This window comes from Podarcis muralis, chromosome 7 (genome assembly GCF_964188315.1).
Source record: "Podarcis muralis chromosome 7, rPodMur119.hap1.1, whole genome shotgun sequence".
NCBI lineage: Eukaryota > Metazoa > Chordata > Lepidosauria > Squamata > Lacertidae > Podarcis > Podarcis muralis.
In genome coordinates this window covers 36,638,190-36,706,735 of record NC_135661.1, presented here as the reverse complement: position 1 = coordinate 36,706,735, position 68,546 = coordinate 36,638,190, and the positions used below count along the sequence as shown (strand labels likewise).

At 44.7% G+C, this 68,546-nt stretch overlaps 1 protein-coding gene across 5 annotated transcripts; it reads right to left on the bottom strand.

Annotated features, from left to right (window-relative positions):
* Positions 1-13,705: 13,705 nt before the first annotated feature.
* Positions 13,706-35,467, bottom strand: SALL1 (spalt like transcription factor 1). Of its 5 annotated transcripts, none has more exons than XM_077931536.1 (4): positions 35,229-35,467; positions 33,929-34,021; positions 19,176-22,597; positions 13,706-15,360 (listed from the first exon to the last, which is right to left on the bottom strand). In XM_077931536.1, exons 2-4 carry the CDS (start codon positions 34,002-34,004, stop codon positions 14,908-14,910), a joined length of 3,951 nt encoding a protein of 1,316 aa, XP_077787662.1. In that variant the 5' UTR covers positions 34,005-34,021; positions 35,229-35,467; the 3' UTR covers positions 13,706-14,907. The 5 variants fall into 5 exon arrangements, with proteins under 5 accessions (XP_077787662.1, XP_077787661.1, XP_028595985.2 ...); XM_077931535.1 differs by lacking the exon at positions 35,229-35,467 and adding an exon at positions 34,184-34,330; XM_028740152.2 differs by lacking the exon at positions 35,229-35,467 and having other exon boundaries at positions 13,706-15,348; positions 33,929-34,115.
* Between the last annotated feature and the right edge of the window lie 33,079 nt (positions 35,468-68,546).

The window sequence follows — 68,546 nt, the reverse complement described above, 5'->3', positions numbered from 1 at the left end:
AAATACAAATCTCCAATGCTGAAAAGTCCTTCCTTAAGCTAATAAAATCTGTCAGCTTCCATAACGGCTGACGCGACGAAAGTCCACAGGTGTGCAGCATTCTGCTCTTTGCGGCTCGGGGAGCCGCGGCTTATAATAAAAAGCTTTCCGTGTTACGGCCCTCCTTCCCCATCAATTCACATCAAGCATTATTAGAGTCATCTGCCACCTCCGTGGTGCTTCCTCTGTGCTCAGAGCTGCAGAGGCAACAATGACATTTCACCGCTCTGCAGGTGCTGCCGTGTGTGGTCGAGAGAGTGTAAGTGTGGCCCTCTTTTCTTTCCCACCAGCACTTTGATCTCCATCACAAAAAGCTGCCTAGCTGGATGCCCTGATTCATTTCCCACTGATATTCAGAGAGCAGGGGTGTGGGGTGAAGGCGGATGTGGTGGGGCTGGGGGTGGGGGAATGGGCCAATCCATAATATTTATTTCAACGCCTGCTCCAAATCTCTTTAAACATCATAAGAACATGGCTCATTAAACTACAACAGCCCCGAAATTGCGTTATAAAACCGCAAAACAAAAAATCAATACATCTGCTGGGGGAAGGAAGGAATGGCTATATGAGAAAAGTGGCTTGCATGAATCAAAAGAATATTATGGGGCATCACGTCTCATTCCCATACTTAAAAGTTAACCAGCTTGGGGAGGGGAGGGGAGGGGAGGGGAGGGGAGGGGAGGTCACTTAAGCAGGTGCTACAAGGTAGAGCTTAGCAAAGAGTCAGCATCAACTCGCATACATAAACACAAACACACACACACACACACACACACACACACACACACACACACCCTTCTCCTATAAATAATGTCAGCAGGAGCAAGGGAAAGGGCAGAGGGCTGCGTCAAAGGAGATCAATTCAACACATATTTGCTACCTGAGATTTAGCTGTTGTATTCCTTCAAAGTCTAATCAATACACCGGTCCATAAGAGCTCAGTGGAAAGTGACAACATCACTGCGATGGCTCGCCGTGAGTTTATTACTAGGCTAAAAGCATGTAGCTATTTCTAATTTGAAATAAAGATTAATGCTAGGAACCAGCAATTCAGGCGCTGTGCAGTGGCTTTTTTCTTTTTAAGTCACCGACAACTAAGTTATTTGTCTCCGTCCGTCGGATCTTTTCCAGACTGACATTTCTGGAAAGTGGGCCCAATAGGTTTTTTTTTGGGGGGGGGGGAGAGGATTCTCACCCCACCACCAAATTGACTTTCAATACGTCTTATCACTCTGTGAATGAAACCGAATCACCAAGACAATGGGTAATATTGGAGACGTCCAAATATTTGGGACCAACGTGCTCAGCCCAACTCAGGACCGAATGAGACTGAGATGGCAAATACCTCGTTGGGAACCATATCTGTGAAGTGCTAAAAAATTAAATTATAGCAAATATTGGGGGGGACGGGCAACATATTTTGAGAGGACCAGTTCCTGAAGGATAAGGTGACCAGTGGCCATTAACCATTTTGGCTAAGCTCTACATCCATTGTCCGAGGCAGGTTTCTGAACGCCAGTAGCTCGGAATCACAGGAAGGGAGAGCTCCACTTCTGCTCAAGTCCTGTTTGCAGGTTTCCCTCGGACATCTGGTAGGCCTCTGTGATAAAACGATGCCAGACTAGATAGGTCTTTGGCTTGACCCAACAGGGTTCTTCTTGTGTACAGTTTGTCAGTAAGAGAGGGCCAGCCATTTTCTCCCCTCAACTGCTGTGACCCCAGCACAAAAACGTCTGCTGGCTCAGTGGAAACCTGTGTCTCTGTGTATATGTGTGTGTGAGAGAGATTCATGCAAGAAAGGTTTCCTTTCCTTGCATGCTGTGCTCCCGACAAAAATCTCTTCTCTCCCTGCTCTACCTGCACCTTCTGCCTTCTCTGCTCTGACCGTTTCCCTCCTTTGGCAAGCCTCGGTGCTCACCCAAGACTGCCAGTGCTTCAATGTGCTTCAATGTGCATTGCTATGGTGTCTATAAGGACCAGACTTGGCTGGTGGATAGAACACCATCTCTTAGATTCTACGGCTTAGAATGGCATTCAGAGGATGCTTGAATCAGGGCCCGGGAACCTATCTTACCCCCCAGTAATGGACAGTAATAGGGAGGTCCTCGCCAGAGGATGGATAACCGTACAATTACATTATCTGACTCAGCGAGGGGCTCTTGAATAAATCATGACTCTGGGAGCCAAGAGCATCTCACCTCACGCAGACATCCATTCACACACACTCAACTCCACTGGCCCACTCAGCAAGATAAATCGGCGTCAGTAATGAGGCCAGGCAGCTGAAGGAAGGGTTAAGACATTTAATTACATCCCTGAAGATCGCTTTCCTAACATTCTGATTACACCCAGGAAATGTGCCCAGGCCATTTTACGCTCTGGGGAATCTAAAGTAAAGGGTGGGGGCAGGGGATAGGGGCAGCGTTTCGCTTCTCTCACCTTTCATTTCAGGATGTGCAGGGTTCTAGCCCTCATGACGAATTTGGGAAGGAAGGTCAGAATACGTTCAGCTGCTCTCTGAGGAAGGACAGCATCAGGCAAGGCTTCCAGATGTTTGGGGGCTTATATGAAGCCCACAGCCCTCTCTCCTCTTTGGGTCAAGAGGTCAGGAGCAGCCCAGACCCTGAGATTTCAGGGGCCCAACCTGAAAACTAGGGGCAGCTCCTGGTGATGTTACAGGGATGGGCCCTGGAGACAGAATTGGATTTGGACAGATGGGCCCTGGGAGAGGGGAGGACAGCAGACCCCTGACACACACTCCACCTCCACAGCATGTCTGTACTATAATTTGCAGCCACTTTGTGCTGGGCTGAAGCTTGCACTTTTTAAAATACATATATATCAGTGATGGCCAAACTTGGCCCTCCAGCTGTTTTGGGACTACAATTCCCATCATCCCTGACCACTGGTCCTGTTAGCTAGGGATGATGGGAACTGTAGTCCCAAAACAGCTGGAGGGCCAAGTTTGGCCATTACTGGTAAATATTAAAGGCACCCACCTGCAGATTCCAGTCCTCCACCTGGAGGGGACCAGGAAACCTGGAGACTTCAGGTCCGACTTGAAGGTCTGCCAACCCTAGCAGCAGCTCAAGGCTTGCATTATGATGGGAAATTGGGGGGGGCTGCGGTGCAACCCCTATCTCCCACTAATTTTAGCCAAATCCATAACCCTAATGAAAACAGTATAGGGACCCTCTGCCTGCCCTCACCCCACACTGCAGGGGCTTCCCCTAACACCACTTTTATTTACTTTTTAAAAGTGAAAAGCAGCTGTACTGTGGTTGCAAAAGTCCTAAGAGGAGCAGTGGAACGCCTGCTTAATCCGTTTTTGGTTTTGCCCCAGCTGTTTACCCATTCCATCCTCCTCCTGGACCTCCCCCCCCCCCGAAAAAGAAACGGTCTGAAAATGATTTCAAAACATGCAAATGATGTTTTGAAAGAAAAGAACTGAGCAAGTTACATGGGTTTGCTGTGGGCCCACCAAGTCAGCCTTCAGATGGCAACAGTAAATGGAGATGACAGCGCAGACAGGACAGCACTGAATAATGATGGTAGTCCAGAAGGAATTGGGGGAGCAGATGGCCATTACTGTAGGCAGTAGGATGGTGTGTTCACCTTAACACCTTAGAGGGCAATACATTTTGCAGCTCTTCCTCCAACTGTTCACATCACCACAGCTTCATTAGTGTCAGATTCATTGGAGAAGGATGTCTTGAGGCTCTGCAAAAACACTTAGGACTTCTCAGAGGAAAAAGTGAGTTTGAGGTGGCCTGATATATATAAAATTTTGCATGACATGGGGAAAGTGGATAGAGCAAAGTTTCTCTTATAACACTAGAACCCATGGACTTCCAAAGAAGCTGAATGGCAGAAGATCCAGGATAGAGTGGGAAATGCATGGTTAAACTATGGAACTCCCTCCCACAGTAAGTGGGCAATAGCCACCAATTGGAATGGTTTTAAGAGAGGATCAAATTCATGGAGGAAAAGGCTGTCAATGGCTACTAGCCATGATGGCTATTCTCTGCCTTCATGGTCAAAGACTGCAATGCTTCTGAATACCAGTTGCTGGAAACCACAGGCGGGAAGAGGGCTCTTGTGCTCGGGTCCCACTTGCAGGTTTCCCACAAACATCTGGCTTGCCCCTGAGAGAACAGGATCCTGCACAAATGAACCACTGGACCGATCCTGCAGGCACTTCTCATGGCCACACCTTGTCTAGAGCCAAATAAGGAATGGCTCCAGTCAATGGGATGCTGATTTGAGTGCAATGCATCAAGCAGTAGGATTTTATCAGCCTACCCAGGTGTTTAGCAAGTTGGTGTGAGCTTTAGTCTCTTTTAACTTTTTGAAAACCTTGCTTTAGGAATGAGGAACCTGTAAGCTTTCAGAGGTTCACGGACTCCAATTCCCATCAGCTTCAGTGGTTAACTTGACGAATGACCATGCAAGTTGAAGATGGGAGTTATAACTCAGCAACAAAAGAAGGGCCAAAGGTTCTCCATACTGACAGATTCAGGAGAATTAGAAGGGGGCTTGGAAGTCCAACCATCCAGTCCATGGAAGCTACAGAAGGCTACCTGGACTCTGGCTGAAGTCCTCTGGGATCCTGGTTTGCAACAGCGGTCTGGCGTGTGCTTCAAGCAAGGGTCTTGCTGTTGGAGCCTGAAAGGGTCTTCCCCTTACAACTTAGTAGATTAGGGTGTGGTACTGATAACATCAAGGTCTCAGCTTCGATCCCCATAAGGGGCAGTTGCATATTCTTGCATTGCAAAGGGTTGAACTAAGCAAACTTCAAGGTCTCTTCCAACTCTACAATTCTGCATCTCAGCAATGGCCCTTCCCCAATGAACCAAGTCAGGAGTTTATAACACCAATAAAACCAAGAACTGCACACATACACCAGAGGGGAAAGTTACATGTTTTGTTTTGTTTTTTAAAAAAAACTTTTAAAAGCATTTGGGCTGAAAAGACTTTAGGTAACCGAATCCCCCTCCCCAATGCCTTTTGCCTTTATTTTATCCATTTGACAAACACCGATTGATTTACCCCCTCTGCTTAAAGGCCTTCGAAGGCTCCTTGAATGTGTTGTTTGCTTTCTTCTATGCACGCTGGCTTTTATTGATGGTGCCAGCACGAATATGCACAGCTCCAGGGAGAGAAGGTTGGTTAATTACTGCTTTGACAAAGCCAGCAGAGAGAGCACGGCCCATTGTTGTGCATAGGTCAGCCCAGGAATAGAGAGCAGCCCTGCGCTGTGGGTGAAATTCTGGCACTGTTTATAGCAAAGCAACACTCTGGCCTGGTTCGCAAGACTCCCTACCTCTCGCTCTTTTCTTTTCTTTTCAAAAAGGGAAAGAATTTGGGATAAAAATAATTAATGATTCCCGAACTGTGTGGTGTGCTCTGTGTGGTTGAAGGTGCTTTTTAAAAGCCATGCAGAATAAAACAGAGAGCACAGAAATCACAGGGGCTAGAAGCTTAGCTTTTGGTTCATACATGCATGGGCATTGATCTTCCCCATCACTTGATTTTTATTGCACCCATTTCCTAAGAAGTGGAGAGTGACATATACTCTGTTCTTCTGCCTTGCCCTTTTACTCACACACAACAAGCCTATGAGGTTGGTTCATCTGAAAGATGCTGACTAGCCCAAGCACTGGAGGTCCAGTTTGTGAAATTTCCCTCCATTTGAAAAGGAGGAGGAGATGCATTTGCACAGAAGTGGTGCAAGAACTCCGTGCTCAGAAGTGAGAGCGCTCGCAGCCGGGGAGGTCCACAACCCTGCATCTCCATAGGGGAAAGGCCCACTGCCCGCCCAGGATGCCTTGCTGCTCCTCAGTGATCTCTCTCTCTCTCACCCAGGTGCGGATCAAGCCCACGCCTGACCAGCTCCCACAATGCCACAGTTCAGGTGCTCTTGGGACACTCGCCGTGCCAAAAATAATCGAGAAGGATCCGGCTGAAATGGGAACGGCTGCCACCTGATACTTCCAGGTACAAAAGCACAGGCCGGTTCAGTACGGAGCCTGGAGTTATTTCACGACCTTCCACATTCTTCACGTTGGGTGTCATTTGTTTGTGTTTCCTGCCCTTCTCGCAGATGCTTCACTCGCGGGAGCAGCACCTGATCTCTGTGTCCAAAAAGTAGCTGCAGGCGCTTTTGTGCTCAAGCCCAGCTGGCATCCTGTGCCAAGGATTTCAATAGAGCAAGGTTTTAAGATGAAAAAGGAACAAAACAAAACATCTGCTCTCGGAGCAGAGTCTCCTCTACACGCGAGTTGCACAGAGCCACTGGTGGAGCGGCACCCATAATTTAAAGACAGGAGACAGAGAAAGCTGCCTTGGACCCAAAAATCTATGTAGCTCAGGATTTCAGACAGGGGAGCTTCCCAGCTCACCAGGCACAGCTTAGAGCCTAGGTCCTTCCATACGCAGAGCAAGTGCTCTGCCACTGAGATACAGGCTCACAGAACTACAATTCCCAGAGTGGTTTAAGCAACTCCATGTCTCTTTCCAGGGAACTTTGGGAATGGGAACGGGGCCTCCTAACAACTCTCAGCATCTGTAACTATGACTCCCAGGATTTTCTGTAGAGACATCATAGTTCTTTAAACGTATGTTGTAAATGTGGCCTCTGTTTAGAAACCTCCCCCCCCTACCCCAACTTCCACATTTAAAACAATTCAAACTAAGGGTACTTAAAGATGGTTGAGTATTGCAAGACAGGAGTTCCTAACGCATGTCAGGGGTTGGGGGTGGTACAGAGCCCACAAGATGCCACTGGCATCCAGACACAAATGGATTTTCCTTCCATTTAATCCATTTCTGGGGTAAATCCAGTAAGTCCTTTATTTATTTGTTACCAATAGGCCCAGCTGAGTACACATTTACCAGCTTAAAATGCAGCTGAATTTCTCTTCTGCTCAATTCGGATTGAAGCTGGTTTGCGGGGAAACACAGTGTTTCCAAAGAACAAGAGAACAGATTTGGATTGTGGCTGATGACATGCATCCGCTGCTTCCCAAACCAGCAGTGGGAGCACACTGGATGCAGAGTAAACGGCAGTGTGTAGTCATAGCCCCATTTGCAATATCTGAATGACCAGTCCCCACTTGGAAGCCCCCAATCACACTTTGAGTACGACATCCTCTAGGAAGTGGGGGCAAGGGGAGCAGAAGCTAAGTGGTGGACAACTTCCTAACCTTTCCCCCAAATACTTGCCTATTTAAAATAAATAAGCAGAGTCACCAGCTACCTCTTGTTGCATCACCCCAAAATGCATTGTCCGTTCAATTAATTATGTCATCTTCCTAGTGAGAAAAGGGATCAAAAAGCCATCTAGAACTATCAAGCACCCTAACCCTGTAGAGAGAGAGCAACTTATGCAATTCATAGGACAGCGAGAGCAGGCAGGGTTCAAAAAAGGAGCATGGAGATCAAAGAGCTTCAGATGACTCAGGACAAGGAGCCAGGCTTTGTGGGAGAGATAGGCAAAACCAAAACAAAACCACACACAGAAAGCCAAAACCCACAAAGCATCTGGCCAAGAGTCACCCTTCTCTAAAGCTCTACAACATATCCCCCCCCCCCAGTAAAAGCAGTTGGTGGGAAACCACAAGTCTGTCCCTTTCGAAGAATTCAGAAAATAAGTTAGAACTGCCTTGTGTCTGATGTCATATATGATAGCCAAAATGGCTGTACAGAGCATGGAGCCAAGGATTGCCCAATACTTATTTAGACAGTATTAGTAGATTATAAAGTGTCTCTGGAAATAAATGATCAGGAGACAAATACAGTTTTACTTATCCAAGGAGGCTCTGAAGTCATGTAAGCACTTTGCATCTCAAGGGAAACCACTTTAGAAGCTGGCATAGCCAAGATTCATCTTGTTTGTGGAGAGGGGGAGGACACCCACTTGTCCTGTTCCAGAACTGAGCTATCTGTAATGCGATTGGTCAGTTCAAAAAGCCGCGCCTATCACACAGGCAGATTGCCAGGTTAACAAACTACATTTCCAATGATTATTTGGAGGGGGGCTGACTCTTTAAAGTGATACGACACTGCTTTAAATGGATAGTGCAGATGGGGTCTGGGATTTTGACATGTTCTACAGAAGCCAAGACTCAAAAGTTTTGCAGACTCTCCAAGTGTCCCTATTTTCCAGGGACATCCCTGATTTAGAGAAGCCATCCCAGTTTCTGATTTGATCCCAGAACGTTCCGCTTTTCTTTAGAATGTCCCTATTTTCATTGGAGAAATGTTGGAGGGTATGGAATTATCTGACCCCCCGAGCCGTTTAAAGGCAATCCTGTATAGGGAAGGTTTTTTTTAAATGTTTTATTATGTTATTATATATGATGGAAGCTGCCCAGAGTGGCTGGGGCAACTCAGGTAAGATGTGTGGAGTATAAATAGTAAAATTATTGTTATAGAATGGGACGTCCCTATTTTCATCAGAGAAATGTTAGAGGGCATCCATATGCAGCCGCTTCTGAGGGATGTGGGTACCCTTAGGAGATATCTAGGGGAAGTGGGGCAGGAAACTGCAGTGGGATCCAGCTTTAGCAAGGGGAGAGCTCCACCCACTCCAAGTTGCCTCATTTCCCTCAGTTTCCCCATTTCTAACTGCAGCTTTTCCCCATCCAGAAGTACATTAATTCAACAAGTGCTTGTGGCCAAATAAGGCATCCTCACAACTGCATCAGCTCATATTGCAAATTGTTTGTGCCCCCCACATAAATACAGTGGTACCTCAGGTTACATAAGCTTCAGGTTACAGACTTCCTTAACAGAGAAATAGTACCTCGGGTTAAGAACTTTGCTTCAGGATGAGAACAGAAATTGTGCTCTGGCGGCAGCGGAAGGCCCCATTAGCTAAAGTGGTGCTTCAGGTTAAGAACAGTTTCAGGTTAAGAATGGCCCTCCAGAACGAATTAAGTACTTAACCCGAGGTACCACTGTATTATATTTTGATCCTAATCAAGCTGATGGACTAAAGGTTTGATTCACAATTTCAAAAAGTACAATTCGATCCAGATTCAAATAGGAAGAGAAAGAGCAGGCAGTTTCTGCTTTCCATTTCCCTTTTTAGCATTTGGTAATTGCTTCCATATCATAGGATTTAAACCTTTAAAGAAAGAAAGAAAAACACCCACACGTCATAGAGCAGAGAAGGCAATCCTCAACACTTGCCAAAGCCTGACACAAAGGTGGAGGATTTACCACCAATTCTTTATCGCATCTGTGACAAGTGTTCTATCTCCGCTGGCTCACAAGAGCTCCTTCGGCAGCCAGATTTGCAAACCGGAGAGCCAAAACCTCTTCAGAGCTATTAACACATGTGAAAAGGAATCAGCTCAACATTTCACTTTGCACAGGCCAGGTATAGTAAACAGAGGGCCATTGCATTGAGTACGGAACTTTTCTTTTATTTGGTTGGAAATCAGGGTGCCATTTTTTATTTTTTATTTGTTAAGAAACATGCAGATGTCAAGCTGCCCACTGGTTAAAGGACTGATAAAATAATTTGCTGGAATAAGGGTTGGGAAAGGGTTGTAGCTGCAGCATATACAGGGTGAGTCTTTTAAAAGAGGCCTCTGTATCCACCAGGCCTCTTTTAAAGGACTCAACCTGTACTTTGCATGCAGAAGGTCCCAGATTCAATCTCAAGGTTGGGCTGATGTAAGATTCCTGGAGAGCCACTGCCAGTCAAAGTGGGCAACACTGAGCTGGATGGACCAACCAACCGTCTTATTCAGAATAAGGCAGCTTCCTTGGCACCTTTGTTAATTAGAAAGGGAGAAGGGCCGTCTAGCGGAAATTAAAAACTGGACTTGAAAATTGTTGCAATTTGAAACAAGTTAGAGAGCATTGGTCCTAGTACTGATATCCCTCCCCATTAAAGCTACTCACTGCATTTCAATGGAAGCCTTTTTAAATGCAAATAGCAGCTTCAGGGGGGTGGGCAGGCTGGGGTTGGGTTGGGTCAGGCCTGTGGAGAGGAGAGAGGGAGAAAGCGTTACAACTTCCCCTCCCCATGGCTGCCCAGGCTTCCCACAACTGCAGTTTGATGGTGGTGGTGTGTGCATGCTAATAGTAACATGTCTAGCTTGGACCTTAGAGTAGGCAACACAGCCAATATCAGATGTGGAGAATCTTTGCCCTGCTGACAGTGCTGAACTAAGCATATGCTTAGGGTAGGGTTGCCATATTTCAAAAAGTGAATATCAGGACACAAAAGTTGTAAAGCATTCCCCCCCCCCTTCAAAATCTCGTGTGTGTGTGTGTTTGAGCTATTTTTTAGGAAATTTGCTGGAAAATCAACACTTCCCATATGGGCTGCCGTACACCCAGATTTTCCTGGAAATTTTAACCGATTTTTGGAAATTCTGCCCGGACGCTATTTTCAACGGATGAATCCTGGGTATGTCTGGGAAATTGCAGGTGTATGGCAGCCCTAGCTTAGGGCACAGCAGTGCAGGAGCACTAAAAAAAGAGAGACATTTTTGAAAGAATTCAATATTTCAAAAACCAAAAACTTCAAGCTATCATCATGGGGCAAAACAGAATTTAGACTTTCTTACGCTCTCCACACTCTTCTCCATTTTGCTGTTCTCTGTTCTTTACTTATCTTCACTTAAACCAAGGGGTGCACTCAGACTAATAATATAAATTGAAATACCACAAGGAAATCAGATCCTGTCATGTGTTGCTCAAGACACACATGTACATTTCAGTATACATTCAAGTTTTGCGTCACTTTAAAAAAAGAAATATTTCATGGGTTAGTGTTGTTCTTATTTTGAATTACATGGGGGGGGGCACCATAATCTTTTTAATGCTGAGGATCTCTCAAGGTCCTAATCTGGCCCAGCCTCCCAAAGTTGCTGAACTACAACTCCCACCAGCCTCAGCTAGCATGGCCAATGATCATGATGGGATGTTGGGAGCTGTTCCCAATATTAGTTTTCCTCACCCTGCAAAGCATTTTTCAAAGCAGGTGCACTGGAATTACAGATCCATACTCCTGGCCCAGAAATGGAAGCAGCAAGAACTCCCCACATTAGAAGATTGGCAAGTAAAGATGGTTGAATATGCAGAGTTGGCTAAGCTGACGGGAAAGATTCGGAATCGGCGAGATGAACTGTTCCAAAAAGACTGGGGCAAATTTTTTACTTTATATGAAAGAAAATTGTAAACAGTGGAAAACGTTTGTAGGTTTGAGTTGAAATGTTTGGTAATAGGAACTTAAGGAGCTGATTTACATAGAAGAAGGTGATTGCTAAAAGATTGATATAGGGTAAAAAAGTGAAGAAATTGGTAATGGTGTGTGGAAGTCTGTCAGAGGGAGGGAAGGAAGTTGATGCTTTATTTAAGCAATGCTTTAAGTTATGGATTATTCTGATTTTTGATATGTAACAAAACAGAAAACTTAATATATATATAAAAAGCAAGGAAGCTGTCCTATGCAATCGGCACTTTGAAATATCAGCATTATCCAATCATTCTCCCCAACTTCCAACTTCAAAATAACTCTCATTAGAATAGTTAATGCCCATGAAAACATTACATTTAAAATAAATAAATAAAAGAAACATGTTGAATTCCACATTAAAACAAGCATTGTTACTAGTCTGCATTTTTTCTTTTTTCACAAAGCAAGGAGGCTGGTGCCCTGCATTTTTATGCTGGCTACATAGAAAAGTGCACTTCTCTGTGCCCAGCATAGAAACTTAAACTTACTAGCCTCTTAGCAAGCTTGTAAAAAAGGTAATTTAATCAAATAGTGTACATAAGAAGAGCCTTGCTAGATCAGGCCAAAGGCCCATCTATCTAGTCCAGTATTCTGTTCACACAGTGGCCAACCTGATACTGCTGGGAAGACTGCAAATAGGACCAGAGCACAGAAGCATTCTCTCAATCTGTGATCCTCAGCAACTGAAATACAGAAGCACCCCGCCTCCAATAGTGCAAGTAGAATTTAGCCATTATGGCTAGTAGCCCTTGATAGCCTTATCCTCCATGAAGATCCCGATATACAATATCTGAGGACAAGGGCTGGGAGATATCTGGTTTTCAGCATCATGATATATCACCATCTAAATACCACGATATACCAATATATCACAATGTCTGAAATAAGGATGGAGCTATGTAGAGCCATTGGCTGGCTTCATGGTTTTTTCCTGCATTGTGATTTTTGCATAGCGCACATACACACACGTACTAGGGGTGGGCAATGTCCAAAATCGGTTTGACGTTCACATTGTGGTAACTGCTTCATAATATTCAACATTGCGATATATTGCAAATCATGATGCTTGTGTGTGCTATGTTAAAAAAAAGTGTGAAGTGGAAATAGCCGTGAAGCCAGTCATTGCTTCTCTCGTGATTCCTTCTGTCCCTGTTGCTCTGTTCTATAAAATAACAGTTGTAACGATATGTTAAAGGTAAGTAATAATGTATCAGCTTTAGATCCCTAGTAGTAGCAGTTTCCAGGACATTACCCCATTTACCTCTGCATAATTACATCCTTATTTCAGACATCATGATATATTGGTATATTGTGATGTTTAGCTGGTGATATATCACAATGTTGAAAGACATCGCTCAGCCCTAACATACATCATGATTCGCAATATATTGCCAGGTCAAAAATTACAAAACCGGTATCACAATATGGACTTCAGACTGGTTTTAGATTATATATCACCCATCCCTATTGAGGCCATTCAAACATCCATCAAATACATCAATGTTTGTATTCTTAGGTAGGCTATGAAACCGTTAAAGTTCTTGTATACTCTATGGAAAATTCCAAACTCCTTTCTGCTCTAGAGAAGCCTTGTAAAAATGTCTATTCAAGTTAGTAGCCCTTTCAGCACAATGCCTGCTTTGGTCATTGGTAGCAGATTGACTGCCCAGGTGAAAAACAATCCAATCAACTTTGGTTGTCCTGAAGGAAATTCTGACTAGCCACAAGTAGTCATTTACAAGCCTACTCAAGAGCAGTGTTTTTCTCATTGAGGACTGGGGACAGCTAGGGAGCCTTCCCTTACTTTCAGATGGAACTCAGTTTTGTGGTCCCACCTGCATGGCTTTTGGGTGGGCCAACGCCAGCCATCACAGCTTCCGATATATTGGTCAAATAGGTGGGAGCTGGAGAGGGTGGTTGCAGCTTACCAAGCTGAAGGGGAGGAAAGGGGAAAAGGGAGAGGAGACAAGAAAGGCGATGGAGGGAAGATCTACACAAGTGGAAGGGAAGGAAGAGAATTAACTGGAAGGAGAGAGAGACAAGGGAAGGATGGATTGAAGGAGAAGAAAATGGAGAAGCCAGTCCCAGAATGGGATTAGAGATAAATAGAAAAAGGTGGGTTCTAACCAACCAAATTCACTAGACTGACAGAAATTAACAGACTTAAGTGAGTCATGTCTCAGACTACAACTCCCATCTTCCTTCCTGAACATTGGCCATGAAGGGTTTTTTTGGGGGGGCGGGTAGTATACTTGCACGTACACCTCTGTGTGTAATGTCATATACCACATCCCCTTATTTTCTTAAAAGGAACATACAACTCAAAGGGCCACATCCAGAGCCGTTCTGGAAGAAAAGCCCCTCTCTTTTAAACACAAACACAGAGAAAATTACCAACGTCATCTGTTGGGGAAAAAAATGTATTTGATTACTCGCGTAAAATTACAGTATCTCTGCTGTTAGTTAAGTATTAAATGTTAGAAGAAACTGGACCTATTTCCTTTCAGTTATCCAAGAAAGTGCATGTAACAGTCCAAAGGATTCTTCCCACTCACCCTCCAGACCTAATACAAAATAAAACAAACACTATTCTTGTTCTCTCAGTCAAGAAGTTGGGTTTGAGCTCACGGGGAACATATGTACATTTTAATGAACTCGAGATTTCTCATCGTATATACAGGAGCATCTGAATTTGTCCATGGAAGGTTGATCAAGATGCTTTTTATAGCAGCACAATGTCCAGCACTTTCCACCCTATTCTCTCTCTCTCCCTCTATGTGAATATACCTACAAGGCAAAATGTTTCAAACTACCAAAAACATTTTTGGACCTCCTCTAATCATCTGCTTGCTTGTTTACTGTACAGAAACTTATTAACATCTAAGACAACTTCAGTAAAAAAAACAAACAAACCAAAAACCTCAAGCACAATTCAAAAAGGAGGGAGAAAGTTAAGTCTTAACGCACACACCCTCCCCACCAAAAAAAAAGCTGTTTTAAATTTAGAATAAAAATTTCAAAACCCAAAAAACAAATCGAGCCTGTTGTGGAGGATGCATATAGTTGAATTTTATATTGTCCATTTTCAAATCCTGTGCGCAAATCTGTTTGGAGAATTAAACAACGTATTTGCCGATAAATCTCTTTTTCCCATCGGGATCGAAGTATACACATATACAGACTTTTTGTTACAAGGGGGAGGGGTGATGGGTGGGTGGGAGAAATGGATTACGGAGGCACTGTGTCACCTCCACAAAAAGTTCATGTTAAACTGGATATAGAAAATAAGTTAAATGCCAGAACGAGACCACCTAGCTGAACAGACTTGCATTGCCATAAATGTTACAGCACTCTAGTCAATTAGTATTTAGTTCAAAATACAGAAGACCAAAGTTAATGCTTGCATGTGTTTGCAAAGCAAAATAAAAAAAAAGTTATATCACTAATAAATAAGCTGTTTTTAGAACTCTAGATGTCGAACAGGGTACAAAAGAATGTCTTTTTTTTAATGTCACTTTGTCAATTCGCCCCCACCCCCCAACTTCCAAAGAAAACAAAAACCTGCACAACCTTAGGTTGCAATATCTGCCGGAATGTTCGTAACACGTGTCCTAATTGGTTACAATCTCTTTGCCGTCTTCCACAAAGCGCGTGAAGCGGAAATTAGTCCCATTCTCGCTGCCTGCCATTTTCTCCAGACCAGCTAGAGGCGCGTTAGGTTCCGAGTTCTGGAGCTTCTCCAGACTGCCCGTCAAGCCACTAATCGGGGAGCTGCTCCCATTGCCCAGGCTCCCAGGAATTGGAGGGATGCCACCATTCTGAATGACCGAGATCTCATTCGTCTTCATCGCCAAGCCGTTAGAGAGAGCCGCGGCGTACTGATTCCAGAAGCTGGACGGGTCTCCATTTCCCGACCTCACAGCCAACTCTTTTGGAAAGATGTCTGGGAACTTTACAGGGTTGCTTCCGAGAAAAGTCATGGGGCCATCCACAGAAAGCCGTCTGCCTCGCCGGGCAGGTGTGCTGTTCCACATGTGCGTCCCCATGTGAACCTGAAAGAGAGACTGGTTAGCAGCAGCAGGCGTTATTTTCACGGTGGTCAAAAATACCTGAAAATACTGCATCTCCACTGTTGGTTCTTGCTGTCTACAGAAGGGGTGGGGAATAGCTTTTGAGCCCATGGGCCACATTCCCTTCTAGGCAACTGTCCAGGGGCCACAAGCCAGAGACCAAAGTAGGTGGAGATATATAGAAATATATGCACAGTTGTGCAAAGTGGGTAAGTTTCTACACACACCTCTCTCTCTCTTGGTCCTCAATCCAGGCAAGTGAGAGGCATCATCAGAGAGGAAGGATACATTCTAGCCAAGCAAATACAACCCCTAAAGGTGGTATCAAGCAATGCTGGTGAAGGTTATGGCTTGAGAAGGAGGGATATGACTGAAGGAGGGTGTCCTGTGGCAGGGCATATTTGGGCCTTGGGTCTGAGATTCCCCACCCAGATCTATAGCAGATAGATGGTCAGCTGGCAGGCTGCAGGCAGTCTATGGCACCTAAGTTTTCCCTCAGCCTAGTTTGAGGACGTATAACACAGGCACCTTGTTGAAGCTAAGTAGGATTGGCTCTGGTTGGTGTCTGGACCATGTAGGAACTCTGCCAAACTTCCCTCAAGTTCTGTGACTGAATAAAGGTGGGAAGGTAAAAGAGGCAGCAAGCAAACACCAAGAGGAAGGTTCAAACGGCCCGCCTACGCTTTGCACTTGCCAAGGAAGGGGGTTGGGGAAACAACATTGAAAGTTGTGCAAAAATAGAGCTAGTTCACACCTTTAATGAGACATCATTCTTTGGGATTTCAGAGGCAAGAGAACCGTTGAAGTACCTGTTTGCTGGGCATGCTAGGCCTGGGTTCTGATACCAGAACAGAGCACCACTACTGTGGAGCTTAACCACTTTGCAGGGGAGCCCTTTATGCTGCAATATGCACTTTCATTCCTCTGACCATTGCCTGAGTAGCAATGTGTGTGTGTACCCCCCTCCTAGAATACAGACATTGACCATTCCCATTCTAGAAGGCCATGCGAAAGGCTAAAAGGTTAAAATTCCTCTTTTTAATCAATAACCAACGACAGCTCATCTGGTTCAACTAACAGCCTAAGTTTCTCCTGCCTACAAGATGGACTTTACAACCCCTCGCTTTTATTAAATGTGTTTTGTTTAGCATGGCCATGCACAGTTCGATCTATTTTCGCCACCCACTGCCATCACAATGCCAACTACTTTATTAGACACCCCTTTCCCCTATAAATGTCCAGTTAAACTGGTTGAAAGAATCCTCCACTAATTGCTCATTGGAGAGCTTAACATGTGCAGGCCGGATGCCCTGAAAGTAGTTATTCATCTTGTATCGCCTCTGCAAAAAATCTCTAGAGGAAAAGACCATCAGCAGGGGGTGGAGGGGAGATGTGCATTTGAAAGTGCTACACCAGTGTAATATACAGTCCTTTTTTAGGGGGGGGGGATGCATACCCCTAAACATTTTGTGAATTTAAGTTTGGCCTCACTGAGGGGCAGTATTTCAATATGAGTAGGAAAATGGGAGTACCCCTAAACATTTATTTTTTAAGAAAAAAAGCACTGGTTATATAAATGAAGCACATTTGCTTTTTCAACACATGCCAGTAAGAAACATCAGCTAGATTTGCAATTATAGCTAGGATCTTGCTCATATTTAGGACTTCGTGGTGCTCTGCTTTAACATTACGGAAAGAGTAATTTAACTGTAACGAGAGGATTCTTTTGCTGTTCTGAGTATATATACAAAGTACACTTTCTGACTGTCTTTAATTGGGGAGTCTATAAAATTCTGTATTCACCAAAAAGAAGGGGGGGTGAAGTTTGAAAACACAAAACAGTGATTAGATTAACACAGATGTATGCAAATATGCTTCTAGCTGTTATGCATGGAAATAATTGGCCAGGAACTGAGAATACTTTTCTGGGTGCAGCCTGAGGTGGATGCACAGGAAACCATCATCTTGCTAAAGCTAAGGTGATTAGTGCCTGGATAGGTGATGACTTAGAAGCCACATGCACACTCCAGTGTTAGAAACTAGCCAGGCACCAGGTGTGTTTGGTGGGTGCAATTGCGACCATGTGGAGATCACTGGATACCAGGTTGGTGACTGGGGAAAGCAAAATGTCACTAAGAGAAGGATTTGAAAGATTTTCCTTGAAGCTTGTATTTGTTTTCTGGATTGTTTTATCTGATGTTTTAGTGTGTTGTAAACCACATTGGGATTTGTTCTATGAAATATAAATAGGTAACCAAATGAAATGAAATAATAATGGTGATTTTAAAAAATCAATTGGGGTGGGGGGAATGACACCTAGACAATTCATTGTGGTGACTGTAACCTAGGTTTAAGGTGCCATTTGGTGATTAGATTATATATCTTAGTTTCTAACACTGGTACACTCCCATGGGTAATGTAGGAGAATAAGTTGGGTTATGAGAAAAAAAATAAACATTTTTGGCAAATGAGGAAAAAGATTAAGAAATTCACTGTGCAGAATACTGTTGTGTGCTACTTTGAGTGGTCTTCATCTGGAACGGCAACCTATAAATATTTTAAAAGAAATAAATAGCATAGTGGAGGCTGGTCCACTAGGCCAATCTGGGACACTGTCTGTCAACTTCCTACTCTTTAATCTGAGTGTTGCCCTTACAAAACTCAACAGGGAGGAAGACGAGGACAAAACTAGAATTCCTTGGCTCTGCCAGTCATCAGCTCTGGCACCATATCCTGTTGGGCTCCCTGCCTTCTGCCCCATCAGGCACCTGACACCATTGATACCATATCCAAAAACAGTAGGGATGAAGGATATTAAGGTCTGGGAGCCTTATCTTCTGACTGATGGAACCAATACCCAGATTACTTTTCTAACCTGGAGTTTCAGCAGAAGCAGAAGCTTTCCCCCTCCCTTTCCCATTTCCCAAAAATCATAATTGAAAGTCCTGGGGAAAGCAAACCAATCCTTCTCTTTATAAGTAGATGGGGCAACACATGGTATAGTCATACACACATATTGACCCCACACAGCTTTTGCCTTAGCATCAGTCCCCAAAACAGAGCTTCCTGCTCCTTTATATTTGCCATCAGGTATCAGTAATCTGAGGGCAATGCCCCTCCATTGCATGCAGCAAGCACCATTGCTGGGTATGCACATCACAGAACCATAAAAGGATTGAAGAGGTCCATCTAAGAACACTTGCTACAAAACACAATCTGGCCCAGGTTTCCATACATGTGAAAATGAGTGTATTCCATTCACAATTTACATGGGAGTATCAGTGTACAGGAAGGGTTTAGGCTTGCCATGTAAAAAATGTGGCGCTCTCCTGGAGACTGCAGACAAAAGACAGGATGCACAGCATGAAATGCAAATGCCCAGTTTACACATAATGCTAGACCATAATTTATTAAACCATGGTGTAGTGTCATGTGTGAACCCTGCCCAGCATGTTCAGTTTGATTTGTTTCCTGCCAACAAACCTGAATCTGAAGCCATGACTTATGGGTGGCTTACAAACTTTGGTTTCTTTTAACTGTTGCTTGGCCTTACTGTGCTAACCCAGCACCCTTTCCTTAACCATGGTTTGTTTGACCACCCTACCCAAGACACTCAACCAAACTACAAAGGAATAAGTGAGCAGTTGGAAAACAAACAAGAGGTGGCTTGTTTTGATCATCTGTGGGAAAACTTGTGGTTTGTTGAATAAACCATGGTTATGCACAAACCAGGCACAAATATGTCAAGTGCAACTTGATGCCAAAAGCAAGACAGAATATTATGAATATAGAGGTGGGGAGGGAGGTACCTTAAGATTGCCTTTTGTTGTGAAAGCTCTTCCACATATAGTGCAGGCAAAAGGCTTCTCTCCGGTGTGAGTCCTTTCGTGGATCTGCAAAGCGCTGGAGGACGAGAAGGTTTTCCCACACGTGTTGCAGTAGTGCTGCTTCGGCGTTCTTCTGGGGAGAGCCGGAAGCAAGACTGGCGATGTAGCTGAAGGTGGCAGAGGCCCCGAAGGAACCAGGGCAGGCGACATCTCTTTGCTGTCCTGAGGAGCGCTGTGTACAAAACCGTTAACCTCCGTCTTTATCAGAGACGAGAGCGAGTTAGCGGGCATCACTGACGAAGAGTTCTGATTGGGGCCAAGGGTTGAATTGGGTTCAAACAGCTGTGATGGTAGATCTCGCATTTGATGTGTCAACATATGCTGCTTCAAATTACCCTTTGTGGAAAAGCCACGATTGCAAACTGTGCAAATAAATGGTCTCTCTTTGGTATGACTTCTGTAATGAATGTCCAAGGCACTCTGACATGCAAACGTTTTGCCACAAATGTCGCAGGCCGTGTTCTTCAGCTTGCCTCTGTCTCGGAAAGGAAACAGCATGCTCAAGGACTCTTCCTTAATCATTTTCTCGGGGTTGCCAGACGTCAAATCCAAAGCACCACCGTTTGCAAGGGCTGGAGGCCAACCGTTGGCAAAATCGTTCGGTAACATTTTTGGTGGTTTCTCTTCGATGCACGGCGACTTGTGGTACTCAGCCGTGCTGTTGGAAGGGGACAAGGCCTGCATGGAAGAGGTAGACTCTGAAATAGCAGGACTCCCAGCACTTTGGCTTTCCATATCGCCACCAATGGATGACGAATCATTCGTCATGATGTCCCCTTCCACCGACCCATTCTCAACAGATTTTAAGCTTGCTTGAAGCTGCTCAGCAAGCCCCGCATTGATCATCTTCATCTGATTTTCTAAAGCAGCAATACTTGACATTTCCAGTGGCAATGGGGAAGATGATAAGCTATCTTGAGATGCATCAATGGATTTCGGGGTATCTGGTATGCTGCTGTCGGGACAGTCTTCCATGTTTTCATCAGAAAAGTTATCCAGATCATCAAAGTTCTTCTCATCAAAAGACCCCGTGTCAGATTCCATCGACTCGGGATAGTTTTCTGTCACAGGTGTGTTGGGTATCTGTCCGCCCATGTGCATCCGGATGTGCTGCTGTAGCACAACGGCATTGGTGAACTTTTTCTGGCAGATTGGGCAGGAGTGTTGCACTCTCAGCGGGGGCATGGCACGGTGAACACTGTAATGGGTCTTGAGATTTCCTTTTGTCGTAAAGGCGCGGCCACAGATTTTGCACTTAAAGGGCCTTTCACCAGTATGTGTGCGATAGTGCATTTTCAAAGCACTCTGGCAACTAAGAACTCGGTGGCAAATGACACACTCATTGGGATCGGTTGCCTTTTTGTCAATATTTTCCACTAGCTGCTGCAGTTTGGAGGTCTCAGAGGTCGGCGTTGCGTCCAGCAGCCCCCCAAATGGAAACTTGGCCTTAAATTGCTCCGACATGAGAGGCATCAGTGGATTGGTGAAAGTGACCACATTGATGGAACCTGAATCTGCTGCCGGCGAGGTTACGGAACTGTTAAGACTAGCAGAGGCGCTGGGCATCTGGGTGCTTTCCTCTGGCTTGTCATTGGAGGAGAGCAAGGGGCCCGCCTCCCCTTCAACTAAATGCCCGTTGGAGTTTTTCCCAGCAGGATCAATGGAGCCAGAGTCGCTTTTCACAGAACATGGAGGACTAGATGAAGGGTGAGTGATGGGAATAGGCTGAGTCTCCTCTGTTTTGATAAAAGGGGTCAAGCTCGGAATTGTGGGAGGAAGCGGTAAGCCAACTGATGTCGTCAAAGTGGATAACACTGGCTTGCTGTCCAGCCAGCTTGTTACAGGCTTCTCGGGCGGTATTGACATTCCATACGGGATACCTGTGCTTGTGGGAATGTTGTCTAAATGCTCTGGCACTGGGTACGGGTTCATTTGAATGTGAGGGTATTTTTCTTTATGACGCTGAAAGTGGACTTTTAAGTTCCCCTTGGTGGAAAACCGGTTTCCACAGATGTTGCATTTGAACGGCCTCTCCCCGGTGTGAGAACGCAAATGGATCTGCAAGGCACTGTCGCTCCCAAACACTTTCGCACAGAACCTGCATTTATGCTTGAAGAAGGCTTCGTCTGAAGCACTTTTCGCTTCGAAGGTGGCCAGGCTGGGGGGCTTGCTTTTCCTTTGCTGGGCCAGGGCAGCCAAGGAGCTCAAATCCTCTGCAGGCGTTCCAAGACCGGACAAAGGATTGGGGAACACAGAGTTGCTAGGGGTGGGTTGAGGTAGAAGAGGGTTCGATACAGGGCTTAATAAACTGCTTATTGCAAAAGCTGGTGAGGACGCCGCCGTCACTGGCGGGCTGCCAAGCTGTGGGCCACCAGCATTTGTAGCCCCTTTGTCAGAGGATGGCGCCATAATTGCCACTGCAGACAGGTTAATATTTGGAGATGAGCCGCTACTGGATGGAATTGCCGGGTTGCCAGGATTGCTCTGAGGTAGCTGTATAGGGGGCAGTTGCTTCACACCACTGATGCTGGCAGACTGGCTAGCTAGGCTTTGTGCCAACCCAGCCGCCGCAGCCAGCTGCTGGGATAAATGGGAACTTAACGTGGACAAGGGGTTGGCAGATGTTCGTAACGTGCTCTGAGAGGGGCTGGGAGACGTTGGCAGGTCCACGTTCTGCGAAGCCAGCAATAATATTTGGTGACGAATTTGTTCAATCAGCTGCAACTGGTGGATCTGTTGCTGCTGCAATGCCAACAGTTGCTCCATGAGGGAAGGGATGGCCAGCTTGCCAGCCGAGGCGCCATTGCACCGCGCTTCCTGCGAGAACTGGGCGACCGCCACTTTCGTGCTCTGAAGGTTTTCAATGATGACGTTGCTGTTGATGACTGAGAAGTTGCCTAGCGTTGTCAGGTCCCCTATTTGAGGTAGAGAGGTTGTGATAGCTGAGGTACCCATGGTGGAGCAGTTACCACTCACAACGCTATCGCTGGCGCTCTGGGAACTGCCGCTAGTGCCGTTACTAACGCCAGAAGCCTCCACGTCCATGGATTCTTCTTTGTCAAGTTTGTTGTTATGCTCAGGATGGCTGCTGCGGTCTACTTGATCCATGTTATTAACTATGTCATTCCTCTGCTCGTCAGGATTATCAGTAGGGGAGCTGGGAGGGCAGGCTTCAGAAGGAGAAACAGGATTTTCATTCACAATTAAAACTAATTGATTTTTACTACAGTTCTTCTTGTGTTGCAGGAGATCCGATAGTTCAAAGAACTCAGCACAGCATCTGCCACAGACGTGGGCATCCTTCGCCTTGGTGGTTCGATTTGTTTGACCCTTCTGCGTGTCTCCTAAAACATCAAGGCAAAGGGAGGGGGGTAAGAAAAAGAGCAAGATTAGCAACTGAGCAGAAACACAAATCTGGTCTGTAGGATAGGCAATGTTAAGATTTGCTAGAGCGCACCTATCTCAAAAAGGTTTCCTGCTTAGTCTTCAACCACCCCTTCACTTTCCTAGACTCTTTGCTTGTGTCCCCAAGATCTCCCTGATATTTCTGGTACCTGTCCATGATAAATAAGTTACTTTCCCTATTTCGTGAGTGACTTTAAAAAAGTCAATGTGCAGCCACATGGTCTTAAAGCAGGGGTAGCCAATGTGGCACCTTCCAAATATTTTGAGCTACAACTCCGATCAGTCCCAGTTGTCATGGTCAATAGTCAGAGATTATAGGAGTTGCAGTCCATCTAGAGAGCAGCTTGTAGACTGCATTTGGCTTAAACTCTCAGGCCCCTTCTAGATGATCCCTAGAAATTAAAATTCTGGATGAGATGGGGCAAAAAATGCAACAGGCACCATTTTGCATGTTGTGGTTGATTATGTTTGTATTCAGCGCAACGTATTGTTGATTCGTTCTATTTTCCCTCCATTGTTAGCCTTGTTTTTATGTTATCAGGTCAGGCTACTGTAGAGTAAAGGAATATTGCACACAGCATGCACATAACAGCCTTAACTTGGTCTGCAAAGGAAGGTGGGAGGTTCAGGCAGTCAGTACTGGTGCCAGAATTGGGGTGTTGGAAGCTACCGAAAGAGCATGCAAATTTCCATCTAGGGATTGTGTGTCCCGCTTCCCTAGCCTGTAAATATCGCTTCCTAGCAACAGTGCATGGCTTCAAGCACCAGAGAAGAAACCTGTAGGCCTTGCATTGCATCTTTCTTTCTCCCTCCAAGACGTTTTGGTGAGATCTGCCACTTTCTCCCACTACCAAGACAGACTAAGACTGGCCATACATGTGGGAAAAAAATCAATATTGTGACTTCACAGAGGTTGCCCATGACTGATTTTTAAGACTGTACAAGGGGTGCTTTTTATGGCTACCTGTGTCTCAGATGATCATTTCCTCCAGATAATCCATCAAAAGATAAAATAGTATGAACCAAAGACATTGGGGCATAATGAAATTCCATAGCAAGGTATTGATTTCCAATGTTTCATACTGCTTATTGCCTAGTTGTCCACCGAGTGGCAAATCAAGCATTTGAAGGACTCATTAGACTCTCAAGCTCCCCATCAACCTTGTTCATCCTCAACCGATTCAAAGATATCAGTGACAGTCACCCCGTCACTAAACTAATTTGTAGTCGTTCAAGGTCCCAATCAGTTGCTGACAAGAAAGAATGGGGCGGGGGGAGAGAAGGGGTGAGGGGGGGAGCACATATCGCCCAAGCTTCAGGTTGACATGAACGAGAAACAAACAAACAAGCTAGCTTTCCCATTCCTGCATAACTCAGAGCTAACTCTGATCCTCCTACAAAGCATTGGTTTTCCCTTCCAAAGTTCACCCCACAGCATCTAAAGCCTTTGTTACACATAAAATGGAGGGGAAAAAATGAGAAATCCCTTGTCAAAGAATAATATTCATATTTTCACAATCAAGCATTTGTTGCCTAATCCTACTTATGATGCTTACTTGAAGACCGCAGAGTCCTTTCCACTCTGCTATATAGCTCCACAAGCCCCTAAGTCGCCCTCAACATGTTATGCATTTTTTAATTTGCTAGTCAATTGCTTCATCCAGAACTGCAGGTCCCCAGCACAGATTTCCACGCTTACTCCAAAGTAAGCCCCACTGAATTCAATGTGGCGACTTCTTCATAAGAACGCTTAGGACTTACATCCAACTAAATGTGCTTAGGATCGGGGTGTTAAGTTGCCTTTTATGATGCCAGTTCTAACCTCAGTGGTACCAGTGTAAATCTCTGGGTAACCCCATTGTGAGTATACAAGATCCCACAACTGCCTGCAGTCATTGTACTTTACAACCATGGAGATTAGATCAGAGTATGACCTCATATCTATAAAAGCAGCATTAAAAACTTTACATTTCTGGGAAAGGGGGGGGGAGAGAAACCATCAAAGGGGGGGGGGGGAGAGAGAAGATGAGCTGTTAAGAGAAAATGTTTCTATACAATAAGAAATCAATCTGGGTTGTTAAGGTTGATAACCCTCTGCAATCTCCCTTGTCTGAGTGCATATCAAAACTATTTGCTTTTAACTCTTGTCAATTGTTTAGCAGATAACTCGGAACCTTTCATTAGAAGAACCCCCTTTCATTTCATGTTTGTTATCACTGGTTGCTCCCTTTTCTTATCGCTGAGATCCATTTGTAAATTAATCGTTACAAAAAGAAGAAGAAGAAGCCTCTGACTTCAAACTAGCTGATCTTATTCAAAAGAAAGGATGGTTCCCTATTGTTTTCTCAGCATGAGGACACAGAATTTGGTTGTACAGATTGTGTGTGGTCAATTTAGAAAGCCAGGGAAGGGTGGGGGGAGCTCGTTTAATTCAAGGATTACCTCCCTGCCTGTTTTGCTGCAACACTAAAATCAGATAATAGGTAGTTTCCATGACTTCCAAATTAAATCTCAGAAGAAAACGAACATTAAAAGTTCCTGGGAAAAAAGGGGGGTGAAGAAGGGTTTGCTTTTACAAGTTAAAACTGATCCAAGTTTACACAGCCATTGGACCCACTGAGAGAGAAAAAGAACTGCACTCAGTTTCCTTAAACAGCAAATACTTTAGAGTTCTGCATTTATACAGAAGAGTAAATGAACTCGTTTCGAGATATACTATGGAGCAAATATGCCATACAGTCTTTGCATTATTTTCTTTTTTTAAAAAAAAATTGATACCCCTCTACAAAAGTTTTTACTGGGAAAGGATAATTATCAATCCATTTTAAAATAATAATATTTGGTTGCCCTGCCTCTTGTCACATCCTAGCATATTAAGGCTGCAATTTTGGTACTTCGCTTCATGGGCGTAAAAAAAGGTAAGGTGAAATATTAAATGCAGTCTATTTGCATACACTGCTTTAGTTATTTCCCTGTTTCGTGCAGAATAAAATATATAGATCCATCGTGACAAACATTCCATTTAGAGCATTGTATTTTGACAACTAATTTCAAATGAGGCATCCATTTTAGATGCTTATTTTAAAACCAGGGAATCCAATTCTGAATATAGCCGACCGAAAATGTTATTCCTTTCTCTCTTCCACATTTCCATATGTAATGGTGATGTTTCCATCTACTTTTACAGCCAATTATGAAGGAACAAAAGCTATTCTGTTTGTTCACACATTTTCAACAAAATGCATTAAAACTATTATGTCAGCATGTTCTATTAAGCTCCACATTCAGTCGAAAATACTTTTCAACCAGATCACATTTATCAAAACATAAAGCCCACTTTAAAACATGGTTTTGCTTGGTCAGCTGTGCTTAGACAAATAATGACAGATTCAAAACTAAATAACTTGCCGGGGGGGGGGGGGGAGAGAAGAGAGAAATCAGAAAACCAACTGATGAATTGTACACATGACAGTGGATTTGCTTCAAATATTTAGCACGCCTGTACTGAAAATTAAAACCTGTTCCATTTCCCTTTCTTCACCCTTGCAGTAGATTATTATAATCCTGGTTTACAAAGGCCCTGTTATTTTACCTGCCTGATACTTCGCTGCACACAAAATGCAACACATGTCCTCCATGTCAAGCTGCAGCGCTCGCTATTCTTTCACTACCTTAAGTTGCAATGCTCAGCACAACATGTTCCAGTTACAGGATTTAAAGTACCCATTGCTTTTTTAAAAAATAAAGTAATATTATACTGCACTCATAAGGGCCAGTTAAGAAGAAACAAAACTAAGAGATTTTCTCACAAAACCTGTACCAAAAGACTTACGCTAAGGAAACTTTATTTCCCCAGCGTTAATACCTAGCGATTATTTTTTTCCTCGACAAATTTGATATGTGCATGCTAAATATTCTAAAACTGACACTGGCATTGTCTCCTCTTACCACTGTTTGGCACACACAGGGGAAAATGTTCACATGCTAATCAGGAATAACCTAAATTCACAATTGCTTCTCAGGTTCATTAAAAACAACACGCTTAGAAATTTCAGAAACTGAAATACATTACAGCTTAAAGCAGCTTCCACTCTTTAAAGTCATATCTTTTTCAAAAAAAACGAAACCCCGAAATGAAACAAAAATTAAGGCAGTGTTTCCTTAACGGCTTTTTAATCAGAGTAATTGGCGACATGATGAACCAAAGCAACTGTGCCTATCACCTGACAGAAAGATTTAATCTTTTATAGATCTTGTTAAAAAGAAGCATGATAATATATCTGCAGGCAGCACTTTTGAAATGGAAAATTCAAAGAGATGTATTTATATCAAGATGTATTTATAAGAAAATGACGTTTCAACAGCAGATGCCTATTTTTTAAAACAGAAAAAGAAAAATGCCACCCAGGGAACTTTGCTTTCCAAGGCCTACATCCACCAATCAAGAGCAGGATCAATAGGTTCCTACAAAAACTGCAAGAATTCTGCTGCTAACCTTAACTATTCATGCCAACTTGATTGCTTTCTCCAAAGGGAGAAATTCTGAACTGCTTTGAGGCAAAAACTTCAGAAGAAAAATTCAAACATTCAGTCATCTTCCACAAATCTTGGGAGAGAGGCAACCCCTTTCGCTCTAAGTGTCTATCTGCAAAGCAATGAGATTGAACAAGGCCTTTCCACTTTATGAATAAATATTCTTTGGAATGCATTTCTCAACATTCACAGAACAACTTCACATTGATATTTCCATTACAAGAATAAAGTTTATAGGTAAGTTAGGATACACATATGCAAATCAAGTTCAAATGTAGTCTCTTCCTTCTCATATGTAATTTAAAAATGAACTTTGGGGGGGGGGAATCACAGCTGTATTTATATTCAAACATTAGTAGAGGCATTATAGGGGCAATATATTAAGAATACATACCCTCTCTCCCCAACAGTTTCCATCCTTCCCTACAACAACTAGCAAACAACTATTGCTACCATCCCTTTGAAACCCCTCAGAAAAGGATTCTTCCACCCGAGATCAAATACACAGACGCGCCTTTCAATTAACCCAATTGTTAATTGATTTGCACTGTTTAAGAGCATTTCTATTTTTAAAAGCCGGGAGACGGACCTACCTACGTAGCTACTTAAAATAAAAGAACTCTTTCCTACGGTTGAATCAAAATGAACACTAGGTGGGGTTCCTGCTGCAACAGTTTCTCCCAAAAAGTTGAGAGCAGTTTCATTGTTCCAGTGAGAAACCAAAGAGAAGGGGAGAGAGATGGGGGGGGGGGGAGAGAAGCAATATCTAAACTTTGGCTATGCAAACATTGGCAAAGGAACAAGAAACCAAATCCCTGTTGTTTGGAGTGGGGGGGGGGAGGCAAAGGCACTGTGGCAACTGGCTGTCAATCCCCTCTTTGGGGGTCTGGCGTCCAAGGGGGTGACAAGGGAATAAGAGTTAGCAAAAGCAGCGAGGCTGATAAGGTGAAGCTAAAATAAACTAGCAGCTTCCTGCTAAGCGCCTGGTAAGACTCTATTTGGGGGTCACCGGCAAGATATTGAACTGCATATTGTGATCTGAACTTTGTCACCTTTGACTGGAAGGAGGCTGGCAAAGGTTAAAACATCCAAACACTTCGAGGTTTCCCCCTAGCACGGATTGGCCAAACATCCCCAACTAATAGCCCTCTGAGCAAAGCCACTGCTGGGAGACAAGTCTGGCTTTTTGGCTCCCCCACCCCCCAGAAAAAGGACCAAAAAATATATATATCTGAGATATCACTATCCACTTTTGGAAAAGGTAGAAGAGGCATTGACTGGGGCCCTCTCTCAGGTTGCCTTTACCAGCGGTTATCTGGAAGTTTCTTCCCACAATCACCCTCCACCAGCTTATTATCAATTTATTGCATCTCTCCCCTCCCTTCTCCAGCTGATACGATTTGCCACAGTGATCAACAAAAAGGATGTTTCTACACCTAAGAAGTCCACCCTTCTGGAAAGGATCTTTATCAGGAGTCAAACGGGGAGAAAAGAAAAGGAAAATCTATTGAAACAGCTACTTTTGGAAGTGATTGCACAAAAGTTAAATGAGGTTTCTGAGGACGCAAAACATGCAGCTCGGAAAGGGGCAAAGGACGATATTTCGCGAACACAACCCCAGACTCTCAAAATTGTTTCACACTGATTGTATAACTGCAACTTTAACACATCTGTACAAAAGCAATTGCCATTCATTTAAAACAAGATTTACTTCTGAATCAAAGTATTGAGGGCCGTTCATGAATTATTCTTAGCATTTCTGCCTGTGCTGAACTAGTCTCAAATATTCTATTTTGTTAAAATGTAAGTACATACATAATTGTCCAAAAATAGTTTGGTCTTTTGAAAAGAAATGCCTTGTCCTGTAATAAAGGGTGGGGGAGGAGAGAGAGAGACACCATTGTTCAGCAAGCCTGATTTCCAATGGTGTTAATTGAAAATGTAATTAATTATAACTTGGATAATTATGTCAAATGTGTAGATAGTCAGGGTAGGTTAATAGTTCACTATGAATCCCAGAGTTTGTGTTTCCCATGCCCAAAGGGAATTGTTAGCACCTTGTATCCTCTGGATTATCCTTCTGTCCCAGTCTGTGCAATAGACTGAATAACTCTGCTCCAGAAATACTGCTTCTGTGTTAAGATTAGGCCATTACCCTCTTTAAAAAAAGAAAAAGGTTAATGGGGGGGGGGGGAAATATACAGCCAACTCTAAATGTAGCAAGTATTCTAGAAACCTTAGACAGCAGTGCAATCCCACACATGTCTCCTCAAAAACAAGCTAAACTGAATCTGAAAAAGGCTTAGTCTCAGGTAAATGAGGATAATATTAGAACCCTAAATCTCAAGAAGCAACTCTTCAGCTGTATATTTTCCCCAACAGCAGCCAATGACTTGTTGAATACAATTTATGTCTGGAACTCCAGATGTTTGCTCTACCGTTTCCACTGTTAGGGAATTTTTTTTCGCCTAACAGCACCAAAACCGTTCCTAATTTTTTGAGCAGCACAAATGAAAAGAATGAGAAAAGGCCAGCAGAAGTTTTAATAGCAAAGCGTCAGAAAAGGTACCTGTATAAAATTCTCAAGAAAAGATGGATAAAAACTAGGCCACAGAAGGGCAAGTGTTTCTTTAAATAAATAAAAGAAGACAGCTGCAGGTCGAGAAATTTCTGAAATCTGAATTCTAAAGCAGATTACTAGAGGGGGGTGGGGAAATAACCAGAAAATGAAACCAGCTCTAAATGGGCAATTCTATGACATTTTATTTGTAAGATATATAATTTGTTTTCACAGCAATTATGTCTAGATTAACAGTGATAGAAAACACCCTGCTTTCCTGAGCTTTTAATTACCCTGCCTAATCTCAGCTTGATAAGAGCGTATGTGTGTCTCTGCATGCATATATATATATTTATACATATATGAAAGGCTGTGTACAATTTTAGGGCATCAAAATATAGATCATATAGTGAAGGAAACTGTCCGTATTGAAGGCTTTAGCAGCACCATTGTATACCAATATTATTACAACACTCAATCCTGTTAACACTATTACAAAATATAGCCTCCAGGCAACTTAGTCAAACTTATTGTCCAAGCATGTAAAGGGAGCCATAACCTAAATCTATTACCAGTAAGGAAGGGGAGGGGGGAGAAGAAGAAAGACTAAGATAGCTGTTAGAAATGCTAACTCTTACAAATGCTTTCCCGAAGAACAATGAACTAGCAAAAAAAAGGGGGGGTTGAGAAAAACTGGCTTGCATTTGTTAATTCAAGTGAGCTAGTGACTAAAAAGAGCTGGACCAGTATTGTCTTCGTATCATTGTGCTTTGATGAAATCTAGTTATTTTAAGCACATCAAGTTAGCAACAGGCATGAAAACTCCCCAAGATGAATTTCCTCCCTAACTCTGCAGCAGGGTGGTTTTGGAAGAGGCGTACAAAGAAAATGAATCCAGAGACTAAAATATAGAGGGTGGAGAATTGTAGCTAGCTAGGTCTTAACAAATCGAAGATGCCTTGACCTATCAAAGAGTAGTAGAAATTTTTATTTTTGTGGGGGGCAAGCAGTCCCCTCTCTTGCACCCAACAAAGTAAAGATAATAAATTTGCTTATTCCTATCCCTGATCCAGCTTGAAGACCACAGAGTTCCTTCTTTTGGAGCTCTTGTCGAGAAATAAAGATAAAAAGAAAAAGGAGCGATCTAAAGTGTATTCTTGAAATTTCAACCTGGAGTTGGTGGCAGAAAAATGAAGCTGCAAAATATATGTGCCCGACCGATTTCTGAGAAGAGAGTTTAGATAATAAACTGAAGGGACATCAACTCATCCAAAGTCGAAAGAAGAAGGTCAAGAAGTTTTCTAACAAGAATTCCAACGCATGTCAAGAATTTGAGAAAGGATAGGACATGAATTTTTGTTTGTTTGTTTGTTTTAAGATGCCAAAAAGTTGCCTTATAATAAAACCACAAAGGGACACTTTCTTTCCAGGGAAATAGAAACTTGCTTGCAGTTCCTTTGGCACAATTTGTTGCCGAACTTTTCTAAGGTCTCTTCAGTACAAAAGGGGGGGGGGATGAGGGATGAGGATATGGTAGCTGATGGAAACGGGGAGAAATACTAAAAAAGAAAGGGAAAAAAGTGGGGTGGTGGCATAAAGCTGGCATGAAAAGGACAAATGAAAGAACTTCCATGCCTTCCGCACTGGCTGCCCTGATCTGGGTGATGCTGAAAGGTTCGGGGGCTAGAGGGGGCTTGTCTGTTGACTGCTACTTTTAATGACTAAGCTGGGGGTTTAAATGGGACTGTGGGAGAGGCACAGCTTCTATTGGTGACTCACTCCCCACAGACTCTTGCAGATCACCCCCCTGGCCAAATCCCTTAAGACAGACAGAAATTTGCTCTGGAAACGTGCAGGGTGTTTGTATATGTGTGTGAAGGCAAGAGGGGGAGGGCAGGAAGAGTTGTTAAAAGGAAGATTAGGACTGTTTCCTTGCAAAGAGGAAAAAAATCAAATTGAAGAGCTCCCGCACTATATATATATATATATATTCTTTCTATACAATCTGTATTATCGGAAACACACCATGGTCACCATCCTTCTGTGAAGGTTTTTAGAGTCAGCTTTTATCAGGCTGCCCACTGTCCTTGAAAGTACCACCCTAACTGCACGTCTGAAAAAGAGCTGGGCAGAGCAGGCCATCCTCCTCCACCACCAATTTCTCTCTTTTTACAGCCTCTCTCAACCGCCCTCCCCACGGAAAAAAGTGTTAAGCAACCACGCATTTTGCATACTTTACATGCGGACATTGAATCCACTGACAAACTCACGCGCGTTATCTGTTGTGTATAGAAACTGGAGATGAGAAAGATTTTTCCAAAACACACACGCACGAAATAAGAGTTACCACAATCCAATTCGCACTTCTACAACTGCCGTGAACTCAAGAAAGGTTTACTCCCGAGTAAGCCTCCTTGGGAAAAGTATTCCGTCCACAAACATCCTCCTCTCTCTTGCCATCCTTCCCTAACGATCCTGGCCCCCTTCCATTGCTTCTTCGGCGGAGGAGGAACGGAGGGTCGCGCAGGGACGCTCTCCGTTCTTAGGTTTGCCACAGTGCCTTCTCGCCCCCCACCTTCCTCTGCTAAAAACAAACGGAGAACTTTGTATCTCCTGCTGACGATCCGAGCATATCGCACCCCCAAACGCCGCCACCCCCACAAAAAAAACCCAAAACAACTTTGGAGCAAGAGACACGTTGCTGTGCCCTCCTCCTCCTCTGCCCGCAGGAGAAACTGACAAGCCTGCCATCGAAAAGAAAACTTTCCCTTGGATTCGGGGCTTTTCTACAACAAGCCCCCACTTTCTGCTGATGATCCATGCACGCAGCGACAGGCCTCTTCGCCGCCCCCTTCCCCAAATTCAGCAACTCACCCGGTTTTCACAGGCACAGGTAAAAACGGGGGCCCCTCTCTACCCCCCCCACCGCATTATCAATACCAAAAGCATTAAAAGGCAGGCCGCCACATACCGAGATACGCGCGCGCACCACTTTAAATGGAAATTTCCCACGATCGCCAAAGTCTCCCGTGCGCGCCGAAGAACCTTTGGCATACACCTCCCCCCCAAAGGCAATCATAGCCAAAAGGGACAAACTCGAACACAGATCCGCCGCGACGATAAGAAAATTCAACGCGAGAGTGGAGCCCGGCGGAGCAGAAGCTGAGCCGGCCAGCTGGGCACGCCGAGGAGGAGAGGGGGATGAAGGAAACGAAAGAGGAAGGAGTGCATCGCGCCGGGTGCCAGGAAAAGGCGATCTCGCTCTCACTCACCCATCGGGGCCAGCCGGGAGCGAAAGAGGCGCTGCCAAACCCCCCCCCCCCGCCACCTACCCCGCTGTTGGAAAACGTGGGATTAAACCCCCCCCCCCTTTTTTTTAACTTCCTCTAAAATTCACGTTGGAGAGAGGAGGGGGGAAAGTTGCAATATTCCAGGGCAGCCCTCTCAGGCAAGGCTGGGAAGGGAAGCCGAAAAAAAGACTCCATAAAAAATGGGGGGGGGGGAGAGAGATCTTTGGATAAACTATTTTATTTTAAGATTCAGGCCCCCAGAGATGCACCCCCTGAAAGAGAAGGGGGGCGTCAAGGTCCTGCGCATCTTTCCCCAAAGGGGAGGTGGGGAAAGAGAAATCCCCAACTCCGCTTCCGATCAACGTGCGAGTGGCAGCGTGCGTGTTCAGGGAAGGGGGGCGGTGCGGCTAATTGAGAGAGATCCGGTCTCCGCTTGCCAGATCGAAAACGATCCAGCGAGGGAAAGATCCACAGAGGGCAGCGACGGGGCTTGAGGAGGGGGGCGGGAAGAGAGGAGGAAGGAAACCACCCAGGACTCGAACCATCCGCAAGAAGTCACAACTCCAGCTGATCAACTTCAGGCTCTTGCTTCCAAAGTCTCTCTCTGACTCTCTCTTTAAACCTCTCTCTCTCTCTCCACCGTCTCTAACCCCGAAGGTAAGTTTGTTCCGATTGTTTGTGGGGGGGGATCCATAATCGCTTTAACAAGAAAGAGATAGACAAATATCAGTGTTCTATGGGTCGGAAGTGAGGGAAATCGCGCGCAGGACAGAGCGAGCGAGAGCGATTTCTTCCTTTTTTTCTTTTAAAAAAGGTCCCCCCTCCCTTAAAAAAAAGCCACCCCAACAGGACGCAACTGCTCACCCCCTTTAAAAAAAAAAGCTCACCATTGCGCTGAGATCTCGAGGCCAGCTCGGGGTCGGTTTGGAAGTGCTGCGGCTTCGCCTGTTTCCTCCGCGACATGCTGGCGCAAACATCAGCTGGGGCAGAATAAAAAATTACTAAAAAAAAATCTTCTCAAAATTACGGAAATCGAGCCTGGCCCCCCTCCTTCTCCTCCTCCTCCTCCTCCTGGCGCTTCCCCTCCCTCTCCCGCCTCCTCCCGCTTGCCCGATCCTCCGCGCACCGCGCATGTGTCTTACTATAATTGTGATTATCAATAATGCATTGCGATTAATCATACAGGGGGCTCTTTGAAAGGCGATTGGCACAGGGCCAGCTCTATTCAAACGAGCTCGCCTTAATCAATTAGCCGCTGATTTGCTGGAGACCCTTGTCTCTCCGCCGCTCCCGCCCAATGAGCCGGCCCATGTGGCAAGGGTTCCACCCGCTCCACCCCCCCTCGCGCTCTCCACCCCCCCCCCCGCTCGCGCGCTCTCCACCTTCCCCAGCCTAACCAGAAAAGCTGTTTGGATACAGTTTTTAACCCTCTTAGCAACCAGCTGGGACTGAGCACGCCGCTCCTGTTACTATAGGAATGCGCTCCAACCCCCCACAACTTTTCTCTCTCTTTGGCTGGGGATGCTTCCTCCCGTTTCCAGGAGTTTTGCTTTCCTGCCCCCACCTTCCTCTCTTTTTTTTCTCAAGGGGGGGGGAATGTTATCCTATTTTAGCCAACTTTTAAGTGTTCAATGTTCTCCTATCTTAGCCAACTTTTAAGGGTGGGTTCAAATCCGGTGCCCTGCTTACTCAGAAGTAAGTCCCACTGTTTGCAATGGGGATTGTTCCCAGGTAAGTGTGCATGGCATCGCAGCATCTTGGGGAGGAGGGAGGGTCTTCTTCCTTCTTGAAAAAACTGACCCGATCTCAACCCTGCATGTTTTCTCTCGGGAGCCTCCCGGGCTTCAGGGGGACTTACTTCCGAGTAAGGATCGTATCTTGTTAGAAGAGCGTTCGGCTTTCTTTTGATGCAAAAGAAAGAAAAGTGGTTTCGGCAGAAGGCGAATGATGGTCTCCACTTAGTTAAGACCTCGGGAACGGGGGGGGGGGGTTGGTCCTGGGAGGCGACGAGGGCAGCAACAGAGAAGTGGGGAGACGGGTCGAGGAAGCATCTCTGCTGCTGCCCTCATCGCCATCGCCCGCGCTGGAACAAACAGCACCGATTCATGGATAGCTGTCATTTTAAAGTTTCGGTCTCAGAGCAATATCTGAGGACTTTCGAAGCAAACCAACCCAGTACTGTAATACCTTTGCTAAATCATCTCCGGTCTCCTCTTCTGTAAGGATGTTTGCCTGATCTTTTGGCTAATGCCGCCGCCAAAAAACAAGAAAAGGGGAAAAGTTCCATTTCTAGGATTTTGGTATGTGCGTGTGTGTTTTTAGCAACTCCCACCTTGGCTCCCTTCCCCCTTCCTCCTCGCGCCCCGCCTTCCTCGCCATCCATCACGGGCCCCGAAGGGTGCTGAAAAGAGGAAGCTCGCCCGCTCGCCCTTTAAGCCTCGCGCCCTCCCAGGACAATCGCGGCAAACTTTTTCGCTCGCTCGCTCGCCCGCGGCGGCGGCCAAGGGGGCGGGGTCGCTTCCCCGCAACTGCGGCTGGCGTTGGCTGAGAGCGGCGTCAATCACCCTGAGCAGGCGGCTGGACGAGGTTGGTGGCGGAAACGACCGGGCTCGTCTCCCTGGCGGAATCCTGGGGAGGAGGGGGCGGGGCCAGGGAGGAAGGGGGCGGGGCCTCGAAGGGGAAAGGCGATGGCGACAGCCGCACGCTGCACTTTTCCTTCGCTCTTCTTTCTTCCCACTCGTTTGACAGGCTGTGCCGTCTTCTACCTGCTTACCCGGGCGTAAGCCCCATTGAGCTCAGTGGGATTTACTTCTGAGTATACATGTGTATGGGATTGCGCTTTGAAGTGTTCTTTTGGTTACATATTAACTGACTTTCCCTTTTTGATCATTTCCCCTCACTTCCCGAGCAACTAAAGTTTCTTTGCTTCTCCTTAACTTCCTTTTTCTCCCTGTTCATTTTTCACCTTTCTCTCCTTCCTCCTTTTAATCATTTGATGTAAATTTCTCCCATAAGTGTTAATAATGGGTTGGTTTTTTAAATCGCTGAAGACCAATAAACTGATGGTGGACCGTGTGTGTCTTGTGTGGTGGTGTGTTTGTATATATGGTGCCGGACATGTTCCGAGAGGAGACTTTGCTATCCCTCGGGCTGTTCCTTATCTCTTCCCACTATCTGCACCTTCCCTCATCCTTCTCTCCTCCTCCCAAACCCCAAAGCATTGCCACTCCTGCAAAGAGCTGCTTTTTATTTATTTTTTTTAAAGCCACAATTTCGGCGTGTGTTTCAGGAAAGGAGAGGATCCCTTTTGTGCCTAGAAGAAGAAAAGAGGGTTGAAAACCTGGCGATCCTCAAAGCGCTTAACTCTTAAGCGGCCTGCGCCTCTTCTGCTCCGGATTGAGTGACTTGCGGGTCGCAGCCTGAAACGTCCGCGTTCAGGCAATTCGAATTAACGGGAAACTTTTTTTATTTTTTTTATGGGGCAGGGAAAGCCTACGAACTTAATTTCCCCTCCCGATCTGGTGTGCTTTTGGGGGATCGGTTTATACTGTGTTGGGAATCGCCCTGTGCGCTGCACTGCTTGCACAGAGGGAACCGATCCTCCGGTTAAAAGGTCCCTAACGCGCTTTGGGAAACGCGGCGTCTTAACCTGGCCGCGTAGCGCAATGCTGAGCGCATCGGCCTACTGGTAGCCGTCTAGGTCTGGATTCCACACGCGCGCGCATCCGCAATGGGTACCCGCCATCTCTCCCCGTCCCCTGATCCAGCCTCAGGCTCCCAACTCCAAAGCATGTGGGGCTGGACCCATGGATCCCCTCCTACCCTCTCCAACAACCGCCACGCAACCATCCGAGTCTCAAAAACGCTCAGCGCCTTCCAGGCTCCAGAACTTTGGGCACCGGTTCCCCAAAACGCTGGGTGCTCAAGGTTTTTCGTAGGGGGCCCCTCTCTCCTTTTCTTCCCCCCTCGTCCTGTACACAAAATAACCAGCCTCTCTCTCACACACCCCGGCAGCAGTTTAAAAGAAGAAGTAGATTTTCGATCCGTTCTCAACTCGCATTAAGCCCCGAGCTGACACTGGGATCCTGGTCCTGTAACCCTTTGGAGAGGTCCGCTCCTCTTTCCTCACCCAGCCACAACTCCGCCCTTCCTTCCTTCTCCTCCTCCTCCTCTTTTCCCACCCTCTCCTCCGGCTTATTTACTCTGTGATTGAAACGACTTCTTTCCCTGGGTATCAATATTAACAAACTCTCTGTAATAGCAGACGCTTGATCAAATACAACTCATTACAATTTCAAATGAGCCGGTTAAAAAAGGGGGAGGGGGCTGGGTGGAAGGAAAAGATTGCCCTCCTCAGTTGGCCCAGACTTCATCCCCACCCCCATTCCAAAAAGAATCCTCGCTTCTTTTAATTTAAAAGAGCTAAAACCCTGATAGCGTTTACCAAGTGGGTGGGAGGCGATGCGCACCTCCAAAAGCATAAAGGCGTGCTGGCCATTGGATAGAATTGGGCGATGCCTCTCTTGCAAGGACCTCTCTTGGAAGTGTGTGTATAGATATTTCTCGCTTCTTCTCCTCCCGTCTCTCTCTCTCTCCCCCCCCCCCCGCCAGCAACAGCGGTTTCTTGGGTACAGTAAGAGTTTGATCAAAAGACAAACGGAGCCATCAGCTTGAGAAGATGTTGAAAAATGAAGATAATAACGCGCTCTTCGGATGTCATTATTTTGCACTGAATATTTAAAGACATGCTTCGGCAGAGATGAATATACTCGGGCAGGGAATCAGACACCACCTTCGTCCTCCTGGGCGCGCCTCTCTCCTCCTTGTCAATTTCAACTGGCGGAGAAACTTACATACGTTTCCCTAGACACAACACTCTTAGGAGCAGACGATGTGTATACACCTATTTACACACCAGGTCGGTACGCTTTCCCGATTCGGGATTGCCTTTGGCCAAGCAAGTCTTTAGGTCCCTTCCAAGTTCTTGCAAGCTAGAGACACGCTCGGAATTAACTCGCATTTGCAACCACATTACACAAGGTTGGGGTTTTGTTGTTGTCGTCAATTAGCTTGCTTCCCCCACACCGCCTCTTTTCTTTCCCAAAAGTTCTTCCCCATAGGATGCAACGAGAAATTATCTTTTGACATCGCACCTTTTCTTCTTTTTTTTACTAGACCTGACAAAATTAAATTTCCAAAAAAGTGTATTTCTGATTCAGACTTCTCAGGGCGCTTAAAATACGACCAAAGTTCACAATGGCCATTAATATATATACATATATCGATCTATTTGAGAGAGAGATCTCCAAACTATCAAGCAAAATGAGAAAGCTGCAGAAAGCCATTTAAAGTGAAAAACAAGCAATTGGAGAAAGTTAAGGTTTTTATTTTTAATCATTTCCCAGCAGAAAGAAACAAACAAAAAGAAATTGCCTGGTGCTTAATTTAAGGCTGCAGATCCTGCGCGGGCATCCTCGGGAGAAAGCCCATGGCATTCCGTGCGATTTACTTCCAAGTAAACATGCCTACGTTCGGACTACAAGGATGGTTATTTCTTGCTGGTTTTTCTTCCCTTTTGCTTAGGGTATGTCTGGGGGGGGGGAATGAGGGGGGGTTGCTCCGAGGGAGGGCGAGGGTGAAGGGCTGTGTGTTAGGAGAAAACAGCGCTGTTTTCACGGAGAAAGAAGAATCGGCCTTTATTGTATCCTGCGAGCAATCATTCAATTAAACGTCATTGCTTGGAACAGGAGTTGGAAGTGTTTACACACGTAAAGACCGCGATCTGGTCCCCTCCCCCATCCCCCAGGGAGATGGCAAAATGCAAGAGATTTCACCCCCTCTCCAAGATCTCCTCCTCCTTCACCCTGAGGATTTGAAGGGTCTGTGAAGATGGGATCACTCTCTTCAATGCAAATCAAGCCCGCGATAGGAGAGACAGCCGCACTGGGGGATCGATCGCGCGGAGGGAGTCTTGGAAGAAGCCTGCAAACACGGGGATAATTTGCAGCTCAGGCCGGCGGAGAGAGGCAATGCGACGCACCTTTGCTCCGGATCATTGTTCTTACGCTTCGGGATCAGGCAGAGCAACCTTTACCGCTCAGGGGTTAAAAAGGCACAGAGCCCGCGCGGAGTTTAATAATGAAGGCATCGCTCCGCGGCCAGAGTGGGGGTGGGTGGGAAAGCCCATTGATTTTCCGAGGGCGATTTCCTACGCCGCTTCCCGGTCTTGAAAAATTCAGCCGCGATTTCTGGCTTTCGTGGAAAACACACTTCACTTCTCTCTAAGTTTCCATGCGCCTCTAGCAACTTCTGAGGATGACATCTTCCGGTTGACTTCAAAATGTCAAAAACGTTATTAATATAAACATGTATATATCTATATCTGTATACACACACATATATACACATATACATAAAATAGAATTTAATTTTCAGATTTTGAATTTAAAATACGCACACCCCAAAACTGCACACATTTCCACCGAAGCGTTTCTACAGCCTCCTCCGTCGTGAAACAGGCGCTCACGAATCCCGCAAAGCCATCAGATTAGCTCGTCATCGCCGCACAGCAAAAATAGGAGAATTTATTGGCATTTATTTACTGAAGTCATTCCAGACTACATTGCGGGAGATGTCAAAAATATCCCACGTTGCCTTTTTAAAATTTTGCGCATGCTAAACCTCCATGTAGGAAAATATATACTGTGCAGTATTATTTTGTAAAATATTTTTCGCAGTTATGTTAGCGCTTGGGGGGAAAAACCGCGTGTTGTTAGTTGTGGTGGCCCGAGAGAGAAATCATCCCCGCAAAAACAGTTAAGCAAAATCTCCATATCAATATCTGGTTTTTGGAGAACGTTGGACAAATTTATTATTCTGCAGTGCTGAATTTAACCTTAACTGTGCAAAAAAAGGACCTACGGTATGTCAGCCTCCGTATCTTGAACAGACAAGAGACTTCCAATATAAAGAGAGACGAATAAATAAAAATGGGAGCTTCGGCGCTTTCAAAGATGCACATCAAACTTCCACGAGAGACTTTGGAGTTTGCTCTGTTGCCATCCCAGAAGATGCAACGAAAATTGTTTCCTGAAATTGCCTGTTTCCCTATCAATCTCCTGTGATCAAGCGGTTCATTTCAGCCCCTCGACTTTGACAGAGGAGGGGTGGGAGAGAGAAAAGGTGGCGGGAGAGATGACCTCCCTCTTATTTTAAGCGGGCCGTCGATAGCTCCCCTATCCCCCTCCCGTCCCGTCCGTCCCCCCCCCCCTCTTTTTGATTTATTTTCTAATGATCATCCTGCAGAACGCCAGGGCCAAAATCGAATGCTTCGCCATTATTACTGACAACTAATAATTGATCATTGCTCAGCCAGCTCAGCTTTTAGCCTTATAATTGAATCATAAGCAATGTCAATTGAGGAGAGGGAGAGGGAGAACCGGTGGGGGAAGCACCCAAGTGAAGGAGGTGCTCACCTAAAAAAACAAAAAAACACGAGAAAGGGATGAAATTGACCAGTGTCATAAGCAGTGAAGAGTGAAAGTATTTTACTCAGTGGCCTCCCCCCCCCCCCGCCGCCGCCCCCTCTTGTTGGCTTTTCTCGCTTTTGTTTTTTGCCTGCTCGTTTTCATACCTCAGCTGCCCCCGGATCTTGGATGCAAACTGATCATCTGGAGATTTACAGCTATCACATCCGACCTGCAGAGGGAAATAATCAGATCGGCCCAAATCAATCAGACTCTTGTACGGAGCCTTCTTAATTTGCTCTTTTCCGCTGTTTTATTACAGTTCTGGTATGGAATGTGCTTGTTTCAGGTGAGGAGGCAAACCTTCCAGAAGGACGATGCCAGTTTCAAGAGGTGCCAATTGTGGGCTAGGCAAATCGGCTGGAATGGGAAAAGGCTTACCTGCGGTACAAGATACTTTAAGAAAGTTAACTTGGGTCCTTAGGTTTCTTCACAACAACACAAGTGCGCTTTCTGATGAATATGAATGTCAGTAATAAACCAAGCTGGGCAGAATCCAAAAAGCTGTGCAGCTCATCAAATTGGACTGCAATCCTGCAAGTTTTTTTATGGCATTTATATTCCACGTTTTCCTCCAAGGAGTTCAAGGTGATGTGGTGATTAAGGGAGAGAACCATGTACAATAACCCTGTGAGGTAGTTTAGGCTGAGAGGCAGTGACTGGCCCAAGGTCACCTAGGGAGCTTCATGTGGCCAAGAGAGGATTTGAACCCTGGTCTCCCAGCTCCTAGTCCAACCCTCTAGCCACTACACTACACCACACTGGCTCTCAATTCTACATGTTGCTAGGCTTCTTAAATTAATGGGGGATAATTCAGCCAAAAATCAACCACAGTTACATCTCATGGACTTAAGATAGTTACAACTAAATCCAAAACTGTGGTATAGACAATTGTCATCTTCAGGCTGGTGCTTTCGGCTTCTTGTTACTGGAACAGAGCAGGATCTCAGTGTTTGAGTTCCTATAAATACTGTTGAGGAGGTGTGGTGTATAGCCTCCAATGTTCTGGGCAGAGAGGAAGTTCCCAGGCTAGTGTGCCTATATATATATATATATATATATATATATATATATATATATATATATATATAGTGTGTGTGTGTGTGTGTGTGTGTTGTTTGATAATTAAAATTATGTAACTTTGTATGTCTGCTTATTTGTTCTGGAAATTAAGCCAGTAAATTAAGAGCAAGATTCGTGGCTCAACTCTGGTTGAGGTTTTTTGCTTTCTGTTCTGTTATGGCTTATGGCTTACCCAAATAAATTATTGTCTGCCTAACTGATTATATATGTGTTTATTGAGATGAAGTTCCATTTAATTCAATGGGGCTTATTCCCAGGTAAGTATGGCTTACTCTTGAATAAACTGATCCCTATGCTAGCTCACAAACTGTTTCTGAAGCTTCTCTCATCTTCAAGAGAGGTTTTGCTCTGTTCAGGGAGATTTGCTGGCCCATAAAACATTGCCCTAAGATCTTGAAAAAAATTACTATTTGCAGCATCCTTTGGTGCCATGTCATCTGCATCTCTTCCACCTACCCCTCTTGCAGATGTTAACAATGCAATGACATCAACTTAGAAGACGGGTGCTAATAGCTCCATCAAGACTTCTGGGTACACTGGTCCCTGTATCAAAACTCTCACCATCATTTGAAAGGGATCAGAAGTCTCCTTCCCTCGCCACTTTGCCTGATGAAGAGGTCAGGTTACCCAGGTTTTTATGATGTCCTTTTTTGCCAGGAGGGAAGTTTCCAACCTCCCCTGCAAAATGGAGTTTGCCCCCCCCCCCCCCATGTTGTCTGTTGTGTGTGGATTTCTCAGCTCATGGCATTCCCTTTCCCTGAATTCCAGATGTTGGGGAGAAGCAAGGCTGTTGGTTACCTCCATGCCCAGTTTCTGTGCTTCCTGGAGCTTCCATCTGGCTTGCTGCTGGAGGAAGCAGAGCACCAAATGAAATGCAACTTTGATCTAATCCAGCAAAGCTGATTTATAAAGCATAGCATAGTCCTCCCCACCATACAAATATCTCATGCACTATAGGAAGCATTGCTAGTTGTGCTGGCCCATAAAAGGGGACAGCTCTCCAAAATCCACAACTGGGGAATACTTTTATTAGAAGCAGCAACAAAAAATGTCGCAAAAGTAAGTTTTCCAAAAACTCTTCATCAGGCAAGAGGTTCCTCAGAGCAGGAGAAGGGGTAGAGGGAGGCACAGAAATTAGGCTGGGTGTTGTAGCCGTAACATGAGCTGTTACACTTCGTTCCAAAGAGTGGAAATAAAAAGGAAAACGGCAGTCTGTATGTTAATTTGGGGTGGGGTTCTAAGTAAAAGAGTCCATTAATGTGTTATCAAATGGTTGGAGCGGAGGGTGCAAAGCCCCACTTCAGGTGGTAGAAAATCATCTTTCTCTGGCTGCAGTTTCCACCCTGAATGGTTAGAGGTGGTATTCTCAGCATCATCTAAAGAATTAACCACAGTGTTTCTGAGTATTTAACATTAAACTTTGAGACAAATGTCAATGCAGCCTCAGCTTTTGTAAGCTGCCTCTTCAGGTGTTCTGATTAAGTTTACAGATGCAAAACTCATTTTCTTTTGTGTGTCCCCCCCCTCATTAATTTGGCCAGCATGATTATTACTTTGTAATATTGATTATGTGGAAACCGTGATATTCCTCCTAGACAGGACCATCCACTGATTAAGGAGCTTTGCCCGCCAATTGATTGCCATGCTTTTAGCCAATGGATCAATCTGTGCTTCTATTAAAATCAATGCTGCAGTCAACAGGATAGGATAGTTAAGTGAGGATATTTAATAAAGCTAAGTTTCCTTTGACTAAATAACAGAGAGGAATAATTTGTTAACGGTTTGGGGGGGGTAGGCAAAGTGGATCATCTTAAATGCATTGTCTGAATCAGGAGAAGCACATAGATTATTTACAACAGTGCTCTTCAGTGCTAAAATGGCATTTCTCAAGGGACAACTCCAGGTTAATATATGCTTTAAAAGTCCGCATTTTAAAATATGTGATTGTTATGGGGCAATGCTAAAGGTGTACACTTTGGAGTAAATCACACTAAGCTTGGGTTTTTGTTTTTTTACACCCTGGCATGTTTTTAGAATGCTTTCAGGTGTTTTAAATAGAATCCCAGCACATTTTCAAAAAGATGTGTTTGGAGAAGCAGAACAGCAAATATAACCGAGAAGATGTCTGGCATCATACAGGAAACGTGTTCTTGGTCAAAGACCACAGTCCAGCATACTTGAGCTTATTGATCCTGTTACATATTCTGAGGGCACACCATACAACTAGACAGATGAAGCTAAGCAGGCCTGGATCCGGTCAATGCATGGATGGGAGACCATGATGGAAATCCCAGCTATGCCCCCTGGAGAAAGGTGACATATTAGTTAACTAATTACAAATTAATGTCTTCGGGTTGTATCCAGCACTAGTCACATTCAGAGTAGATCCTACTCTGGGGCCATATATACCCTATATCTTTATAGCATATAGCTTCCCCCGAAGAATTGTGGGAACTGTAGTTTACTCCCACAGTACCCAGCACACCAAATAAACTACAGTTCCCAGGATTCTTTAAATCCCATGCTCTTTAAATCTGCTTTAAACAACTCTGTTTAAACAGAGGAACAACTCTGAGGATGAATCAAATCAAATACAGTCCTGGGTGTGCATGCACAAAACATCTCCCAGAATCCTCTGGAATGTGAAATGATTCCTCAGGGTCAAGCCAACTCTACCATTGGGCAGAGTGAGGTGGCTGCCTCAGGCAGCAGATGCTGATGTATCGTAAAGGGCCAGCAGTGACCAGGCCCTCTGGGTGTTCCTTTTGAGGTCGCAGAGCATTCTGCTTTGCTGGAAGACAAAGCTGTGTATGCCACATTACATGCCTTGCACTCCAAAAAGTAGGACTGAGAAAAGTATTCTCTAATCAATGTTGAAGAAAGATCCAGCTGCCAGTATAGCTGGCATCAGGATACGATGTGGGTTGAGGTGTGGAGACAGCACTGTCTTCTCCTCAGTAGCATAATGTCTTTGGTTGACTGTGGGATTCCTCAGCTGAGATGCAGGACCCTGCCAAGTCAAGCGGATGGGGGGAGCATTCTCTGCAGGTAGGAAGGCTGGAAACATCTATGGACACTCATTTCTGCCTTCAGCAGTCCAGAAACAGTTCACTTCTGGGTGACCTCCAATGATAGTCCTACTCAGAGTGGACTCATTGAAGCTCATGGACATGACTAACTTGGGTCCATTAATTTCAGTGGGTCCGCTTACTTAGTTTGTTTACTGCATTTGCCACCCATCTTTCTTCCAAGGAGCTCAAGGTGTTACACGTGGTTCTCTTGGCTCCCCATTTAATCCTCACAACAACCCTGTGAGGCAGGTTAGGCTGAGTGGCGGTGACTGGCCCAAGGTAAACTTCATGGCTGAGTGGGGATTTGAACCCTGATCTCTCCCAAGTTTAACTACAAACCCATACTGGCTCTGGATACAACCCTCTACTTTTATTTGCTTTAAACATAGCTCTGCAAAATCTGAACTGGGCATCATTTTACTTGCCATATTTGAGGCTGCTTCTTGTTCTTTGAAAGTCTGCAAGGAGCAGTAACTTCAGATGGGAAATCCTCCATCTCTTCCTCCTCATAGATGCTGGCCAGGTGTTCCTGAGCCACTGCTACATAGCTTAATTTAATTGGTGCATCAAAGCTGCAGTGGACCTTCAAATCACAACCTGAAATGGCATCTCTCCCCCCCCCTGCCCCCGCATATATACAATGCAATTGCTGGAAATCAAATCCCAGATGAAAGACATATCTGAGGCTTGTGCATGTCTCACCTCACAAAGTAAACTTGGGAGGATGATGACGATGGTGATGATGATGATTAAAAGCATGATGCAGACATACAAATGTCGAAAAAACATCTATAATAGCAGTTTAGAAGGTGGCTATTAGTCCCTGTCGATTGCAACCTTGGAGCGCTGGGCTTCCGGCTGCGCTGGGGGAAACTCCACCCCCCCCCAACAGCATTCGGCATTTGCAGTAGTTTATGATCTGAATTGGATGTGAGGTGCAATCCTGTCAAATGAAGCAAATGGGCAGTGCACTGATTGCTCACTGCAAATTAAAACTAAACCAAAAAACCCTTGCACTTTGGGATGGAATATAATAGTCAAATCCGTCCCCAGCCAAATCCACTCTTGTGCTTCTACTTGCAGTGGGTTAAATATTAAAAAGGTAAAGGTAAAGGTACCCCTGCCCGTACGGGCTAGTCTTGCCAGACTCTAGGGTTGTGCGCCCATCTCACTCTATAGGCCGGGGGCCAGCGCTGTCCGGAGACACTTCCGGGTCACGTGGCCAGCGTGACATCGCTGCTCTGGCAAGCCAGAGCCGCACACGGAAACGCCGTTTACCTTCCCGCTTGTAAGCGGTCCCTATTTATCTACTTGCACCCGGGGGTGCTTTCGAACTGCTAGGTTGGCAGGCGCTGGGACCGAACGACGGGAGCGCACCCCGCCGCGGGGATTCGAACCGCCGACCTTTCGATCGGCAAGCCCTAGGCGCTGAGGCTTTTACCCACAGCGCCACCCGCGTCCCGGGTTAAATATTAGAGCATTTTAAAAATGTGATGCCCCTCCTCCCCACAGTAATGGTAGAGTCCATTCTGCCACTTGCAGCATTTTACTGCATGAAAAAATTACGGTGTGATTCGACCTGCACCTCCCATTTTCATCATGTCCAGCTGTGTTTATTAGAACGCAAGGCCAGGGACTTTTGCATTGCTTCACTGTCACCCTGTGTGGGGGTTACAGGGCAGAGCAGCAGTGGGGGAACCTTGAGCATCCTCAGAGGGAACCTTCTAAGGTTGGTTTTCCTAATAACTCTCAGCACCCTTGATAAACTACAGAGAGTCCTGAAGGTCAGACAGAGAGACCTGGAGGGCCACATTCTGCCCTCTGGACCGCCTGGACAGAGCAGTCATTGTGCAATAAAAGGTTCATGAGCTGCAGTGGCCCCATAGTGGTTACTAGCCATAATGGCTATGCTCTGCCTTCATAGTTGGAGGCTACTATGCTTCTGAATACCACAGGATGGGAAAGTGCTCTCATGCTCAAATGCTGCTTGCTGTTTTCCCACTGGTTGGCCACTGTGAGAACAGAATCCTAGACTGAATGGCCCATTGGCCTGATCCAGCAGGCTCTTCTTATGTTCCCCTGACCAGGAAGATTACAAGAGTTTCCTGCCTGGGGAGCAACAGACCTCGCTGCTCCTGGCTTCTGCTTGATGGGTTGCCTATGATATTAAATGAGACAGTAAAATATTTGATTTATGCTTCCAAAATGCCCATTGTGCCGAGGGTGAATATGAAACGGCAGGACAGGAAGATCTCCCAGTAGAAGGTGGGAGATGCAACGTGACTTAACATTTGCAACTAATAAAGTGAACCTAATTTCTTTTGCACGTTTTCTTAAAAAGTTGCGCTGAATTCAATATAAATGCATTGTTAAGTGCCGAAACTGTATTTGCATAATGTTAAAGGTGGCAGGCGTTTACAGTGCAACAGCTTTTGTACTATTTGTGTCAAAACAGGAGACTCTTTTAAGAGTGTTTAGTTTCAGTATACTAAACGTGTAACTGTTAGAGAGACCCACACTCCCCCCTGCCTTGCCTTGTCAGAGGTCAAGATAAAAAAAGAAGGCATTGTATCACATGATCTTATGTTCCAGGGCAGCCAATATGGTGCCTTCCAGATGTTGCCCATCATCCTTGATAGTTGATCAGCTGAGCTGGGGCTGAGCTGGAGTCCAACAACAACTGGAAAGCGCCATGTTGGATTTCCTTGTGATACGCAAATAGCCAACTCAGTTCTCCAACTGGGTTCTTTGTGCAGACAAAATAGCACCATCCGCTGACAAGATGGAGGCATCAAAAAGTTTGGAGGCACTCCAAGGTTAGGGGAAGTACAAATCATATTTAGAAGAAGAAGTCCCAACCAAACTCTGAGGAGGATGAGACCGCCAAATACAGTGGTACCTCGGGTTACAGACGCTTCAGGTTACAGACTCCACTAACCCAGAAATAGTACCTCAGGTTAAGAACATTGCTTCAGGATGAGAACAGAAATTGCGCAGTGGCAGCGGGAGGCCCCATTAGCTAAAGTGGTGCCTCAGGTTAAGAACAGTTTCAGGTTAAGAACGGACCTCCAGAGTGAATTAAGTTCTTAACCCAAGGTACCACTGTAGTAGAAGCTGGACCAACAGGGGAAATGCAGCACTGCCCCACTAACCTCAGCCAATGCCCCATCTGAATTGCTGAAAGCTGTATAATGAAGATACAAGACACATATCTGTGTGGTGGGAGATCCCGAACTTATCACCAAGAATGCCCTCTCCAAGGATCCTCCAGTTTTGTCCCACATCTCTGCCAGTATTAGTAACTAGGTATATTTAAAAAAGCATAGCTGATTTGGAGAACAGAAACATGGCACTCTTGGGTTCAGTTGTCTCAGAAAATGTTTTAAATTTGGAAACGGAAAAAGGCCAGAGCTGGCCATGTACCTCTTCCTCCTCTTCCTTTTGGTTAGACTGGGACCTTGGAGACTAGGGTTCGAATCCCCACTCAGCCATGAAGCTCACTGGGCGACCTTGTACTAGTCACCATCTCTCAGGCTAACCTACCTCACAGGGTTGTTGTGAGAATGAAATTGGGAGGAGGAGAAGCCTGTACACCACCTTGAGATCCTTGGAAGATAAAGCTGCTATATCAGTGTAATAAATAAATAATAAATAAACTTCTTCTTCTTCTTCTTCCCTTCTGTGTTTTTCTTTGAAACACTTTCTTTCACAATACCCTTCTCTGCCACCAAAGTCACTTCATTCAAGTATTGCAAGATGTTATTGTGTGGAAATTAAGATGACAATCTTATACACACTACTCTAGGCAGGCTGTGTGTGTTATAATATACATATAATATATAATATACATGGCTCCTCCCCAAAAGTGTATATTATATAATATATAATATACATGGCTCCCCCCCCCCAAAAGTCCTGGGAACTGTATTTATGCCCACAGTGGTACAATTCTTAGCAGCCTTAACAAATGACAGTTGCCAAGATTCTTTGGGGGAAGGCCTGTGCTTAAAATGTATGGGGTGGATGTGACTTGTGCGCTACTTAGAGTAGACCCATTGAAATTAAGTGGTCTAAATTAATTTCAGTGGATCTCCTGGATAGAACCCAGGAAGATTAAGCCCTATTCAAACTCAGTAGGACTTACTTGTGAGTAGTTAGGATTGCAGTGTAAAGGGTGGCCCTTCAGATGTTGTTGGAATCCAACTCCCATCAGCTTCTGCTGTGTGGCCATTGGACAGGAATGATGGGAGTTGTAGTCCAGCAATGTACTGAGGGTTGAAGACCCCCCCCCCACTCCTGAACCTATCACACAATGAATCAGTTAAAAACCAAACGTTTAATTGGCTAAGAGATATTTAATTGGCCTGCAGACCTTCCAATAATCCTTTGCACGTATGAACTGATGCCGTCTCCGCAACTGTTCTTTGTTGTTGGCAACATATAAATCATTTTGCATTAACACTGTTGTAAACGATGGCGTATCATTTGTAAGGGTCTTAGCTTGTTTAAACATTCCAAATAATTGCACAATTTGTATCTGGAAAGAATTAGGCTTCTGAAAGGACTTATTAACAGTGTTGGAGGTCTCATGAGTTCCTCCGTGGTCTCCTTTTAATTTTCCATCTTGGGGGTGGGGAAGTCAACTGAAATTATTTTTTATTTTTTATTTCTAAAAAAAGTCATACCCTGCCATTATCTGAAAGTTTGTGGCAGCTTCTAAAGCATAAAACAGAACAAAAAAAAAAATACCTTACATTAAATACTCCCACAATACATGGTTTTTAGCACTGGACTTTTTGGAACAGAAAACTAAGCATTTGCTTGCAAGACAAGAGACATGCCCCTGTCACAATGGTGATGCATAAACACAATTTTGGACATTGTGCCTCCATGAACATTTGGGCTCTATGGAGCTTTAAAAAGGTAAAGGGAGCCCTGACCATTAGGTCCAGTCGTGGCCAACTCTGGGGTGCTCAGCTCGCTTTATTGGCCAAGGGAGCCGGCGTACAGCTTCCGGGTCATGTGGCCAGCATGACTAAGCCACTTCTGGCGAACCAGAGCAGCACACGGAAACACCATTTACCTTCCTGCTGGAGTGATACCTGTTTATCTACTTGCACTTTGACGTGCTTTCAAACTGCTAGGTTGGCAGGAGCAGGGACCGAGCAACGGGAGCTCACCCCGTTGCGGGGATTTGAACCACTGACCTTCTGATCGGCAAGTCCTAGGCTCACTTAGCTTTTCTCTAAAGCAAAAAGTCCCAAATGCCTCCTGCTTTTGTCATAAGGGAGTTGCTCCATTCCAGAACTCCCTGGGAAGAGGGGTTGACTGTTAAACTTCTGACAACTTTAGCTCTGTCTGAGGCTTCTCCTAACAACTCTCAGTACCCTTAATGAACTACAGTTCCCAGGATTCTTTGCTGTGATATGAATTGGTTCCCCAGCCCAGCAGCAGGCAGCTTTGCAGCCTCCTATAGTTGATTCAAGAAGAAAGGTTGTGGCTTTGGGGTAGAGCACATGCTGTGCAAGCAAAAGGTCCCAGGTTCAAATCCTGGCATCTCCAGGTAGTGCAAATATGCAAAATGTTTTGGGCAACCTAATTTCTCTCAAATATGTGCTAGAGTCTTGGGATTCTGGTGGCATCTGTCTAGAACTGTCCAGAATCAAAGTCACTTTAAATGGGTTACACTTTACAAACTTCCCAATGAAATCGTCACTGTTGATAGACATTTCTTTCTGCATGTGTCTATCACTTTGATGTAATATGCATTTTCAGTGAAGGTAAATGGGGGGGGGGAGGTTTAAGGTGGCAATTTAGCAGCAAGACATGCTGTGAATTCCAGATATCAGAAAATATTCGGTTTGCAGTTGCTGGCAGGTATAAATAAGCTAGGAAAAGGGAAAAGTTTGACTCTCTCTCTCTCTCTCTCTCTCTCTCACACACACACACACACACACACACACACACACACACTGCAAAGCATGGCCAATGTAGTGAAAACTTTTAAATATTGTATCTTAGGATTCATTTGTTTTAAACTTGCTCTTCTTTCAAATATCTCAGGCTGCTTTTTTTGCATATATAGCATTAACCCTTAGAGGCAGACTTGACTGAAAAAGAATGACTTACTCAAGGCTTAACCAGAGAGACCATGTGTAGGCAGACACCTGAATCCAAGGTCTTCTTAAAAGGTAAAGGGACCCCTGACCATTAGGTCCAGTCATGACAGACTCTGGGGTTGCGGCACTCATCTCACTTTATTGGCCGAGGGAACTGGCATACAGTTTCCGCGTCATGTGGCCAGCATGACTAAGCCGCTTCTGGCGAACCAGAGCAGCGCACGGAAATGCAGTTTACCTTCCCGCTGGAGTGGTACTTATTTATCTACTTGCACTTTGACGTGCTTTCGAACTGCTAGGTTGGCAGGAGCAGGGACCGAGCAACGGGAGCTCACCCCATCGCGGGGATTTGAACCGCCGACCTTCTGATCGGCAAGTCCTAGGCTCTGTGGTTTAACCCACAGCGCCACCCGTGTCCCCCAAGTCTTCTTAGCCCATGTCCAATATTGCTTTCTCTATCTATATCTATTGATACACAAATATACACACACACACACACACACACACGGCTGTCATCCCTACTTGCTCCACTCATCAAGCCTGCCTACTCACTAGCCCCTTTGCTATCACCTCTTCCCCCACAACTGGCCAGCCGCTCTTTCCTTTAAACCTGCCCCACCCCCTCTCGCTTTACATCTCACCCGCCCTCACCTACCCCTTTACAAATTGCCCCACCCTCTTCCCTCACAGCTCTCCCCAAATCCTTCCTCCTCCCTGCACAGCCTGCTCCTAGTTCCACCCCCTTTTAAATGAGGTAGGAGGCACTTCAGAGAGCTTTATGGACCGTCTAAACACTTACTAAACTTCAAAGGTTGCCAAAAGCTCTACTTATTTTGATTTAGGGAAAAGATTTAAATTAATTGCTGGCGGGTTTTGCAGAGAAATATGTAATCCAATACATTTCTCTGTGCCCAGCTTTCAATCACTTACAGACCCATCAACCACTTTGCTAATGTTTCCTCTTTTGAAGAAATTAAATGCAACATAGATATGAAACGCATGAGGGTAATAATGGGAAAGCAATATTACCTGTGTTTGACTGCTTATGATCTGGCCCAACTGTCAGCACATACTGTATCTATAAATCTTGGATGGCCAGATGCCGCTTATTCTAAGAAGTTATTATGATTGCCACAAGTCTCTTTGCAAAGTCCCTCTCTGCCTGTCCCAGAATATCTATATCCCATAAGAAATAGAATACGGTTCCAAAGTTTCCCTTACCCTGGTGTAGAAATTTCCCCCCTCGCAAACACAAGATCATTTAAAGTCCATTTATAGCACATTATTTCCCCAAAAGAATCCCAGGAAATATAATTTGTTCAGGGTGCTGGGATAATAGCTCTCTGCAGGGATCTGGGATTTAAATATACTTTATGTGTATGGTGTATATACATCCAAACGTAAGCAATGCCTTGTGTGTAAAAATAGAGAGCTCACCATGATTCTGAGCATTTTTATGGTGCTTGGGCTCATCCACATTTGTCCTGTGCCTAGAAAGCATGAGTCCAAGTGGTTTTCTGCTTGCCCTATGCTTTCTAGGCATGAGTCTGTGCATTTACTTTCATTTGTCCCACCTCTCTTCCCAGGAATACCTGCTGTTTACCAGGGAATCCGAACATCCATAAAGAGAAAAACCAATTGATTCAGCAGTAAACGGCGGGTTTCACTGGGGGGAAGTGGTGGGGCAAGTGGAAGCGTGGACAAGCCCTTCATCAAGTGTTCAAACTGTTTCCCATTGCATTATTCGGCTATAATGTTACAACAATCTTGTAAGGTAGGGATCAGAAACCCCATGGAAATTTCCCAAGCCACACCCTTCACTGGTTGTGGTCACATGTTTTTGCCTACCTGGAATGTGTCCTTGAGTTCTGATCATGCTTCTTGCTTGACTGAGAGGAGGGTATGTGAACATGTGTAGGAACTAGTCCAGGAGTCAGGAAACTTTTTCAGCAGGGAGCCGGTCACTGCCCCTCAGACCTTGTGGGGTGGGGCGGACTATATTTTGAAGAAGTAAAAATGAACGAATCCCTATGCCCCACAAATAATCCAGAGATGCATTTTAAATAAAAGGACACATTCTACTCATGTAAAAACACGCTGATTCCCGGACCGGGCCAGATTTAGAAGGTGATTGGGCCGGATCCGGCCCCCAGGCCTTAGTTTGCCTAACCATGAACTAGTCTACTGCACAAAGATAATATTTGCATTTGTTGCTCTGCCCACTTTGGTGACCCAGAAGGAAATGTGGCCCTCAGGATGGAATGGGTTCCTGTGAGGTAAAGCACTGCATTGGGTCAAAAATCAGATTATCAGCATGATTCTTCTGTGTCTTTCCTTCCCCTTGTCGTATTTTACAGAGAGATTTAAACTATATATGCCTTGAATCCCCTTGACAACAGTGTCTGCAAATTTATCTGGCACCCCTCATGTTGATAAAGATATATCACTAATCAATAATAATAATAATAATAATAATAATAATAATAATAATAATAATAATTTCAATTTTTTTACTCTCCTTTCACCACTTAGGTCTCAGGGTGTACTGCAACAATGCAAACCTACAATATTAAAAACAGTTCAAACACTTAAACAATAACATGGTTCACTTAAAAAGACTCCTCAATCTTCCTAATGATAGGGCCGGCTCTGAATGTCATCACAGCCCTTGCCTTGCACTCCCTGAACAGGATGAGTTTTCAAATATCCCAGTAAATAAAGGGATAAATGCGAAGAGAAAACCCACCAGGGAGGGGGGCACCGCCCTGCACTTGAGATGGTTTATTTGCTGCAATCTGGACGTGGGTCTGGGAGATGTTTATCAGCAGCCACCAGACATCCATGCAGAAGAAGGGGTCTTAATTTCTGTCGGAGACAGCCTCTTACTGCTATTGATGGCATGCGCTAGTGTCCATCCTGAGGAATGGCTGGGCTGCGGGCAACTTCACTCAAGACGCCCTATTGATCGACTGCTTTCTTTCCCTCCCTCGAGCGAAAGACGAAAACTAAAAAAAGAAAAGGAAGAAAGATGGAAGGGAGGGGAGGAAAAGGAGGAAGGTGGCCATGGTGGTGATGAGGGTGAAGCAGAAGCATCTTGTCGGAAGAGATGTGTGTCAGGCTGCCTCTCGCTATCATTCAAAGGAAGATGTGTTTGTGCATGGATATTTCTGATCTTCAGCACCGGGGACAGCTGTAAATCACATTCACAGCAGCAATCATGGTATGTTGCAATGTGCTGGTAATGCTCTCTCTAGAATAGATATCCCTCGGATTCCATTTCTCACCCCTCCCCCACCTTTTGCGGGAAACTTTTTAAATATTTTTGGGGGGGAGGTGGTGTTGAGGATGCTTTTCTCCACCCACCCCCCTTTGCCATTGACTTTTTGCACATCGCCGAAAGCATCCCTGACACAATCAATCCAGATCATAATGAGAGGACGTGGCTGTTCATAAATAATACATATTTTGGAGCCATTCTTACCTGCATCCTGCAATGAAGATTTAGTAGGAAAGCAAGGGGAGGGCAGGGAAAGAGAAAAAAGAAAAACACACACACCCTTCTCACAACTACAGGAAGAAAGATAGGAGGGTGTGGGGAAAGAAATAAAGACTCCTAAGTTCTTATGAGACTATATAGTTATGATCAATTGATCAGGTCCTTGGCATCTCCAGGGAGAGAGGCCTTCCTGAAACCCTGGAGAGCCTCTGCCTGTCAGTGTAGACAAAACTGAGGTAAATGGGCTAGTGGTCTGATTCAATATAAGACAACATCCTATGTCCCTATCTTCAGTCATTTTAGATTCCAGACTTCATTACTTTAATGGGAAGATGCTCTTGAGATGGTAATGTAGATTACTAGACTTCGAAATGTGATAAACATATGATAATTCTGAAGTGAATTAACAATCAATCCCTCTCCTCCACTAACTCTGGGAATAGGGGGCCTCCTAATAACTTTCAGCACCGTGAACAAAACTACAGCTCCCAGAATTCTTTGGGAGGTGGAGAACGCATAGCTGTTTAAAGTGGTATCATAATGCTTTAAATGTATGGTGTGAATGTGGCCTAAGTGTTTGGCAGCTGCTTCATAGCAGCAAGAGGATTTTAAAAATAAATGAGTTGTGTGGTCATGGTCACATGGGTGTATGTCTCAGGGGTTGAGTGGTCATCAGCAGTACCATGCTGAGGGCCTTTTGAAGTCTGGAGCCCGCCATGTTTGTGTATATATGTTACTGCTGTTGTTGGAGGGAGGGCAGCGATGAAATTTACTTATTTATTTCGTGCATTTATATCATATGCCACACTGAACACAGGTGCAAGATGAACAGGTGTTTGTGTGAAAGAGCATACCCTTGTTGATTAGTGCTGCTCAATGATTTGTATACACAGATTGTATACTCATTGAACGTAACGTGTGAACACCCTTTCAGTTTTGAGCAATCAAGAAACCGAATGATAGAGCCCTTTAAGAGATTGCAGGTACATGCATTCTATACATTTAAAGCACACGACTTCCTACAAAGAATCTGGGGCACTTCCATTTGACCCTCACAAAGCTACAATTGCCAGCACATTTAGCAAACTACAATTCCGAGGATTTGCATTTTTGGAGGGGTTGAGGGAAGCCACGTACTTAAAGCATGCTTTAAATGTAGGGTGTGCACACTGTGCAAATCGACATGCAAAACCGAATGTGTGGCTGCAGCGGTCCGTCTCTGCTCATGAGACATACCATGCAGATACCTCTGAATTAAGGGCCGCATGAGACATAGGATGTGAGGCCTCAGCCCAGCTCACAGAGAGCTTGCTGCCAAAATGGTTTGTGCAATGACTAGAGCACTCTGAATGCTGAAGATGCTCTCCTGGAGAGAAGCTGACACCTTACCCTGTGGTGGCGTTCCAAGGCTCAAAGGAACACCCTATCCAATCAATCATATTCAGGGGGAAAAAATCTTCTCAGGTCTGCCAGGAGCGCTTCGGGGAATACATAAACGCCTGCATGTCAAGAAGACTGAGAGCAAGTGAGAAAGTTCTGCAGGGTTTGCTGGTTCTTCTTTGATGGGAGAGAGAACTTTGGATGTGCAGTCAGGGGCCTGCTGGTTTAATTGACTTTGCCGTGATGTAAAGTTCTGCTGTCATTAGCATTATCAATATCATTTTGTTTTCACCCGGAGATATTATTGAGACAACTGTGAGGCAGACATATTTATCTTTACTTTTTAATATATATACCACTTAATGTCAAAATAGGTATGGAGAATAGAGAGGGGTGTGTGTGTGTGTGTGTGTGTGTGTGTGTAGAAATTAGTCTACTGTATGACGGTTAAAAAAATTGAAAAATGACCGGCCTAGCATGTTGTAAGTTGGTGCTTACCATCTGCAGCATTTATCAGTTCCTGAATGGCTGTAGCTCAGTGTTAAAGTATCTGCTTTGTATGTTGAAGGTCCAGGGTCAGTCTTGGGCATCTCCAGATAGGGCTGTGAATGCCTCCAGAGTTGGAAATGTAATAGCAGGAATCATTCGGTTTGTAATGTAAGGGTTAATTCTATTACAGTGGTACCTCAGGTTACAAATGCTTCAGGTTACAAACACTTCACGTTACAAACTCTGCTAACCCAGACGTAGTACCTTGGGTTGCGAACTTTGTCCCAGGATGAGAACGGAAATTGTGTGGCGGCCGCGTGGCAGCAGCAGGAGGCCCCATTACCAAAGCGCACCTCAGGTTAAGAACGGTTTTGGGTTAAGAACGGACCTCCGGAATGAATTAAGTTTGTAACCTGAGGTACTACTGTATCAGTAAGTTAACCTACAAAGAAGGTGGTGGTTGTGCTCCTTAGCAATCAAGGAGAGTGGCATGATGTTTGCTGAGGTAGCACTTGCCATGATTGGCTGTGTAATTCTGAGGGAGGTTCTCTTCCCACCCCCCGTATCATTGCCTGAATGTTTCCTTGCTGTGTACAAGGCCTAAAGTAAGAAAGGCAAGTGCCTCCTGGTCTTTTCTCCTCAAATTATACACTGCTTTTGTTCAGTTTTCCTCAGTACAGCTACAGCAATATCAGGGTTTTCTCTGACCCTGGACTCCATCTGTATTATTTATGTGACTTTGCGAAAATCCAGTGTTGACAACACTGAGCAGAATGGACCAATGGCCTGACTCGGTATAAGGCTGCTTCTTTGTTCCTCTGCTCTGCCTGAAAAATAATCCTTAAACAAACCCAAAACACTGCCTGATTACCATGACACCTTTGTAGCTGATTGCTTAATTGGTTTAAACACTATAGCCCTAACCGGGATCCGTGAAACATTAAACAGGTTTGAAACTGATTAAAATTTACAGTGAAACACACACAAGCGTCTGCAGACAAGGAAATTGCTCATAAGCCCCGGCAAACCAAGAGCAAAGTGTGGGGCGGAAAACCATTTGTGTGACCCCAGGAACTGATTGTTTTAAGTAGAATAACATATACTTCTTTTCTGTTTTAAAAGATAATTGACAGATCCTTTCATGGAATCAGGAAGACGACTGAGATTGGAGTGGAATAATCTGGAGAAAATGATGAAGGAAGCAAAGGGTGTGAGGGAGAGAAGTCCCTTAGGGTGATATGCGATAGGATGCTTAGCCAATGTCGGGGCAAAAGGTTAAGTGCAAATGTGATGAAGGAATGGTCAGCGATACTGTCCGCTCCAAGGCAGTTAAATAAAACAAATACACAAATCTATGGCTAATGCGAAATAAGCCCCCGTTTTAGAGAATCAGAGTCTTCGTCAAGATTCAGGGGGTTATTTTATATATCTAGAGAACCGTTTTCAGTTTCCACCATGCAGGGCTTCCAAGAAAGACAGCAGCCGAAGATGAAAACGAAAGGGAGAAAGGGATGGGAATAGATTTGCATTTACATTCATGCCTCAAAGTGTCCAACACAGACCTCAAGGATACTGGTCTGGTATTGAACATCTGGTGTGAACTAGAACAGCAACAGGTTGTGGCAGCATAGACTCAGGAGAACCATTGCCATGTTTTCCTGAAGTTCTCAGCAGGTCTCTCTCACCTTGGGAAGAGAAAATCCATAGCGCCTTGCATGAAGAAAAGTCCTCTGGAAACCAGCTCCGGAAGTCCTCTGAGAACCAGGATGTGTCCCCTGGGAATCTTTTTGTGTGGTGCACACGCGAAGAAGTGCGAAAGTGTGCAAGCAGCCTGAGAGCCTCATTGGGAAGTGGCATTTAGCCACTTGCTTCAGGCCCCCATTGGGCATCTTACAAGGAACTTCTTAGAGAAAAGTTGACATGCCTGGTGTTCATAAAAATGTGCATGGCACAGAAAAGCAGATTGGGAATCCCCCCCCCCTTAGAATTCATGGACATCCCATAAAGCTGAATGTTGGAAGATTCAGGACAGATAAAAGATAGGACTTCTTCACATAGCTCTTAATGAAACTATGGAACTCTGTGTCACAGGAGGCAGGAATGGCCACCAAGTTGAATGGCTTTAAAAGAGAACTAAACACATTCAATGGCTACTACTAGCCAGGATGTCTATGCTCTGCTTTTGCAGTCCCAGGCAGTAATGCTTCTGAATCCCAGTTGTTGGGAATCTCAGGTGGGGAGAGTGCTGTTGCCACGGTGACAACAGGATGCTGGACAAGATGGGCCATTGGCCTGATCCAGCAGGCTCTTATGTTCTTATGAACAAGTAAGGAAGTGAGCAAGCAGGTCCAGAGCTTCACAAGGAAGTGTTATTTTAGCCAATTGTTAGGGCGCCATTGGGCATTTTACATTTTTTTGCTCTCTACCATGTATTGAGATACGATGCCCTGTTCAGAGCAGACCCATTGAAATTAAGGACCCTACATTAGCCATGCTTCTCAACTTCAGTGGGTCTGAGCAGGATTAGCACTGGCGACCACCCATGGTTTGCACAGTCATTGTGATTAAAGGTTAGTTCCCCCCTTTTTAATTCCTTGTGGTAGTTGCTCTGTTTCCTTACTTGCTGAAACCCTTGATTTTCGCTCGCAAGAGCAGCTAGGATGCACTTGTCACCCTCGAGAAGGTGATTTTAGTTCTCGGGTGCCAGGAAACCTTTCCCACTGATCAAAACACAGCTGCACACAGCCTTGCCTGATCGGTTAATGGGTGCCACTGCTCAGGGGTACGTCTGCCTATACCTGTGAAAATAGATATAATTAGTATAACAGATATCATATGTATATGCAAATCCCGGCAGGGAAAAATGACTCTCGAGAAGACAAGGTTTTCATTTGCTAAACTCAAGCCAAGCTACCGAGAGAGAGAGAGAGAGAGAGAGAGAGAATATCTATGACTTACATTCAAAACATTCCTATTGTCTCAATTCTGTTTCATCTTTTAAATATTTTTGTGGCATTTGCTTTCGTGTGTCGTTAATTATGCACAGGGCTTTTTTTTCAGCCGGAACTCACCGGAATTCAGTTCCGGCACCTCTCAAGTGGGTGTTATTGCCATTATAAGAGAACAAGGGGGGTGTTCATGATTAGTTCCGGCACCTCTTTTTCTAGAAAAATTGCACTGAATACATAGTTCTTAAAATGTATTCCAGGATGTTTTGTTTTTGGAAAAAATTGTGGGGAATTTCTGTGGTACCCTATCTATATTTAGACTGCCCCACAGATTCACACACACAAAAGTAATGCAAATACAGTGGTACCTTGGTTCTCAAACTTAATCCATTCTGGAAGTCAGTTCCAAAACCAAAGCGTTCCAAAACCAAGGCGCGCTTTCCCATAGAAAGTAATGCAAAATGGATCAATCCATTCCCGACTTTTAAAAACAACCCCTAAAACATCAATTTAACATGAATTTTACTAACTAACCAGACCATTAATCCATAAAATTAAAGTAATAAACAATGTACTGTAGTCATACAATCAGTCAATCAGTAGCTGAACTGGGTTCCACACAGCCACAAAAACAAAACAAAAAAGAGCTGCAAAAGCAAAAACACAAAATAAATAGCAAAAACAGACAAAACAAAGAAGAACTGCAAAAGCAAAAATGCAAAATAAGTAGCAAAAACAGACAGACCTCAGTGTACCACTCAAAATGGAAGTGTGGCACTAAAAATGGAAGCATAACACTCAAAACGGAGCATGTTTGGCTTCCAAAAAAAGTTCACAAACCAAAACACTTACTTCTGGGTTTGCAGAGTTTAGGTTCCAAGTAGTTTGAGTACCAAGGTGTTTGAGAACCAAGGTACCACTGTAATCAATGATGGTATGAACGCTAGCCAGTAAGTACCCTAAGAATTATACAACCCCATTCTGACCAGCGACCCAGGTCTCAATCCCTTGCCTGCTGAACAAACAATAGCATTTCCTCCTTGTGCTTTTTCCAGATATGATCTCTGAACAAAGTGTATGGCTCCTAAATTCCCACATGCCCTTTTCATGAAGATCTGGCCACAGAAAAAGCTTTAAACAGCAAGCTGTTCTGGGCATCTGACTGTAGGAGAAGGTCCTCCCTGCTTTCAGAGCTTCAAGACGTCTGACAGTTCCTTGACCCTGCTTGTAAAAAGCTCTGTAGTCGCAAGCCATCAGGATCAAACCTTTTCATGGTAAACAAATAACGAAATGAAAGTTAGTTGAGAAGTTTGCAGCACTATTAAAACATTTACCATGGCCTGGAGGTACAGTAGATGTTATATCCAAAGTTGCTGTTTATTGGACTGCCATGAAGAAAAGAAAAGAAAACCAGCACAAAACTCCAAAACCATGATCAGAAGCCTCTTTTGTTTTTGAGATTAAATAAATGGTTCATTTCTTAGAAAAGAAGCTGTGCAAACAGAATGTGACTCTTTTGTTGCTGAAAGAAGAAAACAAAATTAGTGAGAAATAAGGTTTTACTCAGATAAGAGATTTTGACGCCAAAATGACTCCCAGAAGCTGAGAGATGCTGCTATCCTCAGAGCAGCTTCCTTTGTGTAAATTATTGAATTGCATTTTTATTTAAATATAATTTTATAGAGAAAGATTTTACCCATAGAAATATAAAAAGAATGTAATGCAAAACCTGAATAAAATTCTAAACATAACTTCAAACATAAATCTGACTCAGTTCCAGAGACTGATAGACACAGCAGTAATCACACAATTTCCCCCCGTAAATAGAAAGATAACAAATGTCCCTATTACATTACTTCTTAAAGTAAGAACTGTAGCAAAAATAAACAGCTTTGAGTTCCACAAATTAACATACCAAGATGGTGACATTACACTACTCATTCTGCGACCTGTGGGTATAGAGCTGTATATAAATTTAATAAATAATAATAATTATCTTACTCAAATGCTTTACAAAACCAAACCATTCCGATCTGAAGTGATCTCTCTTTTTTCTTACTTCCCCTAGCCAAATGCATTTTGTCAACTTTTCAGCCAAAGCTATATCCCATATTATTCCAATATTCTTTAGTTGCTCCTGACAAAATCCTTAAAACAGGTAATCACTAGATTTGCTACCATTAACAACTGACTTATCAGTGCTTTATTTTTCAAAGCCTTACTGCTATTTGAGAAAATGTTTAATAAAGCGCAGCAGCAATCTGGCTCTACATTATTATTATTATTATTATTATTAATAATAATAATAATAATAATATAGCTTAAAGCCACTCTGATCTGACAGAAGAATAGCTTGTATGCAAGTAGGTACTGGGCATGGGTTTTTTCTAGTTACGGTAACAATTTTTAATTTAAGGAACCGAGAGATCTGCGAGATCCAGCCCAAGGCCCTTCTAGTCTCACAGTGACCGACCAGATGCCTGTGGGAAGCCTACAAGCTGGATATGGAGGCAAAGGTGTTCTCTTCACTTGAATCTAGAGACATACTACCTCCAACATTGGAGGCAGAATATCACCATTGAAGCTTATAGTCATGGACAGCCTTATCCTCTATGAATTTATCTAATCCTCTTTTAAAGCCATCCAAGCTGGTGGCCACCATTACCTCATTTGAGGGTGAATTTCATACTTCCAAGTATGCACCTTCTTTCTTCTGTCCTGAATCTCCAAGCATTCAGAATCATTGGATAGCCCTAAGGTCTAGTATTATGACAGAGGGGAAGAACATCTCCCTAACCACTTTCTTGACACTATGGATAATTTTATACACATGTTCCCTCTTGCCTTAAAGCTGCAAATGTTGTAAACTTTCCTCATAGGAGAGTTGCTCCAACCCCTTCATCATCCCCCTTGAGGCATTCCCTTATTTGGGATGATAGCCGCTCTTTCTTAGCCTACGTTCCAAGCCAGATCTAGGGGACCTTTGACCTCCTGATGTTGCCATTGGCCTGCTTGCTGGGGCTGATGGGAGTTGTGGTTCAGCTGCATCTGGAGAGCCATGCATTCCACACACCCAAGGCAGAGGTAGTGTGATGCCTTCTGTATGTTCTGGCCTACAGCTCTCATTATTCCTGACTATTCATCATGCTGGTTGGGGCTGATAGAAATCAAAGTCCTAAACATCTTGAGAGCACCACATTGGCTAAGCCTACCTTAAGGTCCCACGGAGACCGTTTCCTGGAGCTGGTCAAAGTCTGATCTGAGAGTTAGCCCTCATCCAAAAATCCAATTAAAAGTGGGGAAGAAGGCATTCCAGGCCCTGGAACTTCATATTTACTGAACATGACTGGAGGTGGGAAGAGAGAGCTGTAGACAGTAAAAGAAACAGGGCACATTTTTGCAGAGGAATTTCACTGAGCTGTGAGGGCGTGCTCTTGGTTTTGAGGGATCTGATTCTGCTTTAAAGATCAGCTGATTGTTTGTGTGAAGATGGGCAACATTTGTAGAGGGGAGGGTGCCACTTAAAAACATCCTCAGTACTTTTAATACAAATCTGCTCCCTCCTTCCTGGTTTTGCTCTGAAAACCCCATTTTGCAGCTTTTCAGAGTGCTTCAGTTTAGATGGAGCAAATAAATAAGCACAAAGGCACCATGAACCTTCTGTGTTCTCCCCGTAGCAGAAAGCTGATGCTGTAAAAGGCTGCCCTCCCAGAACTGTCTGCTATATGGGGAAGTGAGGCCCACAAAATTAAGCCAAGCCTCCACCCTGAAAGCAAAACCAGAAGGGACAATGTTGCCATGCTCCAAGTTCATGCCCTAACTTTGGGTGTCGAAAACCCTTCTTCTGCTTTTGATTTCTTGCAGACACTTCATCCAGACAGCATCAAGGGAAACTGGCTGGTCCCATCAGTTCCATAAATAACTTTTTCTCATGGCCAAGAGTCTGTAGAGAGTGCCAAGACATATAAGTATATCCTCGGTGGCTCAGGGTGCATCAAGACGCTATATGCCCTGAAAGCCTCGTTCAGCATTGCTGATGAACACGGGTTCAGATCTTTGTCGTTCACCTTGATGCTGTGAAAGCCCTTGGGAGACAGTTTTTCCTAAGCAGTGGCTTTCAAGCATTTTACTTCAAGGTGCACTTGAGAATCTGCCCCAGAACATGCCACAACTTTTTTTATGTGCTTGCACATTGCTGGTGAAGACTGGTATTAGTGGTAATACACCACCCCACCACTACTGGAAAGCTGCTGAGAACTTTCCAAGAAAGTCCAAGTTCTCCAGAAAGTTCTTCCAAGTTCTCCAGAAAATGATTGCTCAAAATCAGCATCTAGGCACTGCTTCGTGTAATACATTTCTGGGAAAGACCTATAGGTCTTGCATGCCTTCTTCTAGAGCATGGCATGCCAGCGCTGAGTGAACTAGAATAGTCGGGAGACTGATGAGCTGTTTCTGTTCTTACAGGGGTGTCACTTGCCAGTCACCGGACAATACTGGCAAACAATATTTCTGCTTTTGTTTCACTGACAAACAGGTCACATTGCCCATATGACTAGCTGGCTTGTGTATTGTGCTTTCTTTGAGATCATTCTCCTAGCCTAGCAGCTGAGCCCAAAGGCAGATGAGTGGGAGCTGGGAGCTGGGGACCAGGAACTGAGTCTAGAATGATGCTCCACAGAGCATCATTGCATACAGGAACCAGAGCAACTTTGAAGCAAGAAGATGGGCCATCCATACCTCTGAAGCTGTCACTTTATGGAAACATTTGTTCTTTTTCTCTCTGGAAATTTTAATTTGTGGCTCCATCATCACGGAGAATTATTTCCATGTATCATACTGGCTGATCGTAGCTTGCACAATGCAGAAAGCAGGATTCTATGATTCATTAAATCTAATTTATTGCATGTGTAATTAGGCACCTCTTACTTGAACCAAGGTCTCCAGAGATAATAATACTTGGAACTTATATGGGTGTCTTTCATCTTCAAAGTGCTTTACAAACATTAGCTAATTAACAACATAATGAGACATGAAAGGACAGCGTCCTTTACCCACCAGGCTGCCTAACCTTGCATAATTCAGATTTTGATGTTTGGAAATGTAGTAAGTAGCTCTTTTCCCAATCAAAAGGGGGGAAAAAGATGCTAATATAGTTACAATATAACAATTCTCTTGCCCAGTGCCATTTTCGCTCTCAATGGCAGTGAGGAAAGCACTGTGTTTCAACCATGAAATCCATTTCAGTCAAAGGACATTTTATCTCAGAAGTTCTGGCAGATTGTGTATTTTGCTTTATTCAGAAGTTTCTCATTGACCAGAAGAGGCTTGCATGCTGAGTGTGATTTACAGAGCCACAAGGTGAAAGCTGCTCTGATTTTATTGACTTACAGTGCAGCCTTATGCATGTCTACTCAGAAGTAACATGATGCCCTTCAGATGCTTTGGGCTACAGCTCCCTTCACCAAACATGGCCATTTTCAGCGCTTGCTGGGGCTGATGGGAGTTGGCACTGGGTTTGGGGAGGGTCTACCTCCAGCATGGTAAAAAGGAAGAACCCACCTGGAGTACTGTGCCCAGTTCCGGGCACCACATTTTGAGAAGGATACTGTATTGAGAAGCTGAAACATGTTTAGAGGAGGGTGACCAAGATGATGTATGCAGAGATAGCACACATACCACACATCTCAAACAAATGCAAAGCACTTGGCTTCTCCCAAAGAATCCTGGGAACTGCAGTGTGTTAAGGGTGCTGCAAATTATAGCTCTGTGAGGGGGGAAACTGCAGTTCCCAGGATTCTTTCTGCAAGGAGATGGTGATTGGTTTAAATGTATGGTGTGTACACAGCCACAAATGAGAATTAATATCAGCCCGCTACAGAGAGAGGCCTGTACATCTGCCTGCTTGTTCCTTGCCTGCGTTCTGTATACAAGATGTACAGAAATAGCAATAACATCCTACTAGACATGTAAATAGGATTATGGGGCGGATTTCAATGTCTCTTTTGCCAATTTCACAATCCTCACCCTCGTCTTGTAGTCATTTCCCCTTTTATGAAAACTAAAAGGAGCCTCAGATATATAGATTTTTTTTTAAAAAATGCCATTATTACTCATTCCCAGACTCTGTAACTCTAATAAGCTATAAACAGGAAATATTTTTTTTAAAAAAGTTGCTTTTCTAAATATTTTAGGAAATGCTGCTAAACGGCTGAGGTCTACAGTATCTTCTTTTGAATAAGGACTTTGTGAGTCTGTGCAGGGTTACTTATGGGCAGAAAAAATAGGAGCCTGCCTTACACCAAATTAGACTGCAGGTCCATCTGGCTCAGCAATGTCTACACTGACTGGTGGCAGCTCTCAAGAGTTTCAGGGAGAAAGGCTCCCTCAGTCTTATCTGGAGATGCCTGGGACTGAACCTGGGACCTTTTGTGTGCAAAGAAGATGCTCTGCCACAGAGCTATGTCCTTTCCCTTTCGGAGTCTTGCCCTTTGCCTCAGGCAACAAAACACCATGGACTGGCCCTGCTTAAGAATATCTTGTGTGAATCCCCACCCTGGTGAAAACACACACACCCCTAGATCCTGCCCTGCCTATCTTTCCTATATTATCAAACAAATCCTGGGATGCAAGGCACAATTGCACCTCTATCTTCTTAGGATTGCTATGTTCTACCTCCACTGTTGGAGGCAGTACCCCTTACCTGAGAACCACAGGTAAGAACATGAGAAACTAAGAAGAGCCTGATGGCTGAGACCACTGGTCTTTCTGGTACAGCACTCTTTTCTCACAGTGGCCACCCACCCAGATGGCTGTGGGGAACATGCACTCCAGCCACAGATGAGGACAGTGCTGTTGCAGGTTTTCCACAGGCATCTGGGTGGCCACTGTGAGAACAGGATGCTGGTCTGATCCAGGAGGCTCTTCTTATGTTCCTACAACCGAGCACTAAGGTGTGGGGGAAGAAATAAATGGAAGAGCTGAGTTTGCTTCAGCCATTGTCAGTCTCCATGAATCGGCGCATGGATTTGATCCGGCTTAGGGGACCAATCTTTTTTGCACAGAAAACAAAACAAAAGGGGAGAGGCCCTTTAATTTTCTTAAGGCAAGGATATGAGAAGGGAACCCTTTGTGGCCGTTGCAGATATATAGGAGGTGAATAATGAAAATCAGGGTGAGGAGGAGCCCCCTGCGGAGAAGAAATTCAGTTCTGCCATCCAAGTAGGAAATGTTTTATGTGTGAGTAATAATGCGGTTTATGGTTTTCTTGTAATGCATTGTCCAAACTTTAATCTCGAATCATTTATCAAAGTTTTCTATTGTGCTGTACTAATGGATCTCTTTAGCAAAGCAGTGAAAAAGTCTGCACCTCCAGCAAAAGTAGCAAAACTGCCATTTATCTTTCTGCAGCCCCTTTGGCAGGAGGGTGAAGGGGGAAAAAAGAGAAGAGGAAGAAGAAGTAAGTTACCAGTAACAGTGACCCTGCAAAGATCTAAAGTATGAATGAACCAGACCTCATACCTTGTTCTGAGTGGGAACCTGAGGAGCCCCTCTGAGAAATGTTGCTGTTGACCCCCTCCTGCCCATTTTTGCTTCCCTTGTTTGTTTGTTTGTTTTAAACATTTTGCCTGAGCTTTCAGAAGCTGGCCTACACTGAGTCAGACCCACTGAGCCATCTTGCCTGCTCCTGTCTGCATCAAAGGTGGGACAACTTTTTCAGCCTGGGGGCAGACATCTGAGGGCAGCGGGTGGGGTTATGCGCCAGAGGTGGGTGGAGCCAGAGCCAAAAATGGGTGGAACCCATTAAAAGAGTGGTGCTGGAACAAGAGATGTGACTCTTGCCTCTGGACGTTAAGCTGCCTCCGAGTCATACAGTAATCAAAGGTTTCTATGCTCAACCCCAGTACCCACACTGCCTCTCCATTCATTCTCCATCCAGACAGGTGGAAGGCATTATCAGCCAGGCAAAATGACTCAAGGAGGGTGTGGAGCAGAGCCAATGAGAGGCATGAGTTGGGGGAAGGTGCATGGCCTGAGGACCAAATAGATAGGCATGGAGGCCCAGATTTGGACTGTGGGTAGGATAACTTTTGGGGGTCACATGCTAGAGGTAGTTGGAGCCAGAGATAAAGTGAGTGGGACAATGTAACCTCTGTACAGTAGTTTAGTTTCTACAGTCACTTGTGGCCCTCTCTGTCCTCCATCCAGACAAGCAAAAGGCTGAGCAAGGCCACCTTCCAGCCTGGCCAATACGAAGGCAAGCTGGCTAGGTGTGAGGTGTTGCAGAAAGGGAGTGTGGACTGGGGAGGGGAGTGTGGTCTGAGGGGATTCCAAAGGGCTGCACATAGAGGTCTGGTGGGTTGCATTTGCTCCCACCTGAGTTTCTCCAGCTCTGGCTCCATCATTTCAGTGACAGCCTTTCCCAGAGCTGCTGGAAGATGCTGGGCATTAAACCTGGAACCTTCTCTATGCAAGGCACACGCTCTGTCACTGAACTATGGACACTTCTCCACCTAGGGGCAATCCACTCATTAGCCTCAGTGAGGCCATCATCTCAGGTGGCAGGATGGAGGAGGAGTAGAAAATCTGGGTCCTTGATGAGTGTGCTGCTCACTACCTCCTGCTCTTGTCATCCAACAGCTGCCACCTGGGAAGACCAGGGTCATAACTGAGGCCACTTGCCCCTCTCTGGACTCATATTTTCTCCACCACTGCCATCAGCACACCAGGACCTTCCTGCCTCGCCCCCCTCCAGTTGTCTCAGGCAGCAACAGAGGAGGAGGAAGAGGAGGAGGCAGTGGGGGGGGTGTGTTCTGTTTTGCCTCAAGTGGCAAAATGCCTTGGGCTGGACCAGCCCTCCCCCCAAGGACCAGGGACATAGGAAGCTAGCGTGTGCTAACGTCTTTGCAGGGTTCATGTGTTTGCCTACACAGAAGTCAGAAAAGCCTATTTGGTTTCCCCCAGACAATTGCATCCTTTCTTTACTTGTGCCGTGAAACCTTCATGGACTGAAGAGCAAAAGCAAAAAATCACTTTTCTCAGAAAAGCAAATGAATGAGAAACTCTTTCTTCTTTCATGGCTTAGTTACAGAGAGGTGGAAGGGGGGGGGGAGAGACATATTTTTAGCACTTGGGTTTTCATGAAAATGTATAAAACACCTCCATCTTACTCCTGATTTATTATTGTATTAGGCAAAACCAACACACAGTACATAAAACAGTGAGCATTGGCTGCTCTTAACCTGATCTAGCTTGTTATCTGTGGTTCTGAGTACATTTTATAACCCTGGCTGTCGAATTGGAAAAGGGGAAAAAAATAAATAAAAGAGGGGGGCGATACAAGCATCAATCTCCCGGATAAAAATCAGACCACTTTCTACCACAGTTTGACCTTAG

Coding starts and splice junctions, on each gene's coding strand:
- SALL1 (XM_077931536.1), bottom strand. CDS start 34,004: ATGTCGCGGAGGAAACAGGCGAAGCCGCAGCACTTCCAAACCGACCCC. Junction 22,598..33,928: donor CTCGAGATCTCAGCGCAATG/GTGAGCTTTTTT, acceptor TTGATGTTTTAG/GAGACACGCAGAAGGGTCAA. Junction 15,361..19,175: donor CAACAAAAGGCAATCTTAAG/GTACCTCCCTCC, acceptor GCTGCTAACCAG/TCTCTCTTTCAGGTTCACAT.